The sequence below is a fragment of the Nicotiana tabacum genome, chromosome 23 (genome assembly GCF_000715075.1).
Source record: "Nicotiana tabacum cultivar K326 chromosome 23, ASM71507v2, whole genome shotgun sequence".
Classification (NCBI taxonomy): domain Eukaryota; kingdom Viridiplantae; phylum Streptophyta; class Magnoliopsida; order Solanales; family Solanaceae; genus Nicotiana; species Nicotiana tabacum.
Window position 1 is genome coordinate 26,192,730 of NC_134102.1, and position 72,089 is coordinate 26,264,818.

At 39.0% G+C, this 72,089-nt stretch overlaps 1 protein-coding gene across 1 annotated transcript; it reads right to left on the bottom strand.

The window, feature by feature from the left end:
- Nucleotides 1–38,915: 38,915 nt before the first annotated feature.
- LOC142177079 (uncharacterized) lies at nucleotides 38,916–40,997 on the bottom strand. Its single transcript, XM_075245542.1, has 5 exons — nucleotides 40,611–40,997; nucleotides 40,394–40,536; nucleotides 39,706–40,301; nucleotides 39,130–39,275; nucleotides 38,916–39,050 (listed from the first exon to the last, which is right to left on the bottom strand). The coding sequence occupies exons 1-5, from the start codon at nucleotides 40,995–40,997 to the stop codon at nucleotides 38,916–38,918; spliced, it is 1,407 nt and encodes a 468-aa protein (XP_075101643.1).
- Nucleotides 40,998–72,089: the final 31,092 nt, after the last annotated feature.

Below are 72,089 nucleotides of genomic sequence, written 5' to 3' on the forward strand. Positions count from 1 at the left end.
TGAAAAATGATTTTAGGCTTTCTTTGATCTTTTTGAGCTTATTGCTTATCACAAATAAAATCTATCCCTAGTTAAACCTTTTGAGCCTGTAGACCTTTTATTTGGTACCCACATTACAAGCCTACACCCTTTTTATTCTTAATTGACATTGTTTTGATCCTTTTACCTCTTAAAGCACTTTAATTGTTAGATGAGCGCTAAAAGAAGTAAGAAGGGACTAAGTGTGGGGTGACTTTTGAGTGGAACCAATGAAAGAAAGAAGGGTGCACTTATTTTGTAAAATAATACGCCACTAGCGAAAATTGAAAGAAAAAAAAAGAAAAAAAAGAAAAATATAGAGGAATAAATTGTTGTCTTATTCTTGCTAGTGGGTATGAATTAAAGTAGTGCTTAAAGAAAGAGGAAATATTGTTGGGGTGATATTATTTGTGAAATTGAAGTGGTGTTGAAGAATTTGCGCTTAAGTTATTTGATGATGTGTTAAAGTGCTTAGGAGGTTGAGTCACTATTCCTAAAATATATCCTACCCGTCCCTTAGCCCACATTACAACCATGAAAAAGTCCTAATTGATTTTAGATCGAGCGAGCTTACATTAGTAGAGATTTACATTAAGGGCAAGCCTATGGTACCAACTACATGCATGTGACTTCTTTTGTGAGAGTGAGCGATTTTCTTTGTGAGCATGAGATTCGAATGTGTGGATTGATTCTACTCTCTCTGCTTTTGTTGTGAGGGCACATGGTTTCACGAGGGATAGGTAACGTTATTAGACTTCTCTATGATGTTGGTTGTTCAAGCCATGAGTGCATTGTGACATTGAGTCGGTTTTTGAGGTTAGGATTGTTGTGAGCATGTTGTCTTTGTTCGAATATGTTTAAAGAAGGGCATAAGAAAAGGGAAGTGTGTTGATGCATAGTCTAGAGCCTAATTGTAGCAAATAACCATGGTCATAGATGTAGTGTGCTTTGAATGATAAGAGCTTAATTTTATTTTGTTTACTATAGTGATGGTTTGTTCGAGGACGAACAAAGGTTTAAGTGTGGGGTAGTGATGTTTGGCATATTTCGATATGTGTTGATGTTACTTTGCCCATGTTTTAACCACTTCTTGATGTTATTTAATCTTTAAAATGCCCAACATGGTGTAATTATTAGTTTGATGACTAATTAAGTTATGTGTGACGATTTAAGGTGTTCGGAGTGCAAAATATGAAGAAAAGGTGGTTTAGCCAGAGGAAGAAGGGTTGGATGCGTCACATCCAACCTAGGAAAACATCATCCTGCATGCAACCTTAGCAGTGAAGTTGGGCCATAGCGTCCGCCATCGCGTGCGAAACTGGGAAGTAGAAGAGAAGGCTGGATGCGTCGCATCCACCCTCGCATGCAAAGCTGAGAAATAGAGGACAAGGTGGATGCGTCGCATCCACCTTCGCAGGAAAAAATTGAAATGGAGGACAAGGTGGATGCGTCGCATCCACCTTAGCATCAATCCCTGAAGCCGAATTGGACTAGGAATAGGAGAGCTTTGGCCCACGACTTTTGTACGCAATATATAAGCTAAAAACGCTTTTTTTAGGTCATCTAATATATTGGGAAGGGAAAAAAAAGCCACGACAAAGCTGTGGAGGCCGGAATTCATCAAGTTCCATCTTTCTCCCACCAAACTTAGTAATCTTTATGTTTCTTTGTATGATTTGTTGTTTGGCTACCATGTCTATATGGAGCTAAACTTCACGTTCTAGGGTTGTGGTTCTTTCATGACTATTGTTATTCGGATATTGATTTTGACTTCTTGATTTATCATATTAGTTTATTTATTCAATCTTGCGCTTAATTATTTAATTGCTTGATCACCAATTGAATACTATCTACGAATCTAGAATTGAACTCGAAAGTGGGAATTCTATATTGCATACATGATTGAGTAGGGCAAGTTCTTGAACTCGGGCATCGGGGAACGGATTCGTAGTTAGGATAGACATATACCTAATTGCCTTGCTTGGTTGATTTACAGGAATTATAAATGCGTTCTTGTTGATTCTAACTCCATAGACATATAGGCATTAGGTTAGCTTGAATAGGCGAGTAAGAACTTGACAGATTCTTATGAGCATTAACCCTGTCAACCAATAAGCTAGATAAATTAGTCGGTCAATTCAATTGAAGAATACAATAGGATTGTTAGATAGCCCATAACCCTAGATCGTTTTCATTACATTGATATCATTAAAATCTGCTCTTTCTCTGTTCAAAGTTTATTATTTATATTTTTCTTATTTAATTAGTTTAGAATAAAATATTTTTAGATTTAATTCTTGTTTAGATAATTGGGATAGTCTAATTTAGTTAATAGTTAATCATAAGTCCTCGTGGGTTCGACATCCGACTTTTAGTCACTTTATTACTTGACGACCGCGTATACTTGCGTGAGTGTGTTTGGTCGCAACACCATTGAAGGGATAGAATTATTTAACTTTGATCCTATAGGCACACTTTCTAGGCGAGTAGTGACACCCTATAGGTATGTTGTCTAAACAGTTGGTATTTGGGCAACAATTAAGCACATGTACTCGTTTGTTTATACCTATAGGTATATTTTCTAGGCGGGTAGTATGATAAGAATAGCAACAACGATAGTTTGATTAATCAATTTAAGGTCCTATAGACAAGGTATCTAGATGAGTCACGTGAATGGAAGAAATAACAATTCTTGACTACTCAACAAGATCTTATAGGCATGCTATACAACAAGAGATAGCAGTAGAGTATGTTGAGCGAATAGCCGATAACGTCTAGATCCTATAGGCACGCTATCTAACAACATATAGAAATAGAGCATATTGAGCAAGTGAAGCACTTAGATCCTATAGGCATGCTTTCTAATAGTGTATAGAAACAGAGCATGTTGAGCAAGTGAAGCACTTAGATCCTATAGGCATGCTTTTTAAGAATGTATAGAAATAGAGCATGTTGAGCAAGTGAAGCACTTAGATCCTATAGGAATGCTTTTTAAGAATGTATAGAAATAGATCATGTTGAGCAAGTGAAGCACTTAGATCCTATAGGCATGTTTTCTACTCCGTCATACGAAAATTAAAGTATCCCAACCCCCTACCTTCACTACTTCCCTATTATTTGTTATTACAAACTATTACAAGCCCAAATAGAAAAATAAAATAGATACAGACTTAATAGGGAATTCACAGGCCCAAATACAATAATTACAGGTCCATAACAATTACAAAATAACCTAGCAATGCCTTCTAGAACTTCGCCAGGCTTATACTTTGCATATCCAGCAAGCCTAACACCACAGACTCGTAAGGATGACTAAAGCATGTCTGGCCAATACTCAGATCCAACAACACACAAGGCCCAATAAACCAGGCCTAAAAATTAAGACAATTGTCTTGCTAACAATTTGCAGAAGTACAAACAACCCACACAAACAAATTGCTCAAACAGTTTTAGATGCAAACATGTACACATTGGATGCTTGGTGTTATAGATAATAGAGAAACTGGGCTTTTAAACAAAATAATATTCCAAGAAATTACAAAGGCATATAAAACAAGAACATAACTATTTTTGATCATTGTCTGTAGTCCTATTTACCTTGAAGCTATTCTACAGTTCTGTAGTTTTGGTATCCAAACTTGCCTAAATTCAAAACATCAATATATGCTCATTATGTGTGTTCATCTTGAATAACTTTTGACTATCTTAAGCATGCTTAGTTGATTACGTTTATGTGTATCTGAGTTCTTATGTTGTTATTTGTTATGAGTCTACCTCCATATCTGCTTTGGATGCTTGTAAGAAACTAATTCATGCCTAGCAAATTCTTATGTACTTCTTTCTGTTAAAATCCTTCATGTACAATCAGCTATATTCCTATAGCTAATCCATGATCATGTGAACAGTGTTTGAACTTTGGGTAAACATGACTTATGTCTATCTTTGCAATTATTGTTCCTAATATTGTATTTTTTGCATGCTTTTACTGAAACTCCATTGTCATGATGTTGTTCTATAGTACCCTGCCTGCTAGTGTTAAGTTTGATACCTTAGGGAAATCATTGGATACATATAATTGAGCTCAAGTTCAGATTATACTTGGTGTAATGGGTGGTCTCCTGACAACAGGGTTTGGTATAGATTGGATAGAGTATTTGTTAATCACGAATGGTTGAACATATTTAATGTTACCAGTATTGATCATCAGATTAGGACTAGCTCTCATCATTGTCCACTTTTGATAAATTCTAAGTCTAACATAAACCAACATGTGAAATACTTTAGGTTCTTAGACTTTTGGACTGATGAACATGGCTTCATAAATGTTGTAGAATATTCTTAGAAGATAGATACAGTTGGTTCACCTCTTTGAAAGTTTCTTTTAAAGCTGAATAACACTTCCAAAAAGTTTTCAAAATGGTCCAAAAATGCTTGGAAATATGTTTAGTGTTGTTAAAATTTTGGAAGATAAGGTGGCTGAATTAGAAGACAAATCTATCATTGATAACTATGAGTTTAATAAATCTGCTCTCAATTAATGTAAGACTGAGATATATATAGAATACAAAAAAGGAGAATACTTTTTGGAGATAGAAATCAGGGATCAAATGGTTTGAAGAAGGAGAAGTGAACTCCAGATTTTTCATTCTGTAGTCAAAGGTAAGAAAAGGAGACTAACCTTGACTAGAATGAAAGGTGATAAACGAAACTAGATTGAAGGAGAAACAACATTGCTCTCAAGGTTATTTAATTCTTTCGGAAGCAATTCACAAAGAAGGACCCATAAAAGGATTACTCTATTTTGAAATGTATTCCAAAGATGATAGATGATGAAGATATCAGAAGACTTTTGGCCCCACCTTCAATGGAGGAACTAAAAGCGATGATTTTTTCCATGAGCACATATAGTGCTCCTGGACCTGATGGCGTCTCGGGAAAGTTCTACCAAACATGTTGGGAGATCATAAATGAGGATTTACTACTAACGATGCTTGATCTTTCTGCAGGTACTGAATTACCAATATCTTTGACATATACATGCCTTATCATGATTCCTAAAGTGCAATGCCAACAACGTTTCACTAAGCTAAGACCTATTAGCCTCAGTACGATTTCTAGCAAGATTATTTTCAAATTGATGAAGTAAAGGTTGGTACCTCTGAGGCAGAAGTTAATATCTCCATGCCAGATTATATTAATTAAAGGAAAATGTATAACTGAGAACATCATATCCGTAGTGGAATAAGCCTTGGCATCAACATCTTCGACCGAGTTTGGAAGAAAAGAAAGTGGCAGCACATTATCCATGTGCAAATGGAGATGCGGTTTACTCAGGATATGATCCATAACATGAAACAATCTTCCACCTTAATAATTTTGTTTTGAATTTAGACATGGCCAAGGCATATAACAGGGTCGACTGAGACTATCTATGTCAGATGTTGAGGCAAATAGGATTTTTCTGAGCTTTGGATTGATAGAAGATGGAAGTTGATATCCAGTGTATGGTATTCAATAAACTTGAATGGGGCTAGACAAGGATTCTTTAAATCCAGTAGGGTTATAAAGCATGGAGATCTAGAGGGTGTTTGGATTAGCTTTTAAAAAGTAGCTTTTAATCTAAAAGCCAAAAGCCATAAGTTGGTAATGCCCAACTTTTGACTTTTGGCATATTTTTGTACTTTTCATGCTTATAATTAAGTGAACTTTTTATCATTTTCAAGTACCACACAAATTAGAAAAGTTCATAAAAGCCAATAAGCACTTAAAATAAGCCAATCGAAGCACCCTCGTACTCTCTCCTTCACTTTTTGTCCTTGGTGCTCATCTACTTACTAGATTGCTGGACGACCTACCTGAAGAAGATTTTATTCCATATTAAACTGAGGCAAGAGGTCTTATAGCAACTCATCTTTGTTATGCAGATGATACTGTTGATTCCCAATTTTTCTTCATATTTTATAAAGTATTCTATATACTTTCAGAATATCATTTTGCACTATTACCCAATTTATAGGGGTTATATAAGTATTTTCTATAAATTTTACTGTTTTAAAATTAATTTTCTTACATTTAATTTGTTCAAATATCTATTAATTATCCTTTCAAATTATTTTTAGGGTGATTTAATCATCCAAATTTATTATTTGTATCCACATGCATTTTATAATATTTTATCTCATTTTTACATAATTACATTTATATTTTTTCTATTTATCTACATTAGTTACAATACTAGCCTATATTCTACAAATAATTATGTTTATTATATTATTTATGCTAAAATAGTATTTTATATTTTTATAATATTGAATTATTATTTTCAAGCATTTTACTACATAATAATATTTTTATTATTTTATTAGACGTTTAATAATTTTGTTTTAATTAAATTTGTGTGTTTTAAAAGGTAGCCCAAAATTAGGCCAATTTCCGAACTATTTTAACGGCCCAAACACGCCAAAATCTTTGGCCCAGTCCCCTTGGCCCAAACCAAATGACCCCTTTGACTAAATCCGATCGCGACCCGCTTTAAACGACCTACCCCGCTCAATTTTTAATCCTGTCCGTTGATCTCTCAAGATCAACGACCCTCGCTTACCCTACTCCTTTAATTACCCAAACCCCCCCGAAACCGTGCCCATTCTCTCTTAGACTCCGCCCACAAACGCCCTTACCCTCCTCTTCTCCTATCCTGTGATACTCTAGCCACCGCCTCCCTTATCTTCTTCAATTCCGACCTTAATATGGAATCTCCCCGTGATTTCCCTTACATATATACTTTATCTCCCCGTTACTTATATGGTTATGGTATCACCTAGTACTTGCCTATTTTTGGCAAGATCAAGGTCTTGAATCAAGAACAATCGTCCTCAATATTCAAGATCTAGACGATGTTTCGTTTATATACATTTGTGGCAAGGTTATATGGGTCCGATTTACCAAGATTCTTTGGCCAATCTTTGATTCTGGGCAAAACTAGGGTTCGCCTGATTTTTCTCCTAATTTGATTCTAAATAGATTTTGCATGCTCTTCTGTCCTTATTTATTCTTGATTGACTGTGTTTCCTTGTTTGTTCGTCTAATTTTGTTACTTTAAAAACCGCTTCCCCATTTCCCCTAAAAACGACCTTAACTACTGCTATTACTCTCTCACTCTCACTCGTTCTACTATTCTAAATTTGAGACCTTGGTCGGCTAAAAGCCAAGGCTAACGAACTTTGATTGTTGCTCTTTTCACAGTGCGAGCACTGTCCGAGGTTCACTTGAAACCCTTGGAAAATCTGACGCACTAGGATTTTGAGAGTCCTGATGTTCTTTATCTACTAATGCTATCTGAACTACTATTAACACTTAATTTTCTCCTTTACCTCCTCGTTAATCTGCAAACTAGTGAGTACCTTCACTCTTGCAATTCAATTTTTCTTTTTGCTTGTGTTCAGTGCTCTGTATATTCATGTTGTTTGAACTTTATTGAACCAATATGATTTCAATATTATGTTATCATTGTCTGTAGTCCTATTTACCTTGAAGCTATTCTACAGTTCTGTAGTTTTGGTATCCAAACTATCCTAAATTCAAAACTTCAATATATGCTCATTATGTGTGTTCATCTTGAATAACTTTTGACTATCTTAAGCATGCTTAGTTGATTACGTTTATGTGTATCTGAGTTCTTATGTTGTTATTTGTTATGAGTCTACCTCCATATCTGCTTTGGATGCTTGTAAGAAACTAATTCATGCCTAGCAAATTCTTATGTACTTCTTTCTGTTAAAATCCTTCATGTACAATCAGCTATATTCCTATAGCTAATCCATGATCATGTGAACAGTGCTTGAACTTTGGGTAAACATGACTTATGTCTATCTTTGCTATTATTGTTCCTAATATTGTATTTTTTGCATGCTTTTACTGAAACTCCATTGTCATGATGTTGTTCTATAGTACCCTGCCTGCTAGTGTTAAGTTTGATACCTTAGGGCAATCATGGATACATATAATTGAGCTCAAGTTCAGATTATACTTGGTGTAATGGGTGGTCTCCTGACAACAGGGTTTGGTATAGATTGGATAGAGTATTTGTTAATCACGAATGGTTGAACATATTTAATGTTACCAGTATTGATCATCAGATTAGGACTAGCTCTCATCATTGTCCACTTTTGATAAATTCTAAGTCTAACATAAACCAACATGTGAAATACTTTAGGTTCTTAGACTTTTGGACTGATGAACATGGCTTCATAAATATTGTAGAATATTCTTAGAAGATAGATACAGTTGGTTCACCTCTTTGGAAGTTTCTTTTAAAGCTGAATAACACTTCCAAAAAGTTTTCAAAATGGTCCAAAAATGCTTGGAAATATGTTTAGTGTTGTTAAAATTTTGGAAGATAAGGTGGCTGAATTAGAAGACAAATCTATCATTGATAACTATGAGTTTAATAAATCTGCTCTCAATTAATGTAAGACTGAGATATTTATAGAATACAAAAAAGGAGAATACTTTTTGGAGATAGAAATCAGGGATCAAATGGTTTGAAGAAGGAGAAGTGAACTCCAGATTTTTCATTCTGTAGTCAAAGGTAAGAAAAGGAGACTAACCTTGACTAGAATGAAAGGTGATAAACGAAACTAGATTGAAGGAGAAACAACATTGCTCTCAAGGTTATTTAATTCTTTCGGAAGCAATTCACAAAGAAGGACCCATAAAAGGATTACTCTATTTTGAAATGTATTCCAAAGATGATAGATGATGAAGATATCAGAAGACTTTTGGCCCCACCTTCAATGGAGGAACTAAAAGCGATGATTTTTTCCATGAGCACATATAGTGCTCCTGGACCTGATGGAGTCTCGGGAAAGTTCTACCAAACATGTTGGGAGATCATAAATGAGGATTTACTACTAACGATGCTTGATCTTTCTGCAGGTACTGAATTACCAATATCTTTGACATATACATGCCTTATCATGATTCCTAAAGTGCAATGCCAACAACGTTTCACTAAGCTAAGACCTATTAGCCTCAGTACGATTTCTAGCAAGATTATTTTCAAATTGATGAAGTAAAGGTTGGTACCTCTGAGGCAGAAGTTAATATCTCCATGCCAGATTATATTAATTAAAGGAAAATGTATAACTGAGAACATCATATCCGTAGTGGAATAAGCCTTGGCATCAACATCTTCGACCGAGTTTGGAAGAAAAGAAAGTGGCAGCACATTATCCATGTGCAAATGGAGATGCGGTTTACTCAGGATATGATCCATAACATGAAACAATCTTCCACCTTAATAATTTTGTTTTGAATTTAGACATGGCCAAGGCATATAACAGGGTCGACTGAGACTATCTATGTCAGATGTTGAGGCAAATAGGATTTTTCTGAGCTTTGGATTGATAGAAGATGGAAGTTGATATCCAGTGTATGGTATTCAATAAACTTGAATGGGGCTAGACAAGGATTCTTTAAATCCAGTAGGGTTATAAAGCATGGAGATCTAGAGGGTGTTTGGATTAGCTTTTAAAAAGTAGCTTTTAATCTAAAAGCCAAAAGCCATAAGTTGGTAATGCCCAACTTTTGACTTTTGGCATATTTTTGTACTTTTCATGCTTATAATTAAGTGAACTTTTTATCATTTTCAAGTACCACACAAATTAGAAAAGTTCATAAAAGCCAATAAGCACTTAAAATAAGCCAATCGAAGCACCCTCGTACTCTCTCCTTCACTTTTTGTCCTTGGTGCTCATCTACTTACTAGATTGCTGGACGACCTACCTGAAGAAGATTTTATTCCATATTAAACTGAGGCAAGAGGTCTTATAGCAACTCATCTTTGTTATGCAGATGATACTGTTGATTCCCAATTTTTCTTCATATTTTATAAAGTATTCTATATACTTTCAGAATATCATTTTGCACTATTACCCAATTTATAGGGGTTATATAAGTATTTTCTATAAATTTTACAGTTTTAAAATTAATTTTCTTACATTTAATTTGTTCAAATATCTAATAATTATCCTTTCAAATTATTTTTAGGGTGATTTAATCATCCAAATTTATTATTTGTATCCACATGCATTTTATAATATTTTATCTCATTTTTACATAATTACATTTATATTTTTTCTATTTATCTACATTAGTTACAATACTAGCCTATATTCTACAAATAATTATGTTTATTATATTATTTATGCTAAAATAGTATTTTATATTTTTATAATATTGAATTATTATTTTCAAGCATTTTACTACATAATAATATTTTTATTATTTTATTAGACGTTTAATAATTTTGTTTTAATTAAATTTGTGTGTTTTAAAAGGTAGCCCAAAATTAGGCCAATTTCCGAACTATTTTAACGGCCCAAACACGCCAAAATCTTTGGCCCAGTCCCCTTGGCCCAAACCAAATGACCCCTTTGACTAAATCCGATCGCGACCCGCTTTAAACGACCTACCCCGCTCAATTTTTAATCCTGTCCGTTGATCTCTCAAGATCAACGACCCTCGCTTACCCTACTCCTTTAATTACCCAAACCCCCCCGAAACCGTGCCCATTATCTCTTAGACTCCGCCCACAAACGCCCTTACCCTCCTCTTCTCCTATCCTGTGATACTCTAGCCACCGCCTCCCTTATCTTCTTCAATTCCGACCTTAATATGGAATCTCCCCGTGATTTTCCTTACATATATGCTTTATCTCCCCGTTACTTATATGGTTATGGTATCACCTAGTACTTGCCTATTTTTGGCAAGATCAAGGTCTTGAATCAAGAACAACCGTCCTCAATATTCAAGATCTAGACGATGTTTCGTCTATATACATTTGTGGCAAGGTTATATGGGTTCGATTTACCAAGATTCTTTGGCCAATCTTTGATTCTGGGCAAAACTAGGGTTCGCCTGATTTTTCTCCTAATTTGATTCTAAATAGATTTTGCATGCTCTTCTGTCCTTATTTATTCTTGATTGACTGTGTTTCCTTGTTTGTTCGTCTAATTTTGTTACTTTAAAAACCGCTTCCCCATTTCCCCTAAAAACGACCTTAACTACTGCTATTACTCTCTCACTCTCACTTGTTCTACTATTCTAAATTTGAGACCTTGGTCGGCTAAAAGCCAAGGCTAACAAAATTTAATTGTTGCTCTTTTCACAGTGCGAGCACTGTCCGAGGTTCACTTGAAACCCTTGAAAAATCTGACGCACTAGGATTTTGAGAGTCCTGATGTTCTTTATCTACTAATGCTAACTGAACTACTATTGACACTTAATTTTCTCCTTTACCTCCTCGTTAATCTGCAAACTGGTGAGTACCTTCACTCTTGCAATTCAATTTTTCTTTTTGCTTGTGTTCAGTGCTCTGTATATTCATGTTGTTTGAACTTTATTGAACCAATATGATTTCAATATTATGTTATCATTGTCTGTAGTCCTATTTACCTTGAAGCTATTCTGCAGTTCTGTAGTTTTGGTATCCAAACTTGCCTAAATTCGAAACTTCAATATATGCTCATTATGTGTGTTCATCTTGAATAACTTTTGACTATCTTAAGCATGCTTAGTTGATTATGTTTATGTGTATCTAAGTTCTTATGTTGTTATTTGTTATGAGTCTACCTCCATATCTGCTTTGGATGCTTGTAAGAAACTAATTCATGCCTAGCAAATTCTTATGTACTTCTTTCTGTTAAAATCCTTCATGTACAATCTGCTATTTTTCTATAGCTAATCCATGATCATGTGAACAGTGTTTGAACTTTGGGTAAACATGACTTATATCTATCTTTGGTATTATTGTTCCTAATATTGTATTTTTTGCATGCTTTTACTGAAACTCCATTGTCATGATGTTGTTCTATAGTACCCTGCCTGCTAGTGTTAAGTTTGATACCTTAGGGCAATCATGGATACATATAATTGAGCTCAAGTTCAGATTATACTTGGTGTAATGGGTGGTCTCCTGACAACAGGGTTTGGTATAGATTGGATAGAGTATTTGTTAATCACGAATGGTTGAACATATTTAATGTTACCAGTATTGATCATCAGATTAGGACTAGCTCTCATCATTGTCCACTTTTGATAAATTCTAAGTCTAACATAAACCAACATGTGAAATACTTTAGGTTCTTAGACTTTTGGACTGATGAACATGGCTTCATAAATGTTATAGAATATTCTTAGAAGGTAGATACAGTTGGTTCACCTCTTTGGAAGTTTCTTTTAAAGCTGAATAACACTTCCAAAAAGTTTTCACAATGGTCCAAAAATGCTTGGAAATATGTTTAATTTTGTTAAAATTTTGGAAGATAAGGTGGCTGAATTAGAAGACAAATCTATCATTGATAACTATGAGTTTAATAAATCTACTCTCAATTAATGTAAGACTGAGATATTTATAGCATACAAAAAAGGAGAATACTTTTTGGAGACAGAAATCAGGGATCAAATGGTTTGTAGAAGGAGAAGTGAACTCCAGATTTTTCATTATGAAGTCAAAGGTAAGAAAAGGAGACTAACCTTGACTAGAATGAAAGGTGATAAACGAAACTAGATTGAAGGAGAAACAACATTGCTCTCGAGGTTATTTAATTCCTCCGGAAGCAATTCACAAAGAAGGACCCATAAAAGGATTACTCTATTTTGAAATGTATTCCAAAGATGATAGATGATGAAGATATCAGAAGACTTTTGGCCCCACCTTCAATGGAGGAACTAAAAGCGATGATTTTTTCCATGAGCACCTATAGTGCTCCTGGACCTGATGGCGTCTCGGGAAAGTTCTACCAAACATGTTCGGAGATCATAAATGAGGATTTACTACTAACGATGCTTGATCTTTCTGCAGGTACTGAATTACCAATATCTTTGACATATACATGCCTTATCATGATTCCTAAAGTGCAATGCCAACAACGTTTCACTAAGCTAAGACCTATTAGCCTCAGTAAGATTTCTAGCAAGATTATTTTCAAATTGATGAAGTAAAGGTTGGTACCTCTGATGCAGAAGTTAATATCTCCATGCCAGATTAGATTAATTAAAGAAAAATGTATAACTGAGAACATCATATCCGTAGTGGAATAAGCCTTGGCATCAACATCTTCGACCGAGTTTGGAAGAAAAGAAAGGGGCAGCACATTATCCATGTGCAAATGGAGATGCGGTTTACTCAGGAAATGGTCCATAACATGAAACAATCTTCACACCTTAATAATGTTGTTTTGAATTTAGACATGGCCAAGGCATATAACAGGGTCGACTGAGACTATCTATATCAGATGTTGAGGCAAATAGGATTTTTCTAGAGCTTTGGATTGATAGAAGATGGAGGTTGATATCCAGTGTATGGTATTCAATAAACTTGAATGGGGCTAGACAAGGATTTTTTAAATCCAGTAGGGTTATAAAGCATGGAGATCTAGAGGGTGTTTGGATTAGCTTTTAAAAAGTAGCTTTTAATCTAAAAGCCAAAAGCCATAAGTTGGTAATGTCCAACTTTTGACTTTTGGCATATTTTTGTACTTTTCATGCTTATAATTAAGTGCTTTTAAGAACTTTTTATCATTTTCAAGTACCACACAAATTAGAAAAGTGCATAAAAGCCAATAAGCAGTTAAAATAAGCCAATCGAAGCACCCTCGTACTCTCTCCTTCACTTTTTGTCCTTGGTACACATCTACTTACTAGATTGCTGGATGACCTACCTGAAGAAGATTTATTCCATATTAAACTAAGGCAAGAGGTCTTATAGCAACTCATCTTTGTTATGCAGATGATACTGTTGATTCCCAATTTTTTCTCATATTTTATAAAGTATTCTATATACTTTCAAAATATCATTGTGCACTATTACCCAATTTATAGGGGTTATATAAGTATTTTCTATAAATTTTACAGTTTTAAAATTAATTTTCTTACATTTAATTTGTTCAAATATCTATTAATTATCCTTTCAAATTATTTCTAGGGTGATTTAATCATTCAAATTTATTATTTGTATCCACATGCATTTTATAATATTTTATCTCATTTTTACATAATTACATTTATATTTTTTCTATTTATCTACATTAGTTACAATACTAGCCTATATTCTACAAATAATTATGTTTATTATATTATTTATGCTAAAATAGTATTTTATATTTTTATAATATTGAATTATTATTTTCAAGCATTTTACTGCATAATAATATTTTTATTATTTTATTAGACGTTTAATAATTTTGTATTAATTAAATTTGTGTGTTTTAAAAGGTAGCCCAAAATTAGGCCAATTTCCGAACTATTTTAACGGCCCAAACACGCCAAAATCTTTGGCTCAGTCCCCTTGGCCCAAACCAAATGACCCCTTTGACTAAACCCGATCGCGACCCACTTTAAACGACCCACCCCGCTCAATTTTTAGTCCTGTCCATTGATCTCTCAAGATCAACGACCCTCGCTTACCCTACCCCTTTAATTACCCAAACCCCCCGAAACCCTGCCCATTCTCTCTTAGACTCCGCCCACAAACGCCCTTACCCTCCTCTTCTCCTATCCTGTGATACCCTAGCTACCGCCTCCCTTGTCTTCTCCAATTCCGACCCTGATATGGAATCTCCCCGTGATTTCCCTTACATATATGCTTTATCTCCCCGTTACTTATATGGTTATGGTATCACCTAGTACTCGCCTATTTTTGATAAGTACAAGGTCTTGAATCAAGAACAACCGTCCTTAATATTCAAGATCTAGACGATGTTTCGTCTATATACATTCGTGGCAAGGTTATATGGGTTCGATTTACCAAGATTCTTTGGCCAATCTTTGATTCTGGGCAAAACTAGGGTTCGCCTGATTTTTCTCCTAATTTGATTCTAAATCAATTTTGTATGCTTTTCTGTTCTTATTTATGCTTGATTGACTGTGTTTTCTGGTTTGTTCATCTAATTTTGTTACTTTAAAAACCACTTCCCCATTTCCCCTAAAAAAGTCCTTAACTACTGCTATTACTCTCTCACTCTCACTCGTTCTACTATTCTAAATTTGAGACCTTGGTCGGCTAAAAGCCTAGGCTAACGAAATTTGATTGTTGCTCTTTTCACAGTGCGAGCACTGTCCGAGGTTCACTTGAAACCCTTGAAAAATCTGACGCACTAGGATTTTGAGAGTCATGATGTTCTTTCTCTACTAATGCTAACTGAACTACTATTGACACTTAATTTTCTCCTTTACCTCCTCGTTAATTTGCAAACTGGTGAGTACCTTCACTCGTGCAATTCAATTTTTCTTTTTGCTTGTGTTCAGTGCTCTGTATATTCATGTTGTTTGAACTTTATTGAACCAATATGATTTCAATATTATATTATCATTGTCTGTAGTCCTATTAACCTTGAAGCTATTCTGCAGTTCTGTAGTATTGGTATCCAAACTTGCCTAAATTCGAAACTTCAATATATGCTCATTATGTGTGTTCATCTTGAATAACTTTTGACTATCTTAAGCATGCTTAGTTGATTACGTTTATGTGTATCTGAGTTCTTATGTTGTTATTTGTTATGAGTCTACCTCCATATCTACTTTGGATGCTTGTAAGAAACTAATTCATGCCTAGCAAATTCTTATGTACTTCTTTCTGTTAAAATCCTTCATGTACAATCTACTATTTTCCTATAGCTAATCCATGATCATGTGAACAGTGTTTGAACTTTGGGTAAACATGACTTATGTCTATCTTTGCTATTATTGTTCCTAATATTGTATTTTTTGCATGCTTTTACTGAAACTCCATTGTCATGATGTTGTTCTATAGTACCCTGCCTGCTAGTGTTAAGTTTGATACCTTAGGGCAATCATGGATACATATAATTGAGCTCAGCATGTGTGATCGACTTACAGAATCTTTGACTTCTTTAGAACTAGGTGATTACTTGCTAATTTCCTTGTCACACTCAGTAAACTATGTTTATCATATTGGTTTGTTTTGGACCTTCATGATAGGGATCTATGTTTGGCTATATGATCAGTCTCAATCATGTATTGCCCTATATCTTCCTGTTAAGTCTTCTATGTATGAACTTCTATTCAATCAGAATTAGTTCTGAGCCATGTCTGTCTTGAACCCCTGATTGTTGAAATATCCTTGAGAAATTTTAGCCAAAATTATTCTGTTCTTGTTTCTCTATTAGCTATAACACCAATCATCCAATGTGTATGTGACTATTTCTGAAGTTGTTTGAGAAATTAGTTTGTGTGTGTTGTTACTTGTGTTGTTTGTACTCCTGCTGGTTGTTAGCATGACGATTGCTTTCATGTTTGTGCCTGGTTTATTGTGCGATGTGTGTTGTTGGGTCTGTGCACTGGATTCAGGTGTGATTTAATCATCCCTGGGAGCCTGGGATTTTGGGCCTGTTTGGTACGCAAAGACTAAGGCTAGTGAAGGCCCAGAAAAACATCACTCGGTTACTCTGTATTTATGTTGGGCTTGTAATTGCTCTATTTAAGTCTATAACTATTCTGTTGGGCTTGTAATTATTTCATTTTAGTTTGTAATAACTTGTAAAAATGAATAATGGGGAAATTTGTGAAAGTGGGGGTTGGGGTACATTATTTCTTGCATGAGTGGGTAGAAAACATGCCTATAGGGTCTAAATGTCTTGCCCTGCTCTATCATTGAGAATTATTTGTGTGTAGACAACATGCCTATAGGCTGTCAACCTTGCATATTTCACTTAGAGAACATGATTTAGGGCCCTACTTAATTCTAATATTAATCTTATCAGCAAGACTCGTTGTTTGAAAATATGCCTATAGGATTTCAGTGCTTCACTTGCTCAACATGCTCTATTTCTATACGCTGTTAGATAACAAGCCTATAGGATTTAAACATCATTGGATATTTGCTCAACCTATTCTATTGCTATGTGTTGTTAGATAGCATGCCTATAGGATCTTAAATTGATTAATCAGATTGCCTCCTTATCACAAGGCTCGCCTAGTAAACATGCCTATAGGGTATTACTGCTCGCCTAGAAAGTATGCCTATAGGATCAAAGATGAACAATGTTGCACTTTCAATAGTCTCACTGCCCAAGCGCAAGTTGCCTAGAGATTATGCCTGTAGGCCTTTAATAACGATTATAATCAACAGCTTCGATAATCCAACTAGAAGTACTGTCTACGAGATTTTATTAAGTCATTCAATCACATAGAAACTACGCATATAGGTCTTGACCAACTTTAATGTGTTTCGACTCCAAAACTGCCTATGACCATTTACTGCATGATCTGGAACCTAGTTAGCATAAAACTAATGACTGTTTGCGTACCTTAGTGACTATGTGTGGAGGCCAACTTGAGCCCTTAACTGTTAACTGTGTGCAATCCTACTTGTTTTGAATGTGCGCCTAGTTTTATCATTTTGAGCATCCTAAGCTAGAACCACCCAAGTAGTAGGTCCAAATCCTCCTGGACCATCGACATGGGACGGGTAATGCACACATATGACGCGGTTTAGAATTGAACGCTTTAGGTAAACAACTTTAAGATAGAAATTGGGTAGCATGAGGTGATATTATGTACCCGCAGAATAATATGAGCAACCTCTATCTTTCAGAGAGTTACGAAGTATTATTTATGTTGCACGGAGTGATCCCTTAGTCTAAAAAAATTAGGACCCCCCATATATGTTTATTACTTGCACCCTTGTTTATTGGGACTTAGCACAAATTATGTTGTACCTTGTAATCCTCAAGGGATTGTATCAATCACTCATTAATGTATAATCTACTTCCTTCATATGTGTAATTCCCTTTATGTCTGTTTCATATTCTAGTTGGACATTAAGACTCCCTATCTTCCTTTAATTTATATAATCACATAGGATAATTATAATTCAATAATCCCACATAGCATAAAATTCGGTCGGGAACCACAATTGTGGACTTCAAAGAGTGCCTAACCCCTTCTCTTCGACGTAATTTGAGCTCTTACCCAATCTTTGGTGACACACACTAGTCAAAACAGAGTTATTTGAAAATAAGTGCCCTAACGTACCTTAAAATCGTTAGGTGACGACTTTTCTCTTTTAATGCCTATTTAAAAGAGTTGTCACACTTCGAGACCCGCTTTCACAAGAAAATAGGGTGCGATTGTATGGTGACTCTGCTGGGGATTTCTTAGGCTCTTACCATTATAAAGTTTTTGCTCGTGTGGATTAATGGATTATTTGGTTTCTTTCGTGTACATACCCTCCCTATTTCCCTTATTTGCTTCAAATTTCTATATCATGTATCTCCCATCCCTATCTCCCTTACTTTCTTCATTTAATTACATCCTCGAACCTTTTCGTAAGGTATGCTAACTTCTCTCTTTTGTCTTTTCTTTTTTCTCTTCTTTCTTCTGTTTATATTTATCGCATTACTTATCTTTCTTATGTGCTTTCATCATGCAAAATATCTGGCAACGTGTTATTATTTTTGCAACTGCATTCTTTCCACATCATATTCCACTCGTGCTTATTATCAACATAACGATGCTTGATGAGTGTCTGTGCTTTCCTAAAACACCTTTTTAAACCGAAAAGGCTTATTAGTGATAGACTAGTCGATCAGCAATGCAGTCGACGGTCCCGTGTCTTTCCCTCTCAAGTTGTACACTTGAGAGTATAAGTCTAGATCCTTCTAGAAACCCCACTCTGATTTGAAATGTACATGCAACATGCTAAACATAGTCTGGATTGAAACATCATTGATGCATTAATTTGCTTAGATAAACCTTGTCCAAAGTCCAAAGGTATTTCCACAGTCCCAAAGGATACCATCATATTATGTGCATTGCTTGGAGAAAACGTGCCAACATATTGACCGTTATTGCATAAATAATCGAATCTGGAGGGGGAAATGGCTAACTTTTATTTGTTTTCAGAAAATGAAGTACGAAATCCCTAGGTTTGGTATGGTTCAGAATATCCCAGCTCTGCTAATTGACGGGTGGAATGACCTTGCACCATGTGACCGAAACCATGTAAGTAAGAGTGTTGGGTAACTTGTCATCTTTGCTGAATATTGACCCAACAGAGAATTAATTGAGGCAGCCACCATGTTCTGGGATGAAAAGAGAGTTGTCTTATGATTTGGAAATATAGAAATGACTCCTCCTCTAGAAGAGATAAGGGGCTTTGCCAAGTTGCCATGGGATAGTCTGGGTCTATTGGTGCCAAATAATCGCAACCCACGCAATTTTCTGAAAATGCTAGGGTTCAAGAAGAACGACGAGTTGGTTTGCTTAAAGAAATCCTACACCCCCTCCGAGTTTCTCTATGAGCGGTATGGGCATAACAAGTCATATCGCTTGCATCACGATGAGCTAGCTATTACCTCTTGGGTACACCGCTGGATTTATGTCTTCATAGTCTTCTTCTTGGGTTTGCTGATCATTCCGATGCAAGGAGGGTGAATTCGCACTCACTTGGCCATGGTCGCTATGACCGTGATGGAGGGTATCGAGGGGAATAAATACACCATCATCCCTATGATACAGGATGAGATGTACCAAGCCTTGGATCGGTGCAAGCATGGATTTGGACATTTCGAGGGTTGCAATCTCCTACTACAAGTTTGGCTGCTAGAATATTTTCAGAGGAGAAATTACCGTCAGGAGCTCTTGCGTAGACCACAGAATGACTACATAGTCAGTCATCATCCAAAGAAGATGACATTCACTCTAGATAGGTTTGCAAAGACTGGGAATACTGTAGGTTGTGTACGTTTTTTCAGTAACCTGATAGACGAGCTTGTGCATTGGATGTTCGAGTGGTTTCCTAGCAGAGAGTTCATTATTAGGTCCAAAGGAACCACTCACTTGGTACTAATTGGGTTGCGAAGCATATACCTTTACGCTCCTATAAGGGTGATGAGGCAAGTTGGAAGGAAGCAAGTCATGCATCAGGTTTTTAACATGATTCAGTATAAAGCAGACTTAAAAGGAGATGTTATCCCGTTCAAATTCGAGGCCTAACACATGTGGGACCAAAAGATCACCATAGATGGGGAGACTATTGGACCATACAGGTATCACGCCGGTCATATGTATTACTACCTCTCATGGTTGGAAGACGACATAACCGGGGACGTCAAACCGGGGTCAATCTGAAAGACAAAATCATAGATGAGGTGGCAGAGACTCAGGTAAAGTACAAGAGGCTACACAAAATAGTGTTCGAATTTGAAGCTAAGCATCTGGAATAGCATAAGGTGGATACGGAGGCGATCAAAGAATGGAAGGAGATTGCAAACAAGTCAACAGAGAGGTTGGAGCATGTAGAGCAAGGGTTGATGGAGCCGGAGGGGAAGATGAGAAAAAGGCTTTGGGATTGTCAAGGCATGGGCTATGATGAAGGAGGGAACCTAGCCATGGCTTACCTACTGCTCGATATGTGTGACTTGGGAAGTGTGATTGATGGAGTCAAAAGAGCAAAGCATGGAGAAGGTCCTTTCGGGACCAAATAGATTAGGAGACAATGTTCTTTATTGCTTTCTAGTTATATTTCATTAGATTTCGATGTAATAAGGCTTCGTGCCATTAATGACTTCATATAATTGTTTCGATTTAGTAAAGATTGATTTGATTTATTTTTGCATTAATGGAATGAGGCAACGTTGGCATGAATCTTCTCCAAGTCTATGTGTCACTTAGGCCTACCTCGGGCGCAACGAGGTCCCCAAGTTAGGATGCGAATCATTGCATGAACTTATGTGTTACCTGCTTAAATATTGCAAACACTCTTTCATTTCGTCTTACTAACTTGGTTACCTTTTATTTATATTTTTCTTTCTTTTGATTATTCTCATTCCCAAAGGTTGGTTCGTGCATTCTGGCATCGTCAGCATACTACACCAGATCAAGAGGTCCTCCACATCCTCCTACACCTAGCGACCCCAAAAGCAAAAGAAAAGGAAAATGGAAGATGGACGATTTAAGTGGTAATCGAAAGGACAACGCTACCATAGTAGAGAATTTTAAAACTTCAGGCGGAAGGAGTACGCCATGAAAAAATGAGTTAGTCCTACGGTTGGAACAGAAAATCTTGGAGCTACAAGGTGAGCTTGAGCAGGTCCTAAATCTCACAAATCTCTCCCTTATTCTGAATTTCCCTGATATCAACCATCAAAACACCACCACGCATAAACAGATACCATCCCAAAACACACAAACCCATAATCCACCACACATAGCTCCACAAAATCCTCTCGTAACGCACCAATATCACAACCTCACACCCCCTCTAAACCTTAAACCTCCACCAGTACAAACCCCTCAACACCACCACCATCATATGACCTAGTATCCACAAACCACTACTTATCATACCTGTCAAAACGTGCCACAACATACCCCCGATCCACCTCAAACCTCAATCAATGATCACCCATATACTCAAGTCCCAGGAACGTACCAAGGCAACCCGATATATGTGGAGACCTTACCACGTACCCCACAACAAACCCCTATACATACATGAACCAACCGAGAAGGTCCTATTTATTCGAAACATGGCGGAAGAGCAAAAGAAGTTGACAGGAATAGTCCAGAGTGTTAAGGGTGGAAAATATGTTGAAGGCCTGAATTATGAAGACCCGTGTATCCAACAAGACGTGGAATTGCTGGAGGGTTATAAACCTCATAAGTTTGAGATGTTCGATGGCACCGGTGATCATAAGGTGCATTTAAGAACCTATTGTGACAAGATTGTAGGAGTGGGAAAGAATGAGCAAATCCGCATGAAGTTGTTCATGCGAAGTCTCATCAGGGATGCCTTATCCTAGTTCATTAGTCAGAATCTGAAGAAGTGGGCAAACTAGGTCAGCATGGCATCTGATTTCATGGATAGATTCAGGTTCAACACAGAAAATGCACCATATGTATTCTATATCCAGAACCTCAAGAAGAAGCGAACATAAACCTTCTGTGAGTATGCTACTCGCTTGAGATCAGAGGCTGCCAAGGTGAGGCTACCACTAGAAGAGGAACAAATGAACAAGTTCTTTGTCAGAGCTCAAGATCCACTGTATTACAAAAGATTGATGGTTATAGAGAATCACAAGTTCTCCAATATCATCAAGCTGGGAGAAAGAATAGAAGAGAGAATCAAGAGCGGTATGATGACTAATTTTTTGGCGTTGCAAGCCATCAATAAAGCCTTACAATCTAGGGGTATTTCAAAGAAGAAGGAAGTGTGTGCCATGATGGTAGCCCAGGGCCCAAAGTCTCCCCTTACCTATTAGACACCTCCACCAACATATCAACCCTCACCACCAGAATACCATTACCCCGCCACAACCTACAATACCTATAATACACATCCTGTATATTACCATTCAACTCTTCCCGCCCATCAAAACTACCCAAAGACACGACCAAACATCGACCACAAAACTCTCAGACAATACACCCCTATCACGGAACCCATAGCCCAATTATATGAGAGACTGAAGGCCGCTAGTTATGTCACTCCCATTCATGCCACAAGTATTAACCCAACAAGACTTATGCCTACCACTCATGAATGAAAGGACATACTATTGAGGAATGCCGCATGTTGAAGGATAAAATATAGACACTGATCGACACCAAAGTTATATAGGCGAAGGAGTCCGCGCTGAATATCCGTAATAATCCTCTCCCTGATCACAGAGGTGAGAGAGTGAATGTGATAAAAACTGATAAAGAATGGGACTAGGAAGGATCCATTAGGCTTATCCGAGAAGGGGACATTCCCAAAACATCTCATGTCACCCTCTCGCCAATTGTGGTGCAAACCAAGACACCATTCGAGATTGAGGTAGCTATGCCCTTCACCATGATGGTAGCTCCAATGCCATCCTACAAATCTGATGTTGTTCTAAAAGATTATGTGGCAGAGGCAAGGAGAAAAGGGAAATCCAAGATGGAAGAGACGGGTGTTGCACAAGGAATGACCAGAATCGGCCAGGTTTACACACCGAAAAATCTTGGAGGAAAGAGTAAAGACACCGCACTGAAACCACCTATTGCTGATGATCTTTCAATGAAGGTACAAGTGAGGGAATACTCTGTTGTTGATCACCTAAACAAGTCTCCCGTCCAAATATCTATCTTGTCATTGTTGCAAAACTCAGATGCACACAAAAATGCCTTGATGAAGGTGTTTAGTGAAGCTTATGTACCTACCAGTATCACTAGGGGATAGATGGCGAACATGGTGGGGCAAGTAATTGAGAGTCATAAGATTACTTTCCACGAAGATGAGCTGCCACCGGAAGGATTAAGCCATAACAAAGCACTGTACATCACTGTGCAATATGAAGATAAGTTCATTGCTAGGGTTCTGAGGTTTTGGATGGCATGAGGAATCTGTTTCTAGACGAGGAAAATATGGACTGCAGCGCGATTTTGGAAGAGGAGGAAAACTTTACCATTCAGACGGTGCGAGATGGAGTTGTTCTCAGGAACTGGACTGCTGCCCCATCCCAGACTCGCCGAGCACCTGGGTAGCCTTGGCAGAACTAACATGGTTCATTTTAATTTGTTTTTGGCATTTAAGACATTTTTAGTGTTTTGTTTTGAAATAATTACTCGAGACATTGTGTCGTATATGTTTGACAATTGTAAGTTTTAATTAATGCATCGTTTCTTTTTCGTTTATTTATATTATTATCTTTCTACATTCTTTTTCAGCATAATATTACATATCCTGATGAACCTACGACTGTGACATGTAATAAGACAACGTAACATAAGGAAAGTGATTGAAAAGATTGGGAAGATGATATAATACCTGATGAAATTACCGAAGAAGTAGAGAATTTTGAGAACAAACCAAAGTCCAATCTCGAAGAAACTGAAGCAATTAACTTAGGGGATTCTGAAACAGTTAAAGAAACTCGCATTAGCATTCATCTATCAACAACAGAGAAGGAAGAGTACATCAAGTTTCTAATGGAATATGAGGATATTTTGCATGATCTTATGACGACATGGCCGGGTTAAGCACATCCATAGTGGCTCACAAGCTACCTACCAACCCTATATGTCTGCAGATAAAGCAGAAGCGCAGGAAATTCAAGCCAGATTTATGTTTAAAGATAAAAGAGGAGGTTACCAAGCAAATCAAAGCCAAGGTCCTTCGGGTGGTCAAGTACCTAACCTGGCTAGCCAACATTGTGCCGGTTCCAAAGAAGGATGGGAAAGTTAGGGTGTGCGTCAACTATCGAGATTTGAACAGAGCAAGTCCTAGGATGATTTCATATTGCCCAACATACACATACTGAGCAACAACTGCGCCAAGCATGAACTCCAATCCTTTGTGGATTGCTGCGTAGGATATCACCAGATTTGGATGGACGAAGACGATGTCAAAAAGACAACCTTCATCATGCCATGGGAAATATACTAATACAAAATGATGCCGTTTGGTTTGAAGAAATTCGGGGCCACTTACATGAGGGCCATGACTACTCTTTTACATGATATGATACGCAAGAAAATAGAGGTGTACATGGATGACATCATCATCAAGTCAAAAAGGAGTTCGGATCACATAGCAGATCTGAGGAAGTTTTTCGACCGACTACGAAAGTACAATCTGAAGTGGAATCCTACAAAATGTGCTTTTGAAGTCCCTGCTGAAAAGTTGTTGGGTTTCATCGTCAGTCACCGCGGTATTGAGTTGAACCCGTCAAAGATCAAAGCTATTCAGGACCTACCACCGCCAAAGAGCAAGAAGGATGTAATGGCTTTTCTTGGCCGCCTCAATTACATAGGCCGCTTTATAGCACAATCAACGGTAATATGTGAGCCAATATTCAAAATGCTGAGGAATGATGCTGGGACGAGTTGGACTGAAGAGTGTCAAAAGGCTTTTAATAAGATCAAGGAGTACCTGTCCAAGCCAGCCGTGTTAGTCCCACCAGAGCCCGGGAGACCTTTACTGCTATACCTATCCGTGTTGGATGGAGCCTTTGATTGTGTCTTGGGGCAACATGACGAGACCGAGAGGAAGTAGCACGCAATACACTACATGAGTAAGAAGTTCACACCTTACGAAGCACGGTACTCTTTGTTAGAATGTACCTGTTGTGCCTTAACATGGATAGCCCAGAAATTGAGACATTACTTCTGCGCATACACCACATACCTCGTATCAAAGATGGATCCGCTAAAATACATCTTTCAGAAACCCATGCCTATAGGTAAGCATTGGCCGACCACTTGGTGGAGAACCCCATGGACGGAGAGTACAAACCATTAAGACGTATTTTCCTGATGAGGAAGTATCGTTTATAGGGGAGGACATTGTCGAAATATATGATAGATGGAGGATATTTTTTTATGGAGCTGCAAACTTCAAAGGAGTGGGAATTAGAGCTGTTTTGTTATCAGAAACTGGTCAACATTACACGGTATCCGCCAAGCTCAAATTCCTGTGCACCAATAATATGGTAGAATATGAGGCTTATATCTTAGGACTCAGATTGGCGATCAACATAAATATTCAAGAATTTCTAGTAATCGGAGATTTAGATTTGCTAATAAATCAGGTACTCGGAGAATGGGCCACCAAAAATACCAATATACTACCATACATGTGCTATGTGCAAGATTTGATCAAGAGATTCACAAATATAGAGTTCAAACATGATCTGAGAATTTAGAATGCGTTCACAGATGTGCTGGCTACCTTGTCTTCTATGATACAACATCCAAACAAGAATTTTAATGATCTAATCCCAATTGTAATAATCCAACCGGTCGTTTTGAGGTTTAGCACCCTGTTCAGTGGCTTAAGGACTCGATCAACTTCGTATTATGTAGTATGACTTACGTGTATGGCTGGGTTCGATTTTCATATGATTCGGGATCGATTTGGAAGAAGGATTCTTGTTTTAGAAGCTTAAGCGGTAAGAGTTGACTAGAGTTTGACTTTTGTGTTGACGACTACGGAATGGTGTTTTGATGATTCAAATAGATTTGTATGGTGATTTTGGACTTAGGCATATGTCCGGATTTAGATTTGGAAGTCCGTAGGTTGATTTGATACATTTTGACGAAGATTGGAAAGTTGAAGGTTTGGAAGGTTGAGAGATTTGACCAGAAGTTGACTTTGTGGATATCAGGTTTGAATTTTGATTCCGGGAGTTGGTATAGCTCCTTTGTGTCATTTGGAACTTGCATGAAAAATTTGATGTCATTACGGGTTGATTTGATATGATTTGGTGCGAGTTGTAGAAGTTGAAAGTTTATAAGTTCATTAAGTTCAATTCGAGATGCGATTCATAGTTTTGATGATGTTAGTTATGATTTGAGGCCTCGAGAAAGTCCGCGTTATGCTAAGAAACTTGTTGGTATGTTTGGACGGGGTCCCGGGGACCCCGAGTGTGTTTCGGACGAGTTTTAGATCATTTCTATGTTTTGGGCAGGTTTGGTTCTGGTGTTTCACATCTGCGCATTCTGAAGCGTAGGTGCGGACATGCTTCTACGTGATTTTTGTTGCTTCTGTGAGTTGGTGCATGTCCCGTTGTTTCGCTTCTGCGGATAGGGGACCACAGGTACGGGTACACATCTTCGGAGATGGATCGCAACTACGAGGTTGAGGCTCCAGTTGGTTTACGCTTCGGCGTTTCTCACAGTTCTGCGGGATCGCAGATGCGATAGCTGGCTCGTAGGTGTAGTTCCTAGGATGTTAAGTAAAGACCGCAGATGCAGTAATTGTGCTCACAGGTGCGCTTCTTTGGTCCACAAATGTGGATGTTCTGGACAGAACATATTATATATTGTGGGGTTTGATATTTTTATCACTTTTTGAGTTAGAGACCTCGGTTTTGGGCGATTTTGGAGAGAATTTTCACGTGTTGGATTGGGGTAAGTATTCTTTATCTGAATTTGATTATATTTCATGATTCCATCTTTATTTTTAACATTAAATTAGTAATTTGAATTGGAGGAAATGAGAATTTTTGTAAAACCTTTCAAAAATATAAAATGAGGATTTGAAGGCTGATTTGATGTCAAAATTGGATAATTTTGGTATGGTTGGACTCGTATTGGAATGAGTGTTCGGGTTTTATAAATTTTGTCGGGTTTCGAGGTGCGGTCCTGGGGTTGACTTTTTAGTTTTTATTAAAGATCGAAGCTTTATTATCCGCAATTGTTTCCTATGATTTGTATTCATGATATTGAGTTGTTTTGGCTAGATTCGTCCAGAGGTAAGTATCTTTCCTAACTTTGTGTGGGGGAACTACCCCTTAGGAATTGAGTCGCTTGTGCTATTTGTACCATATGAAAGCTGTGTACGCGAGGTAACGAGTACGTACTCGAGCTTATATATGAAAATTGACCGGTTTAGACTCTTAGGCTTCTTTCATGTATTTATTTGGAATTGTTAGCACAAGTTATATTTTTATTCGTCATGTCTACTATCACATACTTTTTTTGAAGTTGTCGTTACATGTCACTTTCTTTACTTGTCGAGTTTGCTCTTATATGCCTTATTTGAAGTAGTTGCCACTTTTATCATTATGTGATTTCTTTTATCGTTGAGTTACTCTTAGTTGAAATTGTTGTTACGTCCTATCCTTTTGTTGCCGGGTCATTCTCATGCATTTAGACGTAGTACTATTTCGTGCCATCTCTTTCATTGTTAGCCTAATTCATACACTAGAATCCAAAGTTGCCATTTCATGGAAATACTTTAACTATCGAGTTTATACTTAAACAATTAAATGAAATTGAGGTTGTCGAAAGTCATTAATCTCATTTAAATGAAGTTGTATTTAAAGGGATGTTGTTCTTTGTTGAGTTATTTTCCCGTTCATTCTGTTGTTATTAAGATTCTGTACACATTGTGTTTGAGTCGTGGGCTATTTGTGATGGAAATATTGATATTGTTGGATCTTTGAAAAGGTTGTGGCCTACGGGCACTTCTAGACAAGTTGATATGTCGTGTTGTTGTGATGTTAATACATATAAACTACTGTGTGGTTTTGTTGTTGTTATGCTGAGTATAAGGGTGGCATTTCATTGTTGTTCTTATGCGGGGCATAAGGGTGGCATCTCAATGTTGTTGAATGAACGGAATGATGCGGATGGCTATTGTGTTATTGTCCGGACGGAGCGATAAGGGTGGATATTATACGGAGTGATATGGGTGGCAACAGAGTAATATGGGTGGCTACTGTGTTATTGTCAGGGTGGAGCGATAAGGGTGGCTAATATATGGAGTGATACAGGTGGAAACAGAGTGAGACAAGTGGCTAATGATATTTTCAGGGCAGAGTGATATGGGTGGCTATCAGAGAGATAAGGGAGGCAATGTCTGGGATGATGTGTGATAGCTTGGGGACATTTTGTTGGTGATATTCGTGTGATGGTGTACTTTTCCTTGTGTATGTCATAAACCTTACGTGATTTGTTGTGTTGCTTCGATGAGCTACTCGATGTCTTTGATATTACTTGTTGACTTGGGCTACAGTAGTACACTCGCACAAGCATACACTGTAGTATGTCACTAAAACTAGCTCAGGAGTATGAAACTTGACATTTATTGTTCATGCCCATGTATTCTTGTATTATCTATTTTCACGCGGATAGTGAGCATGTGAAGATGTCGGGCAGATTGTGATTATGAGCATGTGACCACACCGGACGGATTGTGAATGTGAGCCTGTGATCATGCCGGGCGGATTGAGATATTGGCACGTGAGTTGTCCGCGCGGTTGTTATTTAAAATGTGGGCATAAGGTGCCGTGAGCATATGATGGTGGGTTGAGACCCGTGACTTGTGACTATGAGATGGGGTATCTCGGGTAATTTTTGTTGCAAAACTTTTGTTAAAACGTCTTGTTTTATTGGTTGTCATTTGTGTCCTTTATTTGGTTTCAATGGTATTTTCACGGTGTTCTTATTGCTTTATTGTTTATGTCACATGTTGATTCTTGTTGCCATTTACTAATTCCTTCTTTCATTATTAGCTTTATACTTTTATATTGTACATGTTATTTTGTCTAGTGGGTTTCTTGGAGTGTACCTCGTCACTACTCCATTGAGGTTAGTCTTCATACTTACTGGGTACCGATCGTGGTATACTCATAATACACTTCTGCACATTTTTGTGCAGAGCAAGGTATTGGAGATATGGGACTCTGGCAGAGTTAGCTTATTGGTCGCGAGGATTCAAGGTAGAGCTGCTTGGTCATCGCAGTCCCTTGGAGTTCTTTCCTTTCAGTGTAGTGTCAACTTGTTATTTGAACAATATTGTATTTCTATCTTTGATATCTTTCCATGTACCTAGCTAGAGTTCGTGACTCTATATTACCGGTCTTGGGAGGTTCTTATGATTATTTCTATGTAGGCTCATGTCGCTCTTGTTTCAGTATTCATATTAAACTCTGTTTCAAATTATCATGGTTAAAACTGGCTTGATTGCTATAATAATCAACTTACCTAGTCTTAGAGACTAGGTGCCATCACGACATCCTACAGAGGGAGTTTAGGGTCGTGGCAATAATAGAAATCCGAAAGCAGACAGCTTATTGTGCTCATGTTGAAGAAGAGTTTGATGGAAATCCATGGTTTCATGATATAAAGGAGTATTTGGAGAAAAGGATAATACCCAGGAAATGCTACTCACACTCATATGCATACGCTTCGAAGATTGGCCAGCCATTTCTTTCAGAGCGGAGGAATTATGTATAGAAGGACTCCTGGTTTGGGACTGTTACGATGTGTCGATGCCAATGAGGCATCTAAGTTGATCAAAGAGATACACGCCGGAACTTGCGAACCTCACATGAATGGGTTCGTTCTAGAAAAGAAGATATTAAGGGCAGGGTATTTCTGGATGACTATGGAGATAGACTGCATCAAATATGTGCAAAAGTGCCACTAATTCCCGGTATATGGTGATATGATACGGGTGTCACCCAACGAACTTAATGCAACAAGTTCACCCTAGCCTTTCTCTGCCTGGGGCATGGATGTCATCGGACAAATTGAACCCGCTTCTTCCAAAGGACACAAATTCATCTTGGAGGCCATAGATTACTTCACAAAATAGGTTGAAGCTACTTCCTATAAAGTTGTGACCAAGAAGGTCGTAGCAGATTTCGTCCGGGATCGTATTATTTGCCGATTCAGAGTACCTGAGTCAATCATTACTGACAATGCTGCCAATCTCATAAGTGATCTGATGAAATCCATATGCGAGACATTCAAAATCAAGCACCAAAACTCTACAACATATAGGCCACAAATGAATTGGGTCGTGGAAGCCACCCACAAGAATATCAAGAAGATATTAAGGAGGATGGTGGATAACTACAAACAATGGCATGCGAAGTTTCCATTTTCCTAGCTCAGGTAACGCCCCACGGTCCACACATCAACTGGGGAAACCCCCTATTTACCGGTCTACGGTACTGAAGCTGTTATACCTGCTAAGGTGGAGATTCCCTCCCTAAGGATCATATAGGAGGCCGAGCTCAGCGATGCAGAATGGATACAAAGCTAGTATGAGAAATTGGCTCTCATTGGCAGTAAAAGGATGAATGTGGTGTGTCACGATCAAATCTAGCAGAATAGAATGGCAAGGGCTTTCAACAAGAAGGTTAGACCGAGGCAATTCATACCGGGGCAATCGGTGTTGAAATGGATCTTCCCGCATCAGGATGAAGCAAAAGGAAAGTTCTTACCTAACTGGAAAGGTCTTTACATAGTTCATCGAGTACTGGCAGGAGGACTCATGTTTGCAGAGATGGAAGGAGAATTATGGCCAAAACCTATCCACTTGGATGCCGTCAAGAGATATTATGTTTGAAATTGTATCTGCACTTTCCATATGATGTAAGATGAACTACGTTTGACCTGATTTCAGTTTAAGAGAGGATACGTTGGTAGCCTTGTGGGTTCAGTCATATCATAATAAAATCTTCACTCCCCTCTACGGTCAGGAACCAGGGCAAGATTTTGAGTTTTCGTCAATCTCATTATGTCATGGATCGCCAAGAAGTGCATCGCCGGGAGTATACTTTAAACTGGGGCAGAATGTTGAGAGGGGTCCTCAAAATTCCGAGTTAAGAAGGTCGCAATGTTCAAATCATGTCACGTCTATGATTTGACTAAACTGTTTACTTTTGTAAATTATTTTGCATTACTTACAAATGATTTACCATAAATGCATATTTTCGAAAACACCACATCTCTATAGCAGCCAGGTGTTACCCAAGGTGACTCGAATAAGGCATCAAGACAGAAACGAAGGAGAATTGAGGAATCGAGATCACGAACCGACCATCCCCCCCCCCCACACACAATCTTTCTTTAGATGCAAGCATAATGGACATAAAAAGAACTTCCATAACAAACATATATACAACAAGACCACTATCCTCGCACCAAGAGAAGTTGTCGAGCACAAACACGTCCAGCTAAGAACCACTTTGCTTCTTCATATTTAATCGCCGCTTTTCTTTGCATAGGGCTAAGCACTACCCTCATCACTGCATAGGGCTAAGCACTTCCCTCATCACTGCATAGGGCTAAGCACTTCCCTCATCACTGCATAGGGCTAAGCACTTCCCTCATTTATTTGCATGAGACTAAAAACTGTCTCCATTATATTGCATGAGGCTAAACACTGCCTCCATTATTGCATAAGGCTAAATGTTGCCTTTCTGTGCATAGCGCTAAGCACTGCCCTCATTACATTGCATGAGGCTAAACACTGCCTTCGTCATTGTATAAGGCTAAACACTGCCTTTCTCTACATAGGGCTAAGTCACATCCCTCATCACATCGTATGAGGCTAAGCACTTCCTCCATTATTGCATAAGGCTAAACACTACCTTTCTTTGCATGAGACTAAGCATTGTCTGCATTACATTGCATGAGGCTAAACACTGCCTCCATTATTGCTTAAGGCTAAATGCTACCTTTATTTGCATAAGGCTAAACACTGCCTTTCTTTGTATGAGACTAAGCATTGTCTCCATCATATTTCATAGGGCTAAACACTTCCCTCATTATATCGTATGAGACTAAGCGATGTCTCCATCATTTGCATAAGGCTAAAGCACTGTCTTATCTTGTTCTCGCATACAACTAAGCATCACATGTTCCCTATATCAAGAAATCAATATCAATGCACTCGTGCATTGCATGGGCAGAAACATCGCCACATTGTCCGAAGGCGTCATATTCGGATGGCATCATCCTCATAGCCGAAGACATCTTGCCATGGCCGGAGGATGTCTCGAAACCGCACATCATTATTCAAAGGCATCATCTTCCAGAGGCACCATACTCATGGCCCGAAGATACCATTTCATGGCCTGCGAATCCCTTATTATACGTTTCATGTCCTAGGACGTTATGGTCTAAGGACATCATCCTCATCGTTTGAAAGACAACTCTCATGGTCCGAAGGGAATTTGCATCATGTTTAAATTTCCGCAATAACTACATATATTCACGTGCATCGTGTTGTAAGTTTTGCAGGTAACTCGGGAGGTAACCGTCCTACAAACAAGAGCAATTCTTGCTCCGGTTTCCGTTCACAACATTCACATCCTTTGATTACCTTAAATGTAACTGATCATCAGCAATTGATCGTTTCTATTACGTAACTGCTCAAACATTTATCTTGAATATCCATAACGCTCAAATTCTTATGCATAGCCCCGCCTGAAATTATCCTTTGCTTATGACACTATCCTATCCAGAAAAGATCCTTCTTCGAAACGCACGCCTTTCTTATAATAACTCCACCGGCTTTGTTCACCATTGGATCTAGAATTACACACAGCCTGATTCCCCTAACACAGGGATATGTAGGCAACTCAAGAACCAGGGTTCGACCCCATTTTTCAAAAAATACCTTATCCTTGATCATTCGGACAAATATCATTTTCGTTACCTGACAACTCTTTCATCATTCTCGTAAAGAGGGGGCAGCTGTTGATACCCAATTTTGCCTCATATTTTATAAATTATTCTATATACTTTCAAAATATTATTTGCACTATTACCCAATTTATATGGGTTATATAAGTATTTTTATAATTTTTAAAGCTTTAAAATTAATTTTCTTACATTTAATTTGTTCAAATGTCTATTAATTATCCCTTCAAATTATATCTAGGGTTATTTTATCATCCAAATTTATTATTTATATCCACATACATTTTATAATATTTTATCTCATTTTTACATAATTACATTTGAATTTTTTCTATTTATCAACATTAGTTACAATAATAGCCTATATTCTATAAATAATTGCGTCTATTATATTATTTATGCCAAAATAGCATTTTATATTTTTATAATATGGAGTTATTATTTTCAAGTATTTTACTGCATAAATAATATTTTTTATAATTTTATTAGACATTTACTAATTTTGTCAATCTCCGGACTATTTTAACGGCCCACACCCCAAAATCTCTGGCCCAAACCAAACGACACCTTTGACTAAACCCGATCGTGATCCGTTTCAAATGACCCGCCCTGCTCAATTTTTAATCCTGGCCGTTGATCTCTCATGACCAATGGCCATTGCATACCCTACCCCTTTAATTACCCGAACCCCCCGAAACCCTACCCATTCTCTCTTAGACGCCGCCCTCAAATGCCCTTACTCTCCCCGTTTCATCTCATGTGAAACCCTAGTCGTTGCCTCCATTATCTTCTCCAATTTCGACCCTAATATGGAATCTCCCCGTGATTTCCCTTCCATATATGCTTTATCTCCCTGTTACTTACATGGTTATGGTATCACCTAGTACTTGCCTATTTTTGGCAAGTACCAGGTCTTAAATCGAAAACAACCATACCCAATCTTCAAGATCTAGAAGATGTTTCATCTATATATATTCATGGCAAGGTTATATGGGTCCGATTTACCAAGATTCTTCGACCAATCTTTGATTCCGGGCAAAACTGGGGTTCGCCTGATTTTTCTCCTAATTTGATTCTAAATCGATTTTGCATGCTCTTCTTTCCTCATTTATGCTTGATTGACTGTGTTTTCTTGTTTGTTCATCTAATTTTGCTACTATAAAAACCCCTCCCCATTTCCCCTAGAAAAGACCTTAACTACTGCTATTACTCTCTCACTGTAACAACCCGACCGGTCATTTTGAGTTTTAGCATGTCATTCAGTGGTTTGAGACCCTAAGCAGCTTCACTTCAGGTATTATGACTTGTACGCATGGTCGGAATTTAATTTCGGGAAGTTCGGGGTTGATTTGGAAAGAAAATTCTAATTTTGGAAGCCTTAAGTTGAAGGAATTGACAAAAGTGTGATTTTTGAGTAGACGACCTCGTAATCGGGATTTGAAGGCTCCAACAGGGTCATATGATGATTTTGGACTTGTGCGTATGTCAGGATCGGGTTTTGGATGACCCGGGAGCGTTTCGGCGCTTATTGTGGAAATTGACATTTTGGAAGAATTTCATAAAAATTGGGCTGAGGCGTATTTCAATGTTATCGAGGTCCGTTTGGGATTCTGAGTCTAGGAATAGCTCCGTATGGTGATTTTGGTATTGGGAGCGCATCCGAAAGTGGATTTGGAGGTCCGTAGGTCATTTCGGTGTCATTTGGCAAAAGTTAGAAATTTGAAGGTTTTTGGAAAGTTTGACCGGGAGAGGACTTTGTGATATCGGGGTCGTATTCCGATTCCGGAAGTTGGAGTAGGTCCGTAATGTGGAATGTGACTTATGTGCAAATTTTAAGGTCAATAGGACGTGATTTGAAAGGTTTTGGCATCGAATGTAGAAGTTTGAAGTTCTAAAGTTCATTAAGCTTAAATTGGGGTGCGATTCATGATTTCGATGTTGTTTGGCATGATTTGAGGGTTCGAGCGAGTCCGTTTTATGATTCCAAACTTGTTGGTATGTTCGGGCGGGGCCCCGAGTGGCAATCGGACGAGGCTCGGACCAAGTTGGAAAATGGGAGCAACAGCTGAAGCTCCCAGTTTATGTCATAATCGCACCTGCACTTGGCCAGCCGCAGGTGCGAGCTACGAGCCGCAGAAGCGAAAGAGTGAGGGCAGCCCAGCCACCGCAGGTGTGAGAGCAGTAGTCGGAGGAGCGGATGGGCACGCAGAAGCGGTCCCTTTTGTCCGCAGATGCGGAGCTTGGCCAGGTAAGGGAAATGCGTACCTGCGAGGATTTTGTCATAGGTGCGGGGCTGCAGATGCGGCCAAGGCACGCAGGTGCAAAAAATCGCTGGGCAGAATCGTTTTAAGAGCGGGATTTGGCTCTTCTTCTCTCATTTTAACTTGGTTGGGGCGATTTTGGAGAGTTTCAAGGAGGGATTTTCATCATCTATGTCAAGGTAAGTGATTCCCGCGTATTGTGAGTTAAATACAAGATTTATACATGGATTCAAGCATGAAAATTTGAAGAAATTTGGGATTTTGAAGAAAAAACCTAGAAATTGGTATTCTTGGATTTTGATCACAAATTTGGACATGAAATTGAGAATAAATTATATATTTGAGTTCGTTGTGCTATGGGTAGTGTTTGCCTTTGAAAAGTTTCAGAATCCGGGCACGTGGGCCAGAGGGTCTTTATTGATTTTTTGAGCGGACATGTAAATTGTTATAAATTGATTAATTATGAGTATTAGATTATATTTTGATTGTGTTGCATCTTATTTGACTAGTATTTGATCAGCGGTCGCCGGTTTGAGGTGTTAGGGCGGTGTTGGAGCCGGTTTTGGAATGTCGGAGTGAGGTAAGTTTCCTGTCTAACTCTGTGAAGGGAAAACTACCCCTAGGTGATATATTTGATGTGTACAACTTGTTGCGGGAACTACGTACGCACGAGGTGATGAGAGTCCGTATGTAGTTAGATTTATGTTATTGTCCGGGTAGACTTAGGTTTACACCATGCTGTACTTGTACTATAGGGATTCTCCTTGCTCGTTTAATTCTTTATTTTACATTTCTACTTGAGACTAGACTTGCTATTGTAGAGACTTCACGATTTCATGATTAGTCACCGAATAACTTTACTCCTCTTACGACATGTTTCTGTGATATATATACACTTTATTGAAAGGTTTTGTTAAAGAAATTACAACTCACACGTTTATTCGTGAGTAGGGTTAAGGACCCGTCAAATCTTCTTACTCTAATGGGATCGGGTCGTTCGCCTCGGCAGGATTATGTATTTCACTCTTATGGGATCAGGTCGTTCGCCTCGGCAAGATTATGTATTTCACTCTTATGGGATCGGGTCGTTCGCCTCGGAAGGATTATGTATTTCACTCTTATGGGATCGGGTCGTTCGCCTCGGCAGGATTATGTATTTCACTATTATTGGATCGGGCCGATCGCCTCGGCAGGATTTATATATCACACTCTCATGGGAGCGGGTCGTTCGCCTCGACAGTTTAATAGATGCATCTATGGTTCGTGCCGTTCGACCCTCGGCAGTGCACAGTTTAAATATTTATGTTGGATCAGGTCGTACGCCTCGATATTTCCTATATCATGTCCTCATGGAATCGTGGGTAATATTTGGCAAGAAGCCAGTGTATCTGTGAGTTTTCCCAATTTGAGTTATGACAATCTATCTGATGAGATCCACTATATCTATATATATGCTCTGGTTAAGGAGGGAATTTCTAATGGAGAGCTTGAGTTTCTCGTAAAGAGGGGGATTTGTACCACGTGATTTATACTTGTTTATCTCATTTATTTACTCTGCCTCATATTTACTTACCTCTTTACCGTACCTGATGTTATTGGACCACTAGTGAGTGTCGATGTCGACCCCTCGTCACTACTCCTCCGGAATATTTTTGTGCAGGTACATATGTGACTAGTGGCCTTGTGAGAGAAGAGGCGTGTATGCATGCGGGGACTTACGTGAGCTATATTCCATATTACGACCCGCAGCCGGCAGAGTCTCCTTCAGAGTATTTATATTTCTCCTGTCCAAATTTGTATTCCGGACAGATGCTGTATTTTATTTTACATTACTAGTTGACGCTCATGCACTTGTGACACCGGGTTTTGAGGTGATTTTGGGTTGTCCTGTACTGAAATTGTTAAAAATATTATTATTTACTCTGTAAATTTTCATCTTTTACTATTTAATCGAAGGAAATATGATTTTCAAAAATATTAAAAATAAGAACCATATTAAGTATTTATTTTTGGCTTGCTAGACAGCGGCGTCCAATGCCATCACGACCTTTAATGGATTTTGGATTGTGACACTCACTCTCACTCGTTCTACTATTCTAAATTTGAGACCTTGGCCGGCTGAAAGCCAAGGCCACCAGAATTCGATTGTTGCTCTTTTCTCAGTCTTCAAAAAAATTGGGTTCTATCATAAAGCTTTGTATCGGCTAAGTTCACGAGTTGGAGATAAGCGGACTCGAACCGCTGACATCCGCCATAAGGTCCTTTTTTAATATATTTTTTATTGCTTTCAATTGAAATTTCTTTTGTTTTTTCTCAATATTCAATATTTATATGGGCAAATATATAAACGGCCCTTAAACTTGGTTCCAGTTTCTATTTTGACACCTTAACTTAGCGCTTTTCCTATTGTAAAACACTTTAACTCTATTTTGGTCTATACCATTTAAACATAACGCATGACCGGCCAAAGGAGCGTTATGTCCACACATGGTAAGCGCGTGAATGTTATTAATATTTTCTTAGGTGGATATTCCAACGGTAAAAAAAAACCCACCCGTTAGACCCACTTCAAAACATCCGATTTTCCCATTACTTCTCTCAAAAAAATCCTAATTCCTCTTCCGTCTTCTTTCCCTTTCAAAGTCGCCATTTTCCTCTTCAACTGAAGCTTTGGTGCCCACGCTTGAATCTTTATCTGATTTCTTCCTCATCTTTCTCATTTATTAGTTCCATATCGCAAAAATCAACAACTTCACGCAATGGAATAAATATTTGCCATTGTGGATTGAATGCGCCACTGACTATATCATGGTCACCTGCAAACCCAGGTCATCGATTTTATGATTGTAAATTGGTAAGTCGATCATATTGCTTAGACCCTTGAATTTGTTGAAAAAGAAATCTATTTTTAATTTTTTTGGCCATATTTCTTTTTTAATTTTGTAGGGTCGAGGTGGATGCAAATACTTCAAATGGCATGATGATGAAATGCCCGACCAAGCTAAGAGGGTTATACGGAGTCTGTTGAAGAGAGTCGAAAAAACTGAGAAAATAGTTGTGCGGTTGAAATGATTATTTGTTGTGGTAGTGGTGCAGTTTCTATGAATTTGGCTTTGTTGATGCTGGTGGTTTGAAGAACAATGTCGTATTTTTATGATATGCTGGTGATAATGGTATTATAGTTGTTGCTATTAGTTCAAGAACTATGTAATATGTTGGAAGTAGGTACTAGGAATTTGACCTTTTGTTAATGTACACTATCTTGTTATGAATGAAATGGCAATGACCAATTTTTGATGCAAATTGAAGATCAGTTGCACTTCCATATTGTGTTATGAATGAAATTCAAATTCATATTCATGAACTGAAAACATAACTGCCCAAACATATTCATGAATTGAAAACATAACTGCCCAAACATTCAATTGCATAATGTGAAGAACTAGCATTACATCGAAGCTCAAAAATAGAGCATTATTTTGGTCTACAAATTACAAAAACAGAGCATTGTTTTCCCAAACAAATAACTACCTAAACTAGTAAACTCTAACAGAGCATAATGTATCAAATAGAGCATAACTGCCCAAACAAAAAACTGGCAGTGACATCTTAGATAACATAAACAAAAGCTGGTCTGCTTCACAGTGTAGATGTAGCTAAACTTGTTTGACTTGAAGGGCCTTTTTTCCTTGTTGCACTCATCTGCTAAAGTTGTGACCTTGTCACTGCATTTCTTCCTTTAAACTTCAATCCGGGGAGCTTAAATCCAATGTCTAAGTTAGTTGCAGATGTATCCTTGAATGTCCTGGCTAATATAACTCTCTCAGATAATATTCCAGGCTGTAAAATACAATGAATTAGTAAAAACAGAACAATTTCAGCCCACAAAACTGCATTACAATAAACTATACACCCTTACATTCAGGATAGTAGTTCCAGAAATAGTGTCAGTGAAAATCCCAAAACCAGTATGCCTTGGCCTTTTATGTCCAATGGTTGTTGCATTAGCCGAGCCTCCTCCTAGTGTAGTTCCTCTTCCTTTTTCCCTGCCTAGTCCAGGGCCTCCTGTATATTGAGATGTTGAAGGTTGTGTGGTAGTAGAGCTTCATGTAGCAGATGTGAATACACCCCTACCAATGCCAAGTGTAGTTCCTTTTCCTTTTTCTCTTCCCCTACCAAGCCCAGTTGATTGATTGTTACTTTGTCTTTTTACAATACTTGTATCCTCACATATAGACGATGGATTGCTTTGTTGAGATGGTATTTCCAGAGATGATCTTGGTAGAGGTGGTGAAATATTTTAACTTTGTTGAGTAGCACTTCTTGGAACATGCTGACATAAGTAAAAGAAAAGAATATCAGAATTGCAAAACAAGAATGTAAAAGACAAAATTACAAATATGAGAACTTACCGTATTCCTGCATCCAGATTTGTTGTGGCATGTTTGTTGGCAGTTTGAACAAGTCATCTTTACCCCTTTATTTGATAGTTTACCATACTTTTTCCTTGGTTTATCCTTGGCTTTTCTCTTACATCTCTTTGGTCTACCTGGCATAGGTTTAGGTTTCGGAGGCTCTATACATGGATTTGATGAATCTGGCCACATCTTCATGTTGGAAATTGGTTGAATGAAATGCTGGTAAGCTTTAAGGAAAGTTTCCTTCCTATACCAGTGGGAAACATAATCCTCTGGGTCCATTTCTATATCATAGAATGCACATACTGTATGTTGACATGGAATGCCCCTTAACATCCATGATCTACAAGTACATGTCATGATACTAAAATCAACAATGAATCTGTACACACCTTCATCAACTTCAAACCCATGTTCTGCATTCCACATAACCTTACACCTTCTAGGGAGGGCTTTGTTCTCTTCCAGTATCATCCTAGCCATTGGTGCAATGTCAGTAACCCAAGTCTCAACAAACTTCCTCATTTTAATGGTCCTATTCATGATTTTATGTCTAATTTCTTCCAACATAGTTATAATAGACTTGTGCCTAGGACCTACTATCCAAGAATTGAATGTTTCACACATGTTATTCTCAATGACATCACACTTTGAATCTTCTCTAAAGTATGCCCTACACTAATACTCTTTATCATACTTCAACAAGTATTTACATATCTTATAACCAAGTTTATTCATTGCTTCAAGTTCTTCCTTGAATTTTACTTCATAAGATCCTTTGGCACATCTACAGAAATGTTTCCTCCTTTCTTCACCTCTTCAGTTTTGGACCAGTTAGACCAAATGTGTCTAGCACACATTCTGTGTTCTGCCATTGGTAGTAATTCTCTTATAGTTGGTATTAGCCCCTACAAAAAAATAGTAATAACTGTTAGTGGACATAACTAGAAAAAGAAAAACTAAAAGTTGATTGTAACTTTACCTTTTGCATATATGACATAACAATTAAGCGAACACCATTTCCTAACTGTAAATCTGCAATCAAATATGTGATGAACCATCTCCAAGAGTGTTTTGTCTCTTGATCAACTACAGCCCATGCAATAGGAAACATTTGATTGTTCCCATTTCTACCAACTGCAACAAGTAACTCACCCTTGCAGATTTCCTTTAGAAAACAACCATCAAATCCTATGATCCTTCTGCACCCTTCTAGCCATTCTCTTTTCAAAGCATCTAAACATAGATAGAAATAGACAAACAATTTCTTGCTAGGAAGAGTCTCACTATCTGTTCTGATCCAGCATGAACTCCCAAGATTTGTTTGCTTAATAATATCAGCATAATCAGCAAGTCTGTTAAATTCCATCCTCTAGTCACCCATGAATTGACTTATCACCATATACTTAACCATGTAACAAACAGTCCTTCCAATATACAAACCTAACTTATCCCTGACCAAATCCTGAATCTCCCACAACTTAATATTTGGCTGGGAAATAATCCTATATTATACTTATTGGCAATGTACTTAGAAGTACATAATTTATTCTTGTTTTTGGTGTTGCACTTATGAGCTGGATGGTACTTCTACATGGTAAAGTCACATGAATCCCCATAATTGCTTGCATACAATTCCTAGTTACGCTTGGCTTCTTCACACTTAACTCTAACCCTATCCTTTTTATTAGGCCTAATTTTTAGTTGCACTTTGTTCTCCACATCATATGAGGCTGCTACTTTTCTAAACTCTACAGCATTTTCAAATACCATACCAAGCTCAAAAATAGAAAGGTAGCAGTCAGGGTCAAACCTTACCTTTTTACTTCTCCTTCTAGGAGGTAAGTCAATACCCCTTTCAGCTAAAACATCTAAGTCATTTGTGCTATCATCACTTCCAATATAAGAACAAGTGTAGTAGTCTTCATCCCCTCCTAATTTTCCAGCAAACCTGTCCTCCTTAGATAGTCTACCAATATCCTCAAAGCCTTTATCTATTCCAGCTTCTCCCAGAATAATCTCTTCAGTTAGAGTAGGCTTCTTTCTCTGTTTCTTCTGTTTTTTCTTGTTTCTTCTTTCATGCCTCAATGAAGTGAGCTTTTCATTCACATCACTATCATCTTCATCAGGAATGTTATCTAATTCAGACTCACTACTTGACAGATCTGATGCCAGACCAACATCTATGTTTGTTGTTTTTTCAGCCAAAAATGTGTTATCTGCAGTACTTTCTTGGACATTTATATCCTCTGGAACAGTAGATGTTGCCCTAGCCTCTTTTTTTAATATATTTTCACTTTGTTCAACAACTTTTGGCCCATATAAAATGCCACATGGCACAATCTCATCAACCAACAAAGGCTCATTACTACAAGCTTAATAAACAAATCTAAATGATCAAGATGATTAAGGTGACAAACTGTATTATACAGTTGTTCATCATTTTCAATCAAGACAAAGTCATTAGATTTCAGAATAATTAAATAGAAACCCTCTACCCCAGCATACCTCATATCCTTTGTGTAGGACAGAAGCTCAAAAAGAGAAAAGTGGTCTTTGTCTATCATGTGACCATCCTCACCCCTGTCTCCTATATATCTTGGGTCAGGATCCTTGACAATATGTCCACCATAGTGAAAATCGACAAGAATATATTCGTCTACAGACATGTCTAGATTTACCACTATATTGAAAAAACAAAAAGCAAAACAGAGGATGTTAGTAGATTCCCCGACCCAAAATTATAAAAATACCCAAATTTCACAAACTCCAATCAAACTAAATTACAACAACCAAAAATAACTATGTTTTCAGTAAATAAAAGCTTACCACAAAGGAAAACTTCGATTGAAATAGCATAAACCGCGAAACTCCAGTCACGATCAACTCCAGTTACGACCAATTCCACTCACCACCACGGTCAAAAGAAGTAAATGATTACCCGTATTAGTAATATAACCGACCAAGATGTTGACGGACAGTTGAATCTAACTCAAAATCGATGAAATTTCCACCGAGAATCGGTCTCAATGTAGTTCATTAGGGTTTATTAGGCTAAATAAAGGGGATTTTGGGTGGAATATCGATTAACTGAGGCGAGGTAAAATGTGGGTAAGGTAAAAAGGGATTTTTTATCCTACCTGGATAAATAAACACGTGTCAGACTATTCTTGGTATGTTATTCCACGTGGAAAGCGTTTAAAAATACGCGCTTAAGTTTTTACAACACGGTCATGTATTGTGTTTAAATGGTATAGACCAAAATAGAGTTAAAGTATTCAATAGGAAACGCGCTAAGTTATGGTGTCAAAATGGAAACTGGAGCCAAGTTTAAGGGGTCGTGCACCTATTTGGCCTATTTATATTGACAAAAGTATATCAAACAAATATAATTGATTGTGATAAATGAAGTGGATCTATTTAGTTTTATTTTATGTTTAAAATTAATTCAAAAATGTGAATGTATTTTTTTAGATTTCTTCCTTCAATGGTTTTTGATTGTCTTGTCTAATTTTTTTTTTCTTCGGATTGGATCTACACAATTTTTTCGATATTTTCTTCGGGTTGTTAACTCAACGGTTGAGTACTCAGCTTTTAAGTTGTAATGAAAGTGAAGGACCCACGACAATGAAAGAACATCCTGAATAATCACTACCCAACCTACTAGATCCTTTACTTAAAAATAAGGGTAAGAAGTAATTTTATCCATCTCTGAATGTATACCCAACAGATTATTGTATCCATATTAATGCAATGCGGCCAGATGAAGAAGACTGGCGCCTACTAAAATAAAGGAAAATAATTGATGAAGACTAAAAAAAATAATTTAAGGTGGCATTGTCCATGGAGAACCCATCCCAAAGGAGCCATATGAGGTGAAAATCTCACGTACGGTTCTGGAACGGACATTCTTTCAATTGAATGGCGATTGTAACGGATGTCGGCTCAATCCGAAGAAAGTTATATGGAAGCTTTGTAAAATTATTATGAAGCTATGCGACAAGAAATATATCCCTATGATCAAAGTTATATACTCTATAATATAGGGCTTATCCACACAAGTAATAGAGAGCATATGAAAGCTTTGGAATATTATTTTCGAGTACTAGAACGAAACTCATTCTTACCATAAGCTTTTAATAATATGGTTATGATCTATCATTACGTGCGACTATCTTCACTATGGAGAGAAAAACAAATCTAGTAAAGTAACTACTAGGACCAAATAGTCTTTCTACATATGCATCGTCTAAAACAATGATTTTTATCAGATGTAGCAAAGAATGAAAGTTCATAGAAGGTGCGAGCATTGTCCGGAGTTCACTTGAAACCCTTGGGAACTCTATGCACTGGGATTTTGGGTGTCCTGCTGTTCTTTCTCCACTACTTCTAACTGAACTACTATTGACACTTAATTTTCTCTTTTACCTGCTCATTAATCTGTAAATTGGTGAGTACCTTGACTCTTGCAATTCTATTTTTCTTTTTGCTGGTGTTCAATGCTCTATATGTTCATGCTGTTTAAACTTTTATGAACCAATATGATTTCAATATTGTGTTATATTCATCTGCAATCCTATTTACCTTGAAGCTATTTTGCAGTTATGTAGTTTTGGTATCCAAACTTGCCTAAATTTGAAACTTCAATATATGCTCATTATGTGTGTTTAGCTTGAATAACTTCTAACTATCGTAAGCCTGCTTAGTCGATTACGTTTATGTGTATTTGAGTTCTTATTTGTTATTTTTTATGAGTCTACCTCCATGTCTGCTTTGGATGCTTGTAAGAAAGTAATTCATGCCAGTACCTTCTTATGTACTTCTTTCTGTTAAAATCCTTCATGTACAATCTGCTATTTTCCTATAGCAAATCCATGATCATATGAACAATATTTGAACCTTAGGTAAACATGACTTATGTCTTTCTCTGCTATTTGTGAACCCACTATTGTATTTTTTGCATGGTTTTAGTGAAACTTTATTATCATGACGTTATTCTATAGCACCATGTCTGCTAGTATTAACTTTGATACCTTAGGGCAATCATGGATACATATAATTGAGCTCAGCATGTGTGATCGACTTACAGAATCTCTGACTTCTCTAGAACTAGGTGAATACTTGCTAATTGCCTTGTCACACCTAGTAAACTTTGTTTATCATATTGGTTTATTTTGGACATTCACGATAGGAATGTATGTATGTATATAGGATTAGTCTCAATCATGTCTTGCCCTAGAACTTCCTATTAAGTCTTCTATGTATGAACTTCTATTCAATCAGAATTAGTTTTGAGCAATGTCTGTCTTGAACCCCTGATTGTTGAAATCTCCTTGAGAAATTTTAGCCAAAATTGTTTTGTTCTTGTTTCATGTTCTTCTTTTATATCTTGGGTATCATTTTGTTTAAAGTCCAGTGTCTCTATTAGCTATAACACCAAGCATCCAATATGTATGTGTCTATATCTGAAGTTGTTTGAGCAATTAGTTTGTGTGGGCTGTTACTTGTGTTGTTTGTACTCCTGCTGGTTGTTAGCATGGTGATTGCCTTCATGTTTGGATGTGGTTTATTAAGCCATGTGTGTTGTTGGGTCTATGCACTGGATTCAGGTGTGCTTGAATCATCCTTGTGAGCCTGGAATTTTGGGCTTGTTGGGTACGCGAAAAGTAAGGCTAGTGAAGGCCTAGAAAAGCATCACTCGGTTGCTCTGTATTTATGTTGGGCTTGTAATTGTTCTATTTAAGTTTGTAACTTTTCTGTTGGGCTTGTAATTATTTTATTTTGGTTTACAAAAACTTGTAAAAATGAATGACGGGAAAATTAGTGAAAGTGGGGGTTGGGGTACTTTATTTCTTGCATAACTTGGTAGAAAACATGCTTATAGGGTCTAAATGTCTTGCACTGCTCTATCTTTGAGAATTATCTGTGTGTAGATAACATGCCTATAGGCTGTCAACCTTATATATTTTCTTAGAAAACATGATTTAGGATCCTAGTTTCTAATATTAATCTTATCAACAAGACTCGTTGTTAGAAAATATGCCTATAGGATTTTAGTGCTTTACTTGCTCAACATGCTCTATTTCTATACGTTGTTAGATATCATGCCTATAGTAGTTAAACATCATTCGTTATTCACTCAACCTACTCTATTGCTATGTGTTGTTAGATAGCATGCTTATAGGATCGCATTAAGTAGTTAAGACTTGCTTGCATTGATATTTCCTCCAGCCACGTGACTCGTCTAGATACTATGGCTATAGGACCTTAAATTGATTGATCAAGTTGCCTCTCTGTTACACTACCCGCCTAGAAAACATGTCTATAGGATATTACTACTCTCCTAGAAAGCATTCCTATAGGATCAAAGACGAACAATTCTACGCTTTCAATAGTCTTACTGCCCAGGCGCAAATCACCTAGAGATTATGCCTATAGACCTTTAATAGATTATAATCAGCAACTTCGATAATCTGACTAGAAGTATTATCTATGAGATTTTATTAAGTCATTCAATCACATAGAAACCATGCCTATAGGTCTTGAACAACTTTAATGCGTTTCGACTCCAAAACTGCCTACGGCCATTTTCTGCATGATTTGGAACCTAGTTAGCATAAAGCTCATGACAGTTTGTGTGCCTTTGTGACTATGTGTGGAGGCCAATTTGAGCCCTTAACTGTTAACTGTATGCAGTCCTACTTGTTTTGAATGTGCGTCTAGTTTTATCATTTTGAACATCCTAAGTAAAGTCTAGAACCACCCAAGTAGTAGGTCTAATGCCTCCTGAACCATAGGCATTGGACGGATAATGCACGCATAGGACACTGTTTAGAATTGAATTAGAACGCTTTAGGTAAATAATTTTAAGATAGTAATTGAGTAGAAGGAGATGATAGTCTGTGCCCGCTGAATAATATGATCAACCCCTATCTTTGAGAGAGTTGCGAAGTATTATTTATGTTGCACGGGATGATCCTTTAGGCTAAACAAAAATTAAGAAATCCCATATATATTTATTACTTGTACCCTTATTTATTTGGACTTAGAACAAATTAGGTTGTACCTTGTAATCCTCAAAGGATTGTAGTAATCACTCATTAATGTATAATCTACTTCCTTCATATGTGTAATTCCCTTTATGTCTATTTCATATTGTAGTTGGATATTTAGACTCCCTATCTTCTTTTAATTTATATAATCACATAGGATAATTATAATTCATTAATTCCACATAGCGTAAAATTAGGCTAGGAACCACATTTGTGGACCTCAAAGAGTGCATAACCTCTTATCTTCGAGGTAATTTGAGTCTTTGCCCAATCTTTGGTGACACGAACTAGTCAAAACAGAGTTATTTGCTAATAGGTATCCTAAAACACCTTAAAATCGTTAGGTGGTGACTCTTCTCTTTTAATATCAAATTAAAAGAGTTGTCACACGTCAAAACTCGCTTTCACAAGAAAATGGGGTGCGACAATACTATTTTGTTCTCATCTTGTGTCTATGAAGATGGTGTTGTCAAAATTTGAAGTGTATGAAAAAGTCTTGGGTCAAATGATCAATAAAGCGAAGTCAGGTCTCTATGTTTCTTCAAATTTACCAGATGACAGAATCAACAAAATTGAGAACATTACTGGATTTAATTAGCTCTAATTTCCTATGCAATACTTAGAATGCCCTATCTATTTGGGTAAATATAAGATTACGTACTTCAACAATATGGTTGCTAAGGTATCCAATAGAATGCAAGGATGACAAGGAAAACTCCTGTCCCATGGAGGAAAATCTGTTCTAATTAAATTAGTCTTGCATTTTATCCCTTTGCATGTACTTTTAATTTTATACCCTCCTAAAACTGTCCTATCAAAAATTGAAAAAGTTATAGCTTATTTCTTTTGGGGAAAGGAGGATAAAGAAAATAAAGTTCATTGGAAATCTTGGAGCGATTTATGATTCCCCACACAAAAGGGTGGGGCGGGATTTAGATCACTAAATGACTTTTGCAAAGTCTTTGCAGCCAAATCCTTGTGGAACTTTAGAACTAGAAGAAGTCTCCTTAAAGATTTTATAGAAGCTAAGTACCGCAAGAGGAAACATCATGTCTATAGAAATTGGTCATATGAGAAGTCCCACACATGGAAAAGGCTTGTAAATATAATGGAACATGTGAAAAAGTTTATTTTATAGAATATTGGTAATGGAAGATCATAATTTTGGTGGGATGATTGGATTGTCAAGAGTGCTTTGGCGGAGCTAATTAATTTTTAAAAATATCCCAAGGAACAATCAAGTGCATAACTTCATTGAGAATGAAAGGAGGAATGTGGCAAAGCTCATAGATGTTGTCATGACCCAAAATCTAACCATGGTCGTGATGGCGCCTATCGTATTACAAGGCAGGCCTATTCCCCAAAATATTACTACTAAACCGATTATAAGAATTTAATAAAGTATTTCAATATTTGAATTTCCCATAAACTAAATCAACTTTAAATATAATTTTAAAAATACGGAAACGAGCCCCAAATATCGGGGTGTCACTAAGTCACGAGTGTCTAAATCTATGAACTAAGAAATGAAACTGTCTAACTGTGAATACAATCCAAAAGAAGAAATGATAAAAGGAGTGACAAGGTCCTGCGGACGCTAGCAGCTACCTTGCAATTTCCACAGATAGTCGGCCTGAACTCAACGATCGTCGCGTTGTAACTCACCTGAATCTGCACATAAAGTGCAGGGTGTAACATGAGTACAACCACCTCAGCAAGTAACAGAAATAACTAAGGAGCTGAGCAATAGTGACGAGCTAAGTAAAACAGTCCAATTATTTATTTTTCACAATTTAAAATATAAACAGAAATAAACAGGTAAATTCCATAACTCAGCAAATGCCACAAAGAAGTTTAATAGATAAATGCAGAAACAACACAAATAAATACAACCTCACAGCAGTGCCACTCCATTACTCATCACTCGCACTCAACACTCAATACTCAAAATACTCAACACTCTGCACTCATTGGGGGTGTGTACAGACTCCGGAGGGGCTCCCAAAGCCCAAGCGCTAAGCACGGACAACTCACATGCCATCATATCAATTCCTGGATCGGCACGGTCAACTCACGTGCTACGCGGACAACTCACACGCTATGGTATTAATATCCTCACAACCAGGCCCTCGGCCTCACTCAACCATGTACCTCACTAGCCTCATCATCACCAACAAATAAGGGAACACAGCCCACATCAAGTATCACCGCATATTAGCAAATAATACAGACTGAGGTAAATAGGTACAATAATTTCTATGATTGAGTACAAATAATGTGAGCATGAATAAAGCCTAAGCATGATCTCTAACATGAAGGCAAACAAGTTCAACAACCAATAAACACATAACCAAAGATAATAGCCATTAGGCCTCACAGCCTCACGGAATGGACCAAGTCTCAATCCCTCACGGTGCACACCCACACGCTCGTCACCTAGCTTGGGTATCACTTCCAAACCATCGCGTGGTGTCAAATCTCCGGGTTTATACCCTCAAAGCCAGAATTAAAATTGTTACTTACCTTAACAGCGCAAAGATCCTACTCCGGGATGCCCTCATCTCTAGACTCGTTCTCCAAATGCTCTGAATCTATTCACAATCAGTACAATAATATCAATATACGCTAATGGAATGAATTCCACAAGAAAAACTATCAAATTATGCCAAAAATTCGAAACCGACCAAAACCTGACCCCCTGGCCCACGTCTCGAAATCAGTCAAAAATGGCAGAATAATAAACCTTGACCTCTCCCGAGTCTAACCATACGAAATTTATCAAAATCCGACATTGTTTGGTCCTTCAAATCCTTAAATTACTCTCCAAATATTCCAAGTCCTAACCCCACATTTTCACTAATTACCATGATTAAACAACGGAAAATCACCATATATACAAGTATTAGGGCTCAAGTAACTTACCTCAACGAAAACCCCTTAATTCCTTCTTTAAATCTCTCCCAAAAGCTCCAAAACCGGATAGAAATGGTGAAGAATGCACCACAATTCGCGAAGTGTGATATATAGGATCGGCCCCAGGGATTCCGCACCTGCGGACCCTTTCTCGCACCTGCGGACTCGCATCTGCGGTCCCAGGTGCGCATCTGCGAAAGTCATTTAGACGCCAAGCTTCACACCTGTGGCTGCCCCTTCGCACATGCAGGCTCGCAGGTGCGATCCTCTCTTCCGCACCTGTGCTCAATGCCAGGCTTCCATTTTCCGCATCCGTGACATGACATCCGCACCTGCGATCATCGCACCTGCGGCTCACCATCCGCAGGTGCGGCCACACCAGTAGCCTTACACCAGCAGCTTCCAGCTGTATTTTCCAACTTCCAAACTCCCCGATACCCATCCGAAATCATCCTAAGCCCCTCGGGACCTCAACCAAAAATATCAACAAGTCATATATCAACATACCAACTTATTCGAACCTTCGAATCACTCAAAACGGCATCAAATCATCAAATTATCCTCGGATTCAAGCCTAAGAACTTTTGAATTACCAAATTCGGCAACCGATGCCGAAACCAACCAAACCACGTCCGAATGACCTTAAATTTTGCACACATATCACAAATGACATTACGAACCTACTCCAACTTTCGGAATTCCATCCCTACCCTGATATCAAATTTTCCATTGCCGACCAAAATTGCCATATTTCCAATTTCACCAATTCAAGCCTAATTCTACCACAAACCTCCAAATCACATTCCGGACACGCTCCTAAGTCCAAAATCACCTAACGGAGCTAACAGAACCATCAGAATTCAAATCCGAGGTTGTTTACACATAGATCCATATCCGGTCCACTTTTTTAATGTAAGTTTTTAAATTATAAGACTAAGTGTCTCATTTCACTCCGAGTTCCTTCCGGACCCGAACCAACTAACCCGATAAGTCATAAATCAATTGCAAGACATAAATTATGCAGTAAATGGGGGAACGGGGTTATAATATTCAAAATGGCTGGTCGGGTCGTTACATTCTCCCCCTCTTAAACAAACGTTCATCCTCGAACGAGTCTAACAGAAGAACATACCTGAAATCACAGCATCTGAAGAAATAGCGTATGGCCTAGACGGGAGGGCATAGAAACAGGCCTAACTACCCCCTGATCTACCTCCCCCTCTCGGCTGACCCATAGCTGACTGGGCTCCGCCCCTAGCTAGCTGAACTCCACCCCTAGTTGGCTGGGCGGGTGGTGAGGTAACTGGTGCTGTAGTCGGAGGGTGAGTACTCCGTTGTGGAGTCCCACCCAACATCCTAGGGCAATATCTCGCAATGTGACCAAAATCCCCGCACTCGAAACAACCCCTCCTCTGACGAAACTGCTGCTCCTGATGCCCAAAAGAATTACCTGACGATACCTGAGCGGGCGGGGCATAATGAGAACCCTGTGCTGGCAATGCACTGAATGATGACTGACTCTGCTGAAATTGGACTCCCTGAGGAGCACCACTGGAACCACCCTGACCACGAGGCCTCTTAGCCTCCCTCTCAGTCCTCTCCTGACCTCGAACCATCTCAATCTGTCGAGCAATGTCAACAACCTCATAAAAGGTAACCCCAGATACTCTCTCCCTGGTCATAAGCAATCGAAGCTGAAAACCGAGGCTATCTATAAACCTCCTGATCCTATCTCAGTCTGTGGGAACCAACCAGACCGTATGATGAGCTAATTCGGAGAATCGCATCTCATACTGTGTAACAGACATCTCACCCTGGCGAAGCTGTTCAAACTGCCTGCGCAGCTCCTCTCTGCTGGACTCAGATACAAACTTCTCCAGAAAGAGAACAGAGAACTATTGCCAAGTAAGGGGTGTTGCACCAACAGGCCTACGCCTCTCATAAGTCTCCCACCATCTGAGTGCAGTCCTAGAAAACTGAAAGGTAGTGAATGAGACCCCACAAGTCTCTAGAATACCAACAGTATGGAGTATCCTCTGACACCTGTCCAAGAAGTCCTGAGTGCCCTCTCTCTCTGTTCCACTGAAAGGTGGCGGCTGGAGTCTCCCAAACCTCTCCAACCTACGCTGATCATCCTCAGGCATAGCAGGAACCACATAATCCTGTGCAGCTACAACCGGCTAGGCTAGTGGTGCCTCCAGTGTTTGAAGTCCCTGAATAACCTGCTCGAGTGTACGAGCGATAGGAGTCTGAGTGCCTCCCCCAGCCTGAGAAGTGGTTGCGGCCGTCGAAATAGAGACCGCCTGAGCAAGGCCGGTACATGCTGTCAGAATCTGAGCTAAGGCCTCCTGAAGGCCTGGAATCACAATAGGCACATGTGGTGCCTAAGCTGGTGCATCAACAACTAGAATCTGGTCCTGTTCTGGGACAACCGGTGGATCTGCAGGTACTGCCCCAGCTGTTGTACGGGTTGCACCTCTGCCACTACCATGGCCTCTACCGCGGCCTCGGCCTCTTGCGGTCTGAAGTGGTGGCTGACCCTCTTGACCTGTAGCATGAGTCCTCAGCATATGTGAGAAAATGAAATATAGATGTTTAGTTACTAGAATACACAGAACGCGCGATAAGAATCCAAGAATGTGAAATTTTCCTAAAAGTTCTGCAGCCTCTCGAAGATAAGTACAGACGTCTCCGTACCGATCCTCAAGACTCTACTAAACCCGCTCACGACTCGTGAGACCTATGTAACCTAGGCTCTGATACCAACTTGTCATGACCCAAAATCTAACCATGATCGTGATGGCGCCTATCGTATTACAAGGCAGGCCTATTCCCCAAAATATTACTACTAAACCGATTATAAGAATTTAATAAAGCATTTCAACATTTGAATTTCTCATAAACTAAATCAACTTTAAATATAATTTTAGAAATACGAAAACGAGCCTCAAACATCGGGGTGTCACTAGGTCACGAGCGTCTAAATCTATGAACTAAGAAATGAAACTACCTAACTGTCAATACAATCCAAAAGAAGAAATGATAAAAGGAGTGACAAGGTCCTGCGGACGCTAGCAGCTACCTTGCAATCTCCACAGATAGCCAGCCTGAACTCAACGATCGCTGCGTTGTAACTTACCTGAATCTGCACATAAAGTGCAGGTGTAGCATGAGTACAACCACTTCAGCAAGTAACAGAAATAACTAAGGAACTAAGCAATAGTGACGAGCTAAGTGAAACAGTCCAATTATTTATTTTTCACAATTTAAAATATAAACATAAATAAACAAGTAAATTCCATAACTTGGCAAATGCCACAAAGAAGTTTAATGGATAAATGCAGCAACAACACAAATAAATACAACCTTACAGCAGTGCCACTCCATCACTCATCACTTGCACTCAACACTCAATACTCAAAACACTCAACACTCTGCGCTTACTGGGGGTGTGTACAGACTCCGAAGGGGCTCCCAAAGCCCAAGCGCTAAGCACGGACAACTCACATGCCATCATATCAATTTCTAGATCCGCACGGTCAACTCACGTGCTACGTGGACAACTCACGCATTATGGTATTAATATCCTCACAACCAGGCCCCCGGCCTCACTCAATCATGTACCTCACTAGCGTCATCATCACCAACAAATAAGGGAACACAGCCCACATCAAGTATCTCCGTATATTAGTAAATAATACAGACTGAGGTAAACAGGTACAATAATTTCTATAACTGAGTACAAATAATGTGAGCAAGAATAAAGCCTAAGCATGATCTCTAACATGAATGCAAACAAGTTCAACAACCAATAAACACATAACCAAATATAATAGTGATTAGGCCTCACAGCCTCACGGGACGGACCAAGTCTCAATCCCTCACGGTGCACACCCACACGCTTGTCTCCAAGCGTGGGTATCACTTCCAAACCATCGCGTGATGTCAAATCTCTGGGTTTATACCCTCAAAGCCAGAGTTAAAATTGTTACTTACCTTAACAGTGTAAAGATCCTACTCCAGGATGCCCTCGTCTCTAGACTCGGTCTCCAAATGCTTTGAATCTATTCACAATTAGTACAATACCATAAATATACGCTAATGGAATGAATTCCACAAGAAAAACTATCAAATTATGCCAAAAATCTGAAACCGACCAAAACCCGACCCCCGTGCCCACGTCTCAAAATCAGTCAAAAATGGAAGAATAATAAACCTTGACCTCTCCCGAGTCTAACCATACCAAATTTATAAAAATTCGACATAATTTGGTCCTTCAAATCCTTACTTTACTCTCCAAAAATTCCAAGCCTTAACCCCACATTTTCACTAATTACCATGATTAAACAACGGCAAATCCCCATATATACAAGTATTAGGGCTCAAGTAACTTACTTCAATGAAACCCCCTTGATTCCCTCTTCAAATCTCTCCCAAAAGCTCCAAAACCGGATAGAAATGGTGAAGAATGCACCACAATTTGCGAAGTGTGATATATAGGATCTGCCCCATGGATTCCGCACCTGCGAACCCTTTCTCGCACCTGCGGACTTGCACCTACGGTCCCAGGTGCGCATTTGCAAAAGTCACTTAGACGCCAAGCTTCGCACCTGCGGCTGCCCCTTCGCACCTGCGGGCTCGCAGGTGCGATCCTCTCTTCTGCACCTGCGCTCAATGCCAGGCCTCAATTTTCCGCATCCACGACATGCCATCCGCACCTGCGATCATCGCACATGCGGCTCACCATCCGCAGGTGCGGCCACACCAGTAGCCTTACACCAGCAGCTTCCAGATGCATTTTCCAACTTCCAAACTCCCCGATAACCATCCGAAATCATCCCGAGCCCCTCGGGACCTCAACCAAAAATACCAACAAGTCATATATCAACATACCAACTTAGTCGAACCTTCAAATCACTCAAAACAATATCAAATCATCAAATTACCCTCGGATTCAAGCCTAAGAACTTCTAAATTTCTAAATTCGGCAACCGATGCCGAAACCAACCAAACCACGTCTGAATGACTTCAAATTTTGCACACACATCACAAATGACATTACGAATATACTCCAACTTTCAGAATTCCATACCGACCCCGATATCAAATTTTCCACTGCCGACCGAAATCGCCAAATTTCCAATTTCACCAATTCGAGCCTAATTCTACCACGAACCTCCAAATCACATTCCGATTGCGCTCCTAAGTCCAAAATTACCTAACGGAGCTAACGAAACCATCAAAATTCAAATCCGAGGACGTTTACATATAGATCCATATCCGGTCCACTTTTCTAACGTAAATTTTTAAATTATGAGACTAAGTTTCTCATTTCACTCAGAGTTCCTTCCGGACCCAAAAACTAACCCGATAAGTCATAAATTAATTGAAAGACATAAATTGTGTAGTAAATGGGAGAACGGGGTTATAATATTCAAAACGACTGGTCAGGTCATTACAGATGTCCTCCCTCACACTATTGTCAATTATATTAAGGGTATCGATATACATATTGATAGGCAAGACATGCCAATATGGAATATTGATAAAAATGGTGCTTTCACTTGTAAATTGGCATGGAAGAATCTGAGGAGACAAATGAACACTTCCTTCACTTTTAAAATGATTCGGTAGAAGAAACTTCCCTTTAAAATCTCTTTCTTTATGCTAAGATTGTTGCAAAATAGCAGTCCAACTGACAAAATGGTCCAAACATTTAGAATAATCTTACCTTCTAAATGCTCTTGTTGTAATATACATAAGGAAGATACTATCATGCACCTATTTTGAAAAAGTTATATAGTGAAGTAGGTATGGTCTTTCTTTGGTCAGCATTGTGTCATTAAGATCATGGAAGGGGACATTCGACAAGTAGTCATGTCCTAGTGGTTACTCAAGCAAAAAATGATATTCATGCTGCTTTGTTGCGATGCATTCCTTCAATTATTTGTTGGGAAATCTGAAAAGCAGGTGCGCAACTAGGTTCGAGAATTTACATATGTCTGTCAGGGCTAACATTATGTAGGCTCGCAAAATTATGACTATGTAGTTAAATACTCGATTTCCTTCTATCAAACTGCCTTTAGCATACAAATCCTTATGTCATGCAATTGATTTGGCTCAACCAGTAATTACAATCAAAAGATAATACGGGGAAAACCAAAAAATGAATGGATAAAGCTAAACATTGATGGTTGTTGTAATGGAAATCCGAAAAGTGCAGGAGGTGGAGGTGTCATCAGAGATTAGAAGGGTTGTTTCATCTTGGCATATGCAGAGTTCTATGGACAATGTAGCAACAATCTGGTTGGGGCTAGAGCATTGCTACAAGGGTTGAAAATGTTAATCGATACAGATTTCTTGTCTGTGATTGTAGAATCCGATTCCATATTGATTATTAACATGATTAACAACAAAATAAAGGTACCTTAGCAAATTAGACGTGTCGTGGATCATATTATTCTCCTCTCTATGGAAGGTAATTTCCTTTTTGTCCATGCTTATATATAAAGGTGTCAAACGGGCTGGGCTTGCCCGGTTCTGGACCGGCCCTGACCGGGTTTAGACCAACCCAGTAGTAAAGCGGTCGGGCAGTGCTGGGTTGGGACGATATAACAACCCGGTCGGTCATTTTCAGTGTATTAGCCCCCGATCCCCTATTTACTATTTTTTCCCTATCTGTTTCTGCTTATATGACTTGCCGGGGGGTCTTGTTTTTGGTTTCAGAGTGTTTTGGGACACTTAGTCCCTAAATCGGAAGCTTAAGCCTTAGGATTTGGACCGTAGTCGAAATTATGTGAAGATGACTCCGGAATGGATTTATGTCGGTTACGGTAGTTCCGTTGGGTGATTTTGGACTTAGGAGCATGTCCGAACTATGAATTTTAGGTCTGTAGCTAATTAAGGCTTGAAATGGCGAAAGTTAAATTTTTGGAAAGTTTGACAGGGAGTTGACTTTTTGATATCGGGATCGGATTCCAATTCCGGAAGTTAAAGTAGGTCCTTATATTGAACATGACTTGTGTGTAAAATTTAAGGTCAATCGGACGTGGTTTGGGATGATTCGGCATCGTTTGTAGAATTTGGAAATTTCGAACTTCATGAAGTTTGGATTGGAGGGTGATTCGTGTTTTTATTGTTGTTTGACATGTTTGGAGGGCTAGACTAAGTTCGTATGGTATTTTAGGACTTGTTGGTATATTTGGCTGAGGTCCCGGGGGCCTCGGAGGTGTTTCGGATCCTTAACGGGTTAAATTTGGACTTAGGCAAATGGCTGAAGTTTCTAATATCTGGTGGTTTCGCACCTGCGGTGGGGAGACCGCAGGTGCGTACTTACACGTGCGGGTGAAGGAGAACAGAAGTGAAAATAGAGGAGATGGCCAGGGGTCACAGGTGCGAGGGGATTTCCGCATCTGCAAACTCGCAGATGCGCTTGAAGTTTCGCAGATGCGGAGAGTGAGCTGGAGGCGGTGAACGCAGAAGCGGACCATTTTCCGCAGGCACATACACATAGGTGCGGCCCCTTCATCGCAGATGTGGACCCAGCCCTTTAAGTCATTTCCGCACCTGCAAGGGAAATTTCGCAGGTGCGGCATCGCACGTGCGACAGTGTGTCCGCAGATGCGAAAGAATTGGGCAGAAAATGGGATTTCGAGGGTTTGATTTCCATTTCGATTTTGGGACTTTGAGAGCTCGGTGTGAGGCAAATGTTTGAGGTTTCTTCAAGATATTTTTGGAGTAAGTGATTCTAACTCGTATTGGACTATATTTCATGAATCTATTGCTATTTTCATCATCTAATTAGGGATTTGAGTTGTAAATTTGGGGGAAATTGGTAGAAACTTCATAGGCTAAGATTTTGAGTTTTGTAAGGTGATTTGAGGTTGGATTCGAGTAATTCTTGTATGGTTGGACTCATGAGTGGATGGGTGTTCATATTTTGTTACTTTTTCGAATTTTGAGACGTTGGCCCGAGGGCCAGTTTGAGCCTATTTCGGATTTTGGCTAATAATTTTGTGTTTTTCTTGTGGAATTGATTCTTTTAGCCTATATTAATTATATTGTACTGCTTGTGGCTAGATTCTGGGCATTTGGAGATTTATTCGAGGGATAAAGGCAATGCAAAGTAGAATATTGCGCGGGTTGAGGTAAGTAACTGTTTTAAATCTAGAATTTTGGTATGATGTGACTATTTTGGAGGTGATGCACATTCTAGGTGACAGGCGTGTGGGCGTGCACCTTGGGGGATTGTGACTTGGTCCGTCCCGTGAGACAAAAAATAGCCTATTGTTAATTACATGTTCCTTCTGTGTTATAGAAATTTGGCTGCAAATCATGTTAGAAATCATGCTTAGGCTATGTGATGGTACTGTTGGGACCCGCAGAGGTCACGTACTTGTTGAAGTATTTGCTAATTGTTGTCTTGTACTCAGTCATGGTTTTACTTCCGTATCATATCTCAGTCATTTCTTGATTCTTGTTGATACACTATGTTATTTTTGTTTTGGCTGCTCTTTATGATTTCTGAGAGGCCGAGGGGCTAGAGAGGTTGGTGACTGAGTTAGGTCCTGAGTGCCGAGCTGTGAGCTATATGTATGTATATGGATCGTGTTGCACGCCGCAATGAGCCTTAGGGCTATATATATGGATCGGGTTGCACGCCGCAACGAGCCTCAGGGCTGTATATATATATATGAATCAGGTTACACGCCGCAGCGAGCCTTATGGATATTTATATGGGATAGGGTTGCACGCCGCAACGATATAGCAATTGGGCTGAAGGAGCCCCTCCGGAGTCTGCACACCCCCAGTGAGCGCAGGTACCTATTGAGTGTGAGTACTGAGGGCTGAGAGCCGAGTGATTAAGCTGTTATGACGAGTTGAGAGTCTGTTGCCCTGAGAGGCTGCACCTTTTTTTTATTTGTTGATGCACTTAGTTGCTATCTGTCATTATTGTGAAATTTCTAAAAGATTCTACATCCGGATTACCTGCACTGTAACTGTATAAACTGATTTAACTTGAACTGCCATATTTGAAAGCATGTCTATTCTTTGCTGGAATTATTTAAAATGAACTGTATTTGTATAGCTCGTCACTACCTTCTCATTTCCTTATTTATTTCTTTTACTTGTTGAGTAGGTTGTTCTCATGCTATACCCTGCACTTCATGTGCAGATCCAGGTGTGTTTGATCATGGAGGTCATTGAGTTTGTGCGCGATCGAGTAGCGGAGACTACGAGGTAGCTGCCGGCGTCCGCAGACCTTATCTCTCCTTTTATGTTTTCTTTCTTTTTTGTATTGATACTTAGACATTGTTTGTATTAGACTAGATATCTAGATGCTCATGACTCTGTGACATCCTGATATCGGGCTATTTTTTCGCACTTATGCTTTGGGTTTTACCCCGTTTTTATAATAGACTCTGGTTACTTTAAATATATTAATTTATTTTTATTAAATGTTGAAAGTGTTTTGGAGATGTCGGCTTGCGTAGTATCGCGATAGGCGCCAGCACGACGGGTTAGGTTTTGGGTCATGACAAGTTGGTATCAGAGCCTAGGTTACATAGGTCTCATGATTCATGAGTAAGTTTAGTAGAGTCTTGCGGATCGGTACAGAGACGTCTGTACTTATCTTCAAGAGGTTGTCGAACCCTTAGGAAAAAACTTCACATTCTTGAATTATTGTCGTGAGAATCTATTGATTCTAGTGACTAAACATCTGTTATTTCATTCTCTCACGGATGGTGACAACTCGTACTACGGGGCCATGAGATGTCGAGGTCGCGGTAGAGGCCGCCGTAGGGCAGAGGTGAAACCCGCGCAGCAGTTAGGGCAGTACTTGCAGACCCACCAGTTGCCCCAGTCCAGGAGCAGGCACCAGTTGTGGATGAGCCTGTGGGACCAGCTCAGGCACCACCTGTGCCTATTGTGATTCCAGTCCTTCAGGAGGCCTTAGCTCAGATTCTGAATGCGTATACCAGTCTTGCTCAGGCGGTCTCTGTTCCGGCTGCAGCAGCCACTTCTTAGGCCGGGGGAGGCACTCAGACTCCCGCCACCCGCACACCAGAGCAGGTGGTACAGGAATTCCAGACACCGGAGGCACCACCAGCCTAGCCGGTTGTTGCTGCTCAGGATTTTGTGGTTCCTGCTATGCCTGAGGATGAGCAGCATAGATTGGAGAGGTTTGGGAGGCTCCAGTCCCCATCTTTCAGTAGTGCAGAGGGAGAGGATGCACAGGATTTCTCTGACAGGTGTCAGAGGATACTCCGTACGACAGGTATTCTGGAGACTAGTGGGGTCTCGTTCACTACTTTTCTATTCTCTGGGGCTGCCTTCAGTTGGTGGGAGGCTTACGAGAGGCGTAGGCCGGTCGGCGCAGCACCCCTTACATGGCAGCAATTCTCCGTTCTTTTCCTGGAGAAGTTCGTGCCTCAGTCCCGCAGAGAGGAGTTGCGCAGGCAGTTCGAGCAGCTTCGTCAGGGTGACATGTCTGTGACACAGTATGACATGAGATTTTATGAGTTGGCTCGTCATGCTATCTGGTTGGTTCCCACAGACATAGAGAGGATCAGTAGGTTCATAGATTGCCTCACTTTTTAGCTGTGATTGCTTATGACTAGAGAGAGTGTGTCTGGTGTACTTTTGAATAGGTTATCGACATTGCTCGTTAGATTAAGATGGTTCACAGCCAGGAGCGGGTTGAGAGAGAGACAAAGAGGCCTCGTGGATAGGGTGGATTTAGCGGTGTTCTTTCTGGGGGCAGTTCCACCACGGTAGAGGTCGTCCTTTCAGACATGCTCAGACGGCTCGCCCAGTTTACCATGGTGCATCATATGGCCATGGTTCACACAGTTATCAGCATGTCCATTCCTCTCTCAGTGCTCTCACAGCTCAGAGATCATCTCGTGCTCCATCGGGTCAGGGCTCGTCTATGCCAGGTCCTTCTACCAGTTATCCCGGTGCTCGGGGCTCCCTTCAGTCCCCAACACCAGTACCGGAGAGTTGCTATGAGTGTGGAGAGTTTGGCCACATCAAGAGACATTATCCCTGCCATACGGGAGGTCCGGCTCAAAAGAGGAGCCAGTCTATGATATCAGCACCAATTGCTTCAAGAGAGAGTATCGGGGTGGAGCCCAGTCATCTAGGGGTCGGCCGAGAGGGGGAGGCCGAGAGGGGGGCGGCCAAGCCCATTTATATGCTCTTCTTGCTAGACCAGATGCCATTGCTTCACATGTTATGAATACAAGTATTGTCTCAGTTTTCCACAGAGATGCCTCTGTATTATTTTACCCTGGTTCCACTTATTCATATGTGTCTTCGTATTTCTCTCATTTTCTGGATATGCTGCGTGAATCTCTAGTTTCATCTGTTCATGTATCTACTCTGGTGGGCGATTCTATGATTGTAGATCGTGTATATCGGTCATGTGTGGTGACTATTAGGGGTCTAGAGACTAGGGTAGATCTTTTACTGCATAGTATGGTTGATTTTGATGTGATATTGGGTATGGATTGGTTGTCTCTATGTCATGTTGTTTTAGATTATCACGCTAAGATCGTGACGTTAGCGATGCCGAGGTTGCCGAGAGCTGAGTGGAGCAGTTCTACAGACTATGTTCCTAGTAGAGTGATTTTATACCTGAAAGCTCAACAGATTGTTGAGAAGGGTTGTCTATCTTATCTGGCCTTTGTTAGGGATGTTAGTGTAGAGGCCCCTGCTATTGATTATGTTCCGGTGGTGCGAGATTTCCCGGATGTGTTTCCTGTAGACCTGTCGGGCATGCCGCCCGACAGGGATATTAATTTCTGTATTGATTTGGTGCCGGACACTCAGCCCATTTCTATTCCATCGTATCGTATGGCACCTACTGAGTTGAAGGAGTTGAAGGAGCAACTTCAGGAACTCCTTGATAAGGGGTTTATTCGGCCTAGCGTGTCACCTTGGGGTGTACCAGTTCTATTTGTGAAGAAGAGGGATAGTACTATGAGAATGTACATTGATTACAGACAGTTGAACAAGGTCATAATCAAGAACAAGTATCCTTTGCCACGTATTGATGATTTGTTTGACCAGCTTTAGGGAGCGATAGTGTTCTCCAAGATTGACTTGAAATCAGGGTATCACCAGCTAAAGATTCGGGACTCAGATATTCTTAAGACAGCTTTCAGGACCCTGTATGGCCATTATGAGTTCCTTGTAATGTCTTTTGGGCTGACAAACGCCCAAGCGACGTTCATGCATCTAATGAACAGTGCGTTTCAGCCTTATCTTGACTCGTTCATTATTGTATTCATTGATGGCATCCTGGTGTACTCTCGTAGCTAGGAGGAGCATGTTCGGCATCTGAGGATTGTGTTACAGCGGTTGAGGGAGGAGAAGCTTTATGCAAAGTTCTCCAAGTGTGAGTTTTGGTTCAGTTCAGTGGCATTCTTGGGGCATGTGGTGTCCAGTGAGGGTATTCAGGTAGACCCGAAGAAGATAGAGGCAGTTCAGAGTTGGCCCAGACCATCTTCAGCCACGGAGATTTGGAGTTTTCTCAGTTTGGCTGGTTATTACCGTCGTTTTGTGGAGGGCTTCTCATCCATTGCATCGCCCTTGACTAAATTGACCCAAAAGGGTGCTCCTTTCAGGTGGTCGAAGGAGTGCAAGGGGAGCTTTCAGAAGCTCAAGACTACTTTGACCACGGCTCCAGTTCTAGTTCTACCGTCAGTTTCTGGTTCTTACACAGTGTATTGCGATACCTCGCGGATCGGCATTGGGTGTGTTTTGATGCAGGAGGGTAGAGTGATTGCTTATGCTTCGCGCCAGTTGAAGCCCCATGAGAAGAACTATCTTGTCCCATTACCTTCAGTTAGCAGCTATTGTTCATGCCTTGAAGATTTGGCGACACTATTTGTATGGGGTCCATTGTGAGATTTACACTGATCATCAGAGTTTGCAGCATCTGTTCAAACAGAAAGATCTTAACTTGCGTCTGCAGAGGTGGTTGGAGCTTCTTAAGGACTATGATATTACCACTTTGTACCATCCCGGGAAGGCCAATGTAGTGGCCGATGCCTTGAGTCATCGGACGGAGAGTTTGGGGAGCTTAGCATATCTTCTAGCAGGAGAGAGTCCATTGGCATTGGACGTTCAGGCCTTAGCCAGCCAGTTTGTTAGATTGGATATTTCTGAGCCGAGTCGAGTATTGGCTTATGTGGTCTCTCGGTCTTCTCTTTTTAATCGTATCAGGGAGCGTCAGTATGATGACCCCCATCTGCTTGTCCTTAAGGACATGGTCCAGCACGGTGATGCTAAGAATGTCACTATTGGGGATGATGGTGCATTAAGGATGCAGGGCACACTATGTGTGCCCAATGTAGATGGGTTACGTGAGCTGATTCTCCAGGAGGCTCATAGTTCGCGGTATTCTATTCATCCGGGTGTCGCGAATATGTATCAGGACTTAAGGCAGCATTATTGGTGGAGGAGGATGAATAAGGACATAGTGGAGTATGTAGCTCGGTGCCTAAATTGCCAAGAGGTGAAGTACAAGCATCAGCGACCAGGTAGGTTGCTTCAGAAGTTAGAGATTCTGGAGTGAAAATGGGAGCGGATCACTATGGATTTCGTTGTTGGGCTTCCACTGACTCAGCAGAAGTTTGATGCAGTTTGGGTGATTGTGGGCCGACTGACCAAGTCAGATCATTTCATTTCTGTGATGACTGCCTATTCTTCCAAGCAGCTAGCTCAAGTCTATATCCGCGAGATCATCAGGCTTCATGGCGTACCGGTATCTATCATTTCTGACCGGGGTACGCAGTTTACATCACAGTTCTGGAGGGCCGTACAGCATAAGTTGGGTACTCGAGTGGAGTTGAGCACAATATTTCACCCTTAGACGGACGGACAGTACGAGCGCACTATTCAAATATTAGAGGATATGCTTCGTGCGTGTGTGATGCAGTTTGGGGGTTCATGGGATCAGTTCTTGCCTCTAGCAGAGTTTGCTTACAACAACAGCTAATCAGTCGAGCATCCAGATGGCACTGTATGAGGCTATGTATGGTAGGTGGTGTAGATCTCTAGTGGATTGGTTAGAGCCGGGCGAGGCTAGATTATTGGATACAGACTTGGTTCAGGATGCTTTAGGGAAGGTTAGGGTGATTCAGGATAGACTACGCATAGCCCATTCCAGACAGAGGAGTTATGCGGATCGGAAGGTTCGCGATGTTGCATTCATGGTTGGAGAGCGGGTCTTGCTCCGGGTGTCACCCATGAAGGGTATTATGAGGTTCGAAAAGAAGGGCAAGTTGAGCCCGAGGTTTATCGGTCCATTTGAGGTATTGCGACGTGTTGGGGAGGTTGCTTATGAGCTTGCCTTGCCTCCCAGTCTAGCAGGAGCTCATTCAGTATTCCATATTTCTATTCTCCGGAAGTATCACGGCGATCCGTCTCACGTATTGGATTTCAGCTTAGTCTAGTTGGGCAAGGATTTGTCTTATGTTGAGGAGCCGACGTCGATCTTGGATAGGCAGGTTCAAAAGCTGAGGTCGAAGAATATTACTTCTGTGAAGGTTCAGTGGAGGGGTCAGCCGGTCGAGGAGGCGACTTGGGAGACCGAGCATGATATGTGCAGCCGTTATCCTCATGTTTTTCACCACTTCAGGTATGTCTCTATGCTCGTTCGAGGACGAACGATTGTTTTAAGAGGGGGAGGATGTAACGACCCGGCCGGTCATTTTGAGTGTATTATCCCCGATCCCCTATTTACTATTTTTCCCGTATCTGTTTCTACTTATATGACTTGACGGGGGTCTTGTTTTTGGTTTCGGAGTATTTTGGGACACTTAGTCCCAAAAACGGAAGCTTAAGCCTTACGATTTGGACCGTAGTCGGAATTATGTGAAGACGACTACGAAATGGAGTTTCGTCAGTTTCGGTAGCTCCGTTGGGTGATTTTGGACTTAGGAGCGTGTCCGGACTGTGAATTTGAGGTCTGTAGCTAATTTAGGCTTGAAATGGCGAAAGTCAAATTTTTGGGAAGTTTGACCGGGGGTTGACTTTTTGATATCGGGGTCGAATTCCAATTTTGGAAGTTGGAGTAGGTCCGTAATGTTGAATATGACTTGTGTGCAAAATTGGAGGTCAATCGGACGTGGTTTGGTATGATTCGGCATCGTTTGTAGAATTTGGAAATTTTGAAGTTCATAAAGTTTGGATTGAAGGGTAATTCATGTTATTGTTGTTGTTTGACATGTTTGGAGGGCTCGACTAAGTTCGTATGGTGTTTAAGGACTTTTTGATATATTTGGTTGAGGTCTCGGGGGCCTCGGAGGTGTTTCGGATGCTTAACGGGTGGAATTTGGACTTAGGCAAATGGCTGAAGTTTCTGATATCAGGTGGTTTCACACCTGCGGTGGGGAGACCGCAGGTGCGTACTCGCACGTGCGGGTCAAGGAGCGCAGAAGAGAAAATGGAGGAGATGGCCAGGGGTCGCAGGTGCCAAGGGATATCCACATCTGCGAACCCGTAGAAGCACTTGAAGTTCCGCAGATGCGGAGAGTGAGCTGGAGGGGGTGAATGCAGAAGCGGACCATTTTCTGCTGGCATGCACACGCAGGTGTGGCCCCTTCATCGTAGATGTGGACCCAGCCCTTTAAGTCATTTCCGCACCTACGAGGGAAATTCCGCAGGTGCGCCATCGCAGGTGCGACAATGTGTCCGCAGATGCGGTAAAAATTGGGCAGAAAATGGGATTTCGAGGGTTTGATTTCCATTTTGATTTTGGGACTTTGAGAGCTCGGTGTGAGGCGATTTTTCGAGGCTTCTTCAAGATATTATTAGGGTAAGTGATTCTAACTCGGATTGGATTATATTTCATGAATCTATTGCTATTTTCATCATCTAATTAGGGATTTGAGTTGTAAATTTGGGGGGAAATGGTAGAAACTTCATAGGCTAAAATTTTGAGGTTTGGAAGGTAATTTGAGGTTTGATTCGAGTAATTCTTGTATGGTTGGACTCGTGAGTGGATGGGTGTTCATATTTTGTGACTTTTTTTGGATTTCGAGACGTGGGCCCGCGGGTTAGTTTGAGCCTATTTCGAATTTTGGCTTATAGTTTTGTGTTTTTCTTGTGGAATTGATTCTTTTAGCCTATATTAATTATATCGTACTGCTTGTGACTAGATTCTGGGCGTTTGGAGATTGATTCGAGGGATAAAGGCATTGCGGAGTAGAATTTTACGCGGGGTGAGGTAAGTAACTATTTTTAATCTAGTCATGAGGGTATGAAACCCCGGAGTTTTGGTATGATGTGACTATTTTGGAGGTGACGCACATTCTAGGTAACGGGCATGTAGGCGTGCACCTTGGGGGATTGTGACTTGGTCCGTCCCGTGAGACTGTAAAGTCGAATAGCCTATTGTTAATTACATGTTCTCTCTGTGTTATAGAAATTTGGCTGCAAATCATGTTAGAAATCATGCTTAGGCTATGTGATGGTACTGTTGGGATCTGCAGAAGTCACGTACTTGTTGAAGTATTTGCTAATTGTTGTCTTGTACTCAGTCATGGTTTTACTTGCGTATCATATCTCAGTCACTTCTTGATTCTTGTTGATACACTATGTTATTTTTGTTTGGGCTGATCTTTATGATTTCTGAGAGACCGAGAGGCTAGAGAGGTTGGTGACTCAGTTAGGGCCTGAGTGCTGAGCTGTGAGCTATATGTATGTATATGGATCAGGTTGCACGCTGCAACGAGCCTTATGGCTATTTATATGGGATCAGGCTGCAAGTCGCAATGATATAGCGCTTGGGCTTAAGGAGCCCCTCCGAAGTCTGCACACTCCCAGTGAGCGCAGGTACCTATTGAGTGTGAGTACTGAGGGCTAAGAACCGAGTGATTGAGCTGTTGTGACAAGTTGAGAGTCTGTTGCCCTGAGAGGCTGTACTTTTTTTTTATTTGTTGATGCACTTAATTGCTATCTGTCATTGTTATGAAATTTCTGAAAGATTCTACATCCGGATTACCTGCACTGTAACTGTATAAACTGATTTGACTTGAACTGCCGGATTTGAAATCATGTCTATTCTTTACTGAAATTATTGAAAATGAACTGTATTTGTATAGCTCGACACTACCTTCTCAGTTCCTTATTTATTTCGGTTACTTGCTGAGTTGGTTGTACTCATGCTACACCCTGCACTTCATGTGCAGATCTAGGTGTGTTTGATCACGGAGGTCATTGAGTTCTTGCGCGATCGAGTACCGGAGACTACGAGGTAGCTGCCGGCGTCCCGAGACCTTGTCTCTCCTTCTTTGTTTTCTTTCTTTTCGGTATTGATACTTAGACATTGTTTGTATTAGACTGGATATCTAGATGCTCATGACTTAGTGACACCCCAATGTCGGGCTATTTTTCCGCACTTATGCTTTGAATTTTACCCCATTTTTATAAAAGACTATGGTTATTTTAAATATATTAATTCATTTCTGTTAAATATTGAAAGTGTTTTGGAGATATCGTCTTGCCTAGTATCGCGATAGGCGCCATAACGATGGGTTAGGTTTTGGGTCGTGACAGACGGAGACCGGCCTATGTCGGGTAGATTTTTGATATCGGTTAACCGGCCCGATTAAACAGTTATTTCGATATTTTTTATAAAGTTGACCGTTTGGCAACGGTCAACTGCCATTTTTACCGTTGCCCAATAGCTAATTTTCAAGAATAGCCCTTTTTGGGCATTTGTTTTAAAAATAATACTTTTATTATTTACTAATTTAGCCCTTTGAAAAACTATAAATAGACCTCTCCCCCCCCCCCTTCTTCTTCATTTCTTCACTCATCTCTCAATTCTCAAACCCAAATTCTCAATTCAAGTTAAATCATACCCCGTGCTTCTAGAGTGCGCTCATATGCTTGGGAACACTTTGAGGTGGTAGAAGAAAATGAAGAAGTTCGCAAAGTAAAGTGCAAGAACTGTGGTCAAGCCTTAAATGTTCGTCAAAAGTGAGAGGGCACAAGCTGTTTAAGGAGGCATATGAAGAATTGTCTTGAGCGTCCTCCAGAAATTCGTATTTGAGTTGATTTGAGACAATTTGTGTTATTTTAAAATAATTAGACATATTTAAGCTTAATATTTTAGTTTGTTAGATTAATTTAAAATATTATTGTGCAGTGAAAATTTGAAATGAAACTATGAAAGCCTTTGAAGTTTGATCCTTACATATCAAGTTATCAACATTCCAGTATTAGACTTATACTATAAGTAATATTGTTTTCATGTTCATTGTATTATCTTAAATTCGTAATGAATTTTTCAAATATAAGGCTTTTAAAGCCTTTAAAATTTATTCAAACATTCTTTTTATACGTTAGTTTTTAGTGTTTTATATTTTTACTTTATCTTAATATAAATTACGATTGTTATACAAAATATTTTTTTAAAAAAAAATAATAAGCCCAGCAATCGTTCCGGTTAAATTTTGCACCAGGGAAGTCCGGAACCGGTAAACCCGGTAAAAAATAATCGAGAATCGGCCCGATAAGAAAATCGGCCGGTTCCCTTTTCCTCTACCCGACCGGCCCGGTCCGGCCCCTTGACACATATGCTTATAGAGAAGGTAATATGGTTGCTCATGAATTGGCAAATTTGGGAGTAAAGAGCACAACGCAGGTGATAATCCTAGTTCTCTACCGAACTTGGTGAAATCAACATTGAAATTGGATCGAGATGGCATCGCAAATTTCTAGAGATGTGCGTACCAGAGATATAATCGATGCAAGCGGGTGGATCAAACCATAATTATAGGAATATTAACTATACATAAGAAATGATTTTCTATACTTGATTGTATTTTATCAGAATGACTGGATTGGGTAACTATGTACTTCCTCCTTGATACTCTTTTCCAAATTTATGTGACGCTCTATCTTTTTTAGTCAATCCCAAAATTAGTATCTTTTTATATTTAGTAACGATTTAACTTTAAATTTTTTTTTCTACACTTAATGAGATGATTTTTTGTCATACACATTTTTCTCATTTATATTAGACCACAAGTTCAATAGTCTTCCTTTATTTATTAAACTCCATGCTCATTTAAATACTTTCACATAAATTAAGACAACGGGAGTAATTATTTGGAGAAGAAATTTTTTTTTGTGACAGATGAAATATTTACACAGAGCGCAATTGCAGTTTGCATGCGTCATGAGTTGAAATGTCGACATTGATTTTATTTCTATATTTATCAAGACTTCATATTAAGTTTAGTTTTGTCTTTATTCAGTCAAGAGAGCAGAGGGTCTATATATATATATATATATATATATATATATATATATATATATATATATATATATATATATTGCACACATTCATTTTGAAGTTAGTCAAATTACTTGATTTAATCTTGAATCTTTTTTTATGTTTTATTCTTTTTGCTTTTCTATAGGGTATCACAAATTTTCTTTCATACACGGAATGCCAAACCCGCATCCAACATGACTCATTGTCCCGTGTGTGTTGAATTAGTTTTAATTATTAACAAATAACTGTGAAATTAAAGAACTAGGTCTCTTCAAGTCCATTGATCAGAAAGCAGGAGCTGATTTCTAATGCAAGTCGGACTCCTTGAAGGATTTATTTCGCAGGCTATGTTGGCAGGAGGAATTCGTGGTCAACAAGATTTCATTAATATTCTTACACTTGCATTGGAAACAAATAAGGAAACCGAATCTTAGAGGAATTATTTTAGGTTGTACCTTATATTTGAAAGTTGGATGTGATGCAAAAACAAAACCTCTATAAATCGATTTTTCAGATCATTAAAATAATAAAAGAAACTTTTCATGTTAATTAACCACCAACATGGTAAGACAAAAAACCTATTATCATAAATATTTTATGCCTGTTAATTCTCAATCATTAGTAATTCTCCTTGCCTAACAAGAACTAGTTCGCATTATTTTCCTCCAACAGAGTGAATAGCTGATTCTAGGAGAAAAATAAAGATTATAAATACTTACATCAAGGCCAATTTCTAACGGGTGTCTTGTCCTCGATTGTTATTCTAGTAGGAACAAACGAAGATTGAGAAAAGCAAAGAAGAAAAAACAAAATTGTATTCCCTCTCCTTTTCTAATTTTATTTTTTGGTGCACAATGTAAGAAGTGAAAATTAGTGGTATTTATTTCCTATCTATAGTGTAAGGAGTGATAAATCAACTTTCTAACTTATATTCTTCCTACTTTAATGAAATTAATTAGGGAAATAAAATATTTAGATATAGAAAATTTATAATAAAAAAGACATTATCTGTATGAGATTTGATCCCTATCAATTTGAATCATGCAGTAGTTATTTCATATCTGTATTGGATTGTGGTGTATTCAGAAAAGAATTGATTAGGTACTATATATTAGAGTTAGTTAGGTGTCAGTAACCATAGTTAGTTGCCTAGTGAACATAGCTGTAGTTAGTGATAGATAGTAGAGTTGTTAGAATTAGTTGGTAGTGAACTGTCATTAATTAAGTAAAGGTTAACATTGTATATAATGATATACTCTTGTAAGACATTTTCTTTTAGTTAGAAAATACACAAAATATTTTAGCTTCTTGTCTACGCTGCTTCTCTAGCTTTCTATTGTTTCATTGATTTCCATTGAAGCTCCATGGCTAAGCTTCAAACTTGAGCTCAGATTCTCAAAACTAACATGGTATCAGAGCATTAGTGACTGGGTCATACGCTCCAATTCTTCAATTCATTTTTTTCACACAAATCTTTAATTATTTTTTTTTGTCAATGGCGGAAGAGAAAATAGATCACACTCATCTGTATGTGCATCTTTCTGACACTCCTGGATCGATTTTGGTTCTTGTTCAGTTGACAGGATCGGAAAATTATGGTCCTTGGTGTAGATCGATGCGAATTTCTCTTCAAGCTAAAAGGAAATTAGTGTTTGTAACAGGCACATGTACGAAGGATCAGTTTAAGAAGGAATTGCATGAAAATTGGAAAACTTGTAATGCAATAGTCTTATCCTGGATCATGAACAGTGTGTCGAAGGATCTTCTTAGTGGAATTATGCACGCATCGAATGTGCATCTGGTTTGGAGAAATTTGCAAGAGCGATTTGATAAAGTGAATCGTGTGCGTATTTTTCAACTACATAGAGAAATTGCTACTATTTTTCAAGGAACTGATTCGGTTGCGATGTATTTCACAAAATTGAAAGAACTTTAGACGGAATATGATGCTCTTGTACCTTCACCAAGTTGTGATTGCGTCAAATCGAAGAACTATGTTGATCATCTGGTTCAACAGAGATTGCCCTAATTTCCTAGAGGAAAATTTTTGCAAGCTGGTTGGTTACCCTACTGAGTTCAAGGGAAAGAAAAAGTATAATGTGAACAATGTTTGTGGCAACAATGATCTGGAGAGAACCTCAGCTCACCGAGGATGTAGTAAGTTCTAATGCTGATAAATGTGTGAATTCTAATGCTGATAGATGTGATCCTTACTTCACATAGGAACAATACAAACAAATTCTAAATCTGTTGAACAAGGAGCCCCCTAGACATCATGCTAATATGACAGGTATTGTTACCTCTTTGATGACTGATTTGTCTACAAGAGAATGGATTATTTATTCAGAAGCTTCACATCATATCACTTCAAGTCTAAATAGACTACAAACTAAAATTGAACTAGGTGTAGATAACATAGAATAAATGCTCCTGCCTAATGCAGAAAAATCGAGTAACTCATATGGGAAGTATTGAGTTTATTGATAGTATATGTGTGGAGAATGTATTGTATGTACCAGATTTCAAGTTTAACTTGTTGTCTGTATCCAAGATAACAACGGCTCTCTCTTATTCTGTCTGCCAGTGACAGAGTGAGGGGGATTGGTAAGGAAAGAGGTGGTCTGTATATTGTAACACAAAAATGCAATGCTAAGGAAGTTGTTGATTCAATAATAATTGATGCAGTACAGAGTAGAATAACAGCTAGTAATCTTTGGCACCAAAGATTAAGGCATCCTTCAATGAAGACCATGATGAATATTGAGTCTCTGAGAAATGAGAAGTTAGAGATCTCCACAAATAAGGACAGATGTGTTTGTCCAATAGCTAAGCAGAGTAGGCTAACATTTCCCAGTAGTAGTTTTAGAAGTGAGAAACTATTGGAGTTAGTGCACATGGATGTATGGGGTCCCTATAAAATACTTCTTCCTTACTATTGTTGATGATCATACAAGATTTACATGGGTGTATTTGTTACAAATGAAAAGTGATGTTATTGTTGTTTTGAAAACTTTTTTTGTCCTTGATTAAAACGCAATTCAATGATGTCTTAAAGATTATTAGAATAGACAATGGATCTGATTTTTTTACAAACATTGCAATGCATTACTTGAATCTTCTGGTATAATACATTGGAGTAGTTGCGTGTACACACCATAATAAAATGGTATCGTGGAAAGGAAGTATCGGCATACTC

What these genes read in the sequence shown, in the direction of transcription:
- LOC142177079 (XM_075245542.1), bottom strand. Translation starts at nt 40,997, where the DNA reads ATGGAATTTAACAGACTTGCTGATTATGCTGATATTATTAAGCAAACA. An exon ending in TTATGTCATATATGCAAAAG is followed by an intron (nt 40,537 to 40,610) that starts GTAAAGTTACAA and finishes ATTTTTTTGTAG; the next exon opens with GGGCTAATACCAACTATAAG. An exon ending in GTGCCAAAGGATCTTATGAA is followed by an intron (nt 40,302 to 40,393) that starts GTAAAATTCAAG and finishes GTATTAGTGTAG; the next exon opens with GGCATACTTTAGAGAAGATT.